Raw genomic sequence first — 70,751 nt, forward strand, 5'->3', positions numbered from 1 at the left:
GGATTAAATAAAATGTAAATACCTTTTAAATATTATGCTGAACTTAAATGACATGTTTTTCTTTAAAAAAAAAAAACCTAATTCATCATTTATCACGGAAAAATACACCAGTTGACACAAATCCCTAAAAGGGGTTTGAGATTATACTTGTGAAATTTACGGTCAAAAAGATTCGGTAAAGTTGTCGGATACTTCCATCAACAGTCTCTCGTCCTTTCCAGTTTCAGTGCTACTGAATTCCAAAGTAGGGTTTAGCTTTGTAGTTTATGACTGTACACACACACGTTGCAACTGCACCTGCCAGACGGTGCGCAGAGTCCTCCAGGCCTCCAGAGGGCACAAGTGGTCTCGTTTTGTTGCTGAGCATGCGCCATAATTCTTTTGCCTGGGGGCGTGGGCGTGGGGCCGGATCGCGCACGCGCACGCGCGTTGGGGGGGCGGGGACTGGGCTGTCAGCCGCCCGCGGAGGAGGAAGCTGCGGGCCGCGTGCGGTTTGAGGGGCGGGACCTGGAGGCCTGCGGAGGGTCTGGCAGCAGAGGCAGGGCCATGCGGGAGCGCCGGGGCGTGGGGCCGCCGGGGTCGGTGGTGGTGGTCGCCACCGTGGTGCTGCTGCTGAGCGGCGTGGGGCCGGCGCGCGGCTCCGAGGACATCGTGGTGGGCTGCGGGGGCTTCGTCAAGTCGGACGTGGAGATCAACTACTCGCTCATCGAGGTGAGCGCCCGCCCCGCGGCCCGGACCTCGCTGTGTGACCCCGGGCCAATTGCTCAACCTCTCTGAGCCGCGGTGGCCTCGCCTCTGACACCAGGCAGTTGCCACCAGCCCCCCACTCTGGGAGTCCTTTCCTTTTTAAAGGCGCCGCTCTCCTTGGGTCTCCACTATCTCTAAAGAGCATGGATTCCCATCCCAGAGATCCTGACCCAGTAGATCTCTCTTGGCATCTCTGGGGCTGGGAAACTGTATTTTTAATTTCCCTGGTTTCCCCCATGGGACCCCTTTTCCTCTGAAAATGGAGAGTTGTCAGCTGCCTGTACTGGGTAGTTATTGGAATTACACTAGAGATTTGTGCGGAAGTCTTTTTATTAAGTTGCAAAGCCCTGTTCAGTTAGATGATTATTAGCCTAGTGGAATTATGACCCAGAAAGCTTGTGAAGAAGAAGAGAGATAGATGGAGGTAGGGATAGAAAGTCACTTGCAGGACAGATGGGAAGGGACCCGAGGGAGGGCTGGCCTCTGTTTCAGGAGGGTACTGATGATGGGGCAGAAAAGGGAATTTGGGAGAGAAAAAAGGAAGTGGCTGAAAAAGAGAAGGGAGTGGGGACTAAGACCCCAAAGGCTGTCTGTCTGAAAGCACATTGAGCTGCTTCTGTGCTGGTAGCTGGAGGGCTGCGGGGAAGGGTTGGACCGGTGTGTTCTACAAAGTAGGTTACTGAGGATTGGGGGAGGGGTAGGAAGTAGATTCACATCCCACTAGCTCTTTGACCTGGCCTTGCTCCAAGTCCCAATTTTTATTCCTGTAAGATGGTGTTGGGTGAGAGGCAGCAGAACCCAGCATCCTGTATTTTAATCAGTCATGATCTTCAAGACGATTGGTCCTAAGATGTCAGGCGTTTAATGAATCTACCCACTGACAGTGGCAGGGCTTCTAGGATCTCTTGGTGCCCATGCCACCTCCTGGGTTGTGGGCACAGGACATTCCAGAAGCCACCTGGAAAGGCTTTGCAACTTGTAGTTTCCTGGGGCTCCAGGAGGAGAGTGAAGGCAGTAAGGGGCACTCCCACCCCAAACACTAATAGTGACCTTGAGAGCAGAGGGCAGGTTTTGTGACCTAGTATGAAATGTGTTCCCTGAGCTCTAGGGCTGCCTGTCCAGGTGGTCCGAGACACTCATTCTTTCTTAATTTCTGATTGTGAAATGAAGTGTTTCATATGTGTAATGTATATTGCCATTCTGTGCGCTGACCTGTGCTTTATGAAAGAAATAAGATATTTCACAATCATTTCTTGATTGTGTTTTCTGTGTCCCAATAAAACTACCTGCACTCTTCTCCAGCTCTCTTCCCTTCTGGGTGTTTTTCCATCATATTCATTCGGTCAGTAACTGTTGAGTGAGCCCCGGCATGTTCAGAAGCCTTGTGTCTGGTGGGGATATTCAGTTCAGTGAACAGAGCAGACAGAAATCCCTAAAAAAGAAAAACTATATTGGTTGCTAATTCTTTAACAATCAGGAGATTTCACATTAAAAACTGCATTCCTGATTTCTCTGGAAAACCAGCTGATCTTTGGGCTGCAAAACTTGGCTTGGGTTAAGTAGCGATCTGTCTCTCTTTAGGTGAATGCCCCTTGATAGGACTTCCATGGCCCCTCTGGACAGCCGGATTTTCAGTCCCTGCTTTAAGTGCATGCATCTGAATTTCTTTATGGCCTGTGAACAAGTTTGAATATTTATTGAGTACTTACACTAAATAAGACACTGACCCAGGTGCCATGGAATGTAAGTCGTGGTCACTGCCCACAGGGAGCCTGCAGTGTGTACGTAATTTCACTGTGTTCCTTTCCTAAGTGCACGTGTTCTGAGTCTGCTGCTTTATACATCTTCTTAGCGGGTGTGACCCAATTCTGTTATCATAGTTACAGATTATTAACATTAAAAGTTTCTAGATGGATGTCACTCCAAGCATTGGGACTCTTTGGGTCAAATAATACAGATGCCTGGCCCTCACCCCAGACCTTCTATTTTAGAAACAGATGTGGGGCTCAGAAATTGCATTTTTTTTAAGGTACTTTACAAAAAATTGAAGTATAGTTGATTTCCAGTGTTGCGTTTAGTTCCTGGTGTACAGCAAAGTGATTTAGTTATACATATACTTTTTCATATTCTTTTCCATTAAGGTTTATTACAGGATATTGAAACTAGATCCCTGGATAAACCTGTTGTTTATCCATTCTATATATAATAGCTTGCATCTGCTAGTCCCAAACTTCCAATCCAACCCACCACAGGAATTGCATTTTAACAAGCCCCTTACTAACAGCAAAATTTGAAAATTTATTTTAGACCCAGAAACAGCGTAGAGACAGACACTAAAATAAACTGAAAAGCATTGAAAAAATATGACTTTGGGACATAGTTTCTAACCTGAAAAATATCAAATCACATTATTTTGGGGATACTTGTCTTATTTCCCTCTGTCCTAATGCCTAGTGTTAGTAACTTCATATGGTAGGTCCTCAGCAAATGCATTTTGACTGAATGCATTCAGGTGCATTATATGTAGCTAATTCTCAACAGTGATATTATGACTTCTCTTTTCTTTCCTTCCTTTCTAGATAAAGTTGTACACCAAGCATGGGACTTTGAAATACCAGACAGACTGTGCCCCTAACAATGGTTACTTTATGATCCCCTTGTATGATAAGGTAAGAGGGGAGAGTACTTTAGTCTTTTACGATGGGAAGTTGTCAATGTAACCCACAGGGCTGTGCTAACTGGGAGAGTGGCTTTCCCACATGTGCAGATACTCATGTTTTGTAAGTTGTAAGTGGAGTATGGTAATTCTGGCCAAATTCTGGCCAAGCTTATGAACTGGTTTGATTGAATGCAGTGGTTCTCAGTGTCTCCAGGGACATTTGGCAACGTCTGGAGACATTTTTTGTTGTTACAACTGTGAGGGAGGGAGAGTAGTGCAGTTATCTTGTCAGTGGAGGCCAGGAATAGAGCTAAACATCCTGCCATGCTGTATGGGACAGACCAAATGTCACCAGTGCCAAGGCTGAGAAACCCTGATTTAATAGAACCCTTTACTTGCAAGCAGCTTAAAATATCATTAAAATGAATTATACAAGTAATATGTGAGTTCATGAGCTTTGTGAAAAAAATCAAGATGTTTAGAAGTATATGAAGTAAATTTTATCCCCCAAACCCCCCTCCCTCTGTAGTGATAACCTCTGATAAAAGTTTCAGTGTGTATCCTAGCAGATGGCTTTCTCTGTATTTAGAGTTGTACAGATGTCCATGAATATACATGCATGTACATATATGCAGATGCACAAACACATGTGCACATAGATGGGTATCCATGCATACCCGTTCTCCCACCCCTCATTCTCCCCACATTTTAACTTTCTATTTGGAAATACAGATTCACAGGAAGTTGCAAAAGTAGTTAATATACTGTGTAGTTTTGCTTTTGATTAAAAAAAATACAAATGGACTCAAACACTAGGCATTGTCCTGCAATGTGCTTTTTTTTTCCCTGTGGTGATGTTTTGGCACGCTTTTGGACATCAGCATGTATGGACCTTCCTTTTAATGGCTGCACACATGTCAGAGGCAGGCCAAGCTAATTTATTCCCAATTTCTCTATAGACACAGAGGCTTTTTCCCAGCTTTAAAAATTATTATTACTAACCACACAGCAATAAATATTCTTGAACTTACATCTTTATGCACAATACATAAGATTGATTTCTAGAGGTAGACTAGTTGGGTCTTGAAATCTGTTTTTGTTTTGTTTTTTTAAACTATTAAAACATTCTCAAGGAACCCTTCACTCAAGGGTATATGTAAAATCTAGTTTTAAGAAGTGACTTTAGTTCCTGAAGATCTGGCTGACCCTGGCAACCTTAGTCATATGAGGGGTTAACAGGAGATGGGATTAATAGAATGTGTGGAATCAAAAGACCAAGAGCAGCTGAATACAGAGTCTTTGTAACTCTTTGATGGGTTAAATGGGAGGTTGGGGGGTTGAGATTGCAGCACATGAAGGGAATCAAGAGCTCACTACCATTTACAAGTACAAAGTTTATGCTTGGAATTCCATTTCAGGTGTGAAAATTCTAGATAATAGGCTAGCACTAAACTAAATTAAACTAGCTGAATAGTCATCAGTTCTTAGTCCCTTGCAGTGATTTTTTTTTTTTCTCCTTGTAGGGAGATTTCATTCTGAAGATTGAGCCTCCTTTAGGGTGGAGTTTTGGTAAGTTAACAAATAACCAGGTATACTCTGTAAAGGATTAGGTTATGTGCTGAATATTAATTTAAATTGATAGAGTGCATAGATTGTTAAAATAGTAAGGATTCCTTTCTAGTGTGGAAGAGGGATTTTTGTTTCTTTTTTTAACCGCCATGCCCCTATTACTTTAGAGTAGATTGGATTTACTTTAGACCTACCTTAAGATTTTCTGTCATGTTTCTTAAAGTAGGCATCTTTTCTTGTACCTCTCAGAAAACTCCACTTTAGCAGCTTCGTTCATTAAGTGCCAGTAGAACTTGATAAATATAGAGGTCAGGAGTGGGGACTTTGTTCCTCTTCCAGGATGGCTTCTTTCTTAGCCCTCTCAGTGTTTTCAAAAAATTTTTTTCAGTGAATTAATGGCAACATTAAACATTGTGAGACTTGACATAAAAATCCAGATTTACTTCTCTTAAGAGATCAGAGGATCTGACAACCTTGGGTCTTACCAGCTCCGTGACGACCTTGGACGAGTTACTTCCGCTGCATCGGCGTCTGTCTTCTCACTAGGGGTCAGGAGAGTAGTAGTACCTGCCTCACAGGCTACTGGAGGATTAATGGACCAGTGTATTTATGTGTTCAGAATCGCTGGCACATTTGGCAATTAATTAGTAAACACTTAAAAGCAGTCTTTCCGCACACGTACAAACAGAAGCTCCAGACTTTCCTGAGGTGACTGTCTTTTAGCAAAGTCGGAGGAGCGTGAGTGGGCTGGATCAGAAGAAGGGGTTCTGCTGTGACGTAGCTGGTGTCTTTGGAGAGCAGAGCCTTGACGTTTCGGTAGAGCGTGTGTGACCCCAGTTCTGTAGCTTGGAGGGGAGACGTGGAGGGCCCAGTTTTTCCTACCAGGCCTGCCTGTGAGTTAGAGGGGGAAGAACTGAGTCCCTGCTGTCACAGTGGCAGTGACAGCCAACTCTCATCTGGAAGACAAGCGCCTTCTTGGTTCACGGCCGGGGGTGCCTGGCTGGTGTGGTCCAGAAAAGCAGAGGGGAGTCAAAGCCAACCCATGGCCAGAGAGACGACAAATCGGCCAGAGAGGTCACAGATCGGTGGCTTGCAGGAGTGTTGTTTGAATCCCCTCCCTTCTTGTCAGTTCTTTTACTTTTTAATAAGTTTTTAAATTAAATTATAGCATACTTTCCAAAAATTGTACTCATCACAGGGATATCAGGGGATGAATTTTCACAAAACGAACACAGTCACGTAACCACCACTTAGATGACAAGACAGAACCTGACCAGCACCCAGAAGTGCCCCATCCCAGGCACTTGCTAATTGCGCTGCCCGCCTAAAATTATAGATTATTTTGTCTGTTTTGAACTTCATGTAAACAGAATCACACGGTACGTTTTTGTGCCTGGTTTCTCTCTCTTGACAATTTTCACAGAATTCATCCTTATTATGTGTTATTATGTGTTAGTATATTAGTTCATTCTGCTGTGTGAATATCAAGTGATTTACCCCCTCCGCTGTTGGTGGACATTTGGGTTGCGCCCCAGTTTTGGCCACTAGGAGCAGTGCTCCTGCGAACATCCTTGTACATATCTTGTGGGCACACATGTCTACATTTCTGTTGAATATATACCAGGGTGGAATTGCTGGGCTATAGACTTTTTACGTGTTCAGCCCTAGTAGAGATTGCTGGACAGCCAAGGTAGATGTCGCAAAACTTTGCTCTACCAGCCGTGTGTAAGAGTTCAGACCTCCACATCCTCACCAGCACTGGCTGTCAGTCTCTTTCATCTTAGCTGTCCTGGTGGTGGAGCGGTGGCCTCGCATTGTGCTTTGGATTTGCATTTCCTGATGGTCCATGAGATTGAGCACTTTTTCATGTTTCCTGGCCATTTGGATCTCCTCTTTTTGTGAGCTGCCTGTTCAAGGTTTTGTCCATTTTTCACTGGTACTTTCCGCTGTGTATGTGCGTCATTCTTCATTTTACCAGAAATTCTCTTGACTGGTCCATTTTTTCCTCTGCTTCTCATTTCACAGTCTTCTGAACCTTTTAAAAACTCAACTTTAACCCCTATTATGATGAACTCTTCAGTTTTTTTTAATCTGACTTAGTTGCTAATATTGAAAAATCAGGACACAGCACATAAAATCCAGATTTCCAGTTCTTGAGAAGGTGGAAGCTTGGGCAGCACTGGGTCACGTGGCAGTAGTTGGTAGAAGCTGTCCCCCTTTTTCCATTAGCTGCAGTCCACACTTGGCCAGTCTGCTGACCTCTAATCCACCGGGTTACTATGGACATTGGAGTTTACAGTCCTGGTATAACGTGGCTGAACTCCTGTACTTGGTCAGGAGACAGATGTAGAGCCAGACTTTTGGGGTTGAATTTGGGCTCTGTCCCTCACAAGCTCTGTGATTTTAGGAGATTGTTTAACCTTCCTGTGCCCCACTTTACCTCTCAATCAGCTGCAGATGTTACTATCTACCTCTAAGATAGTTGTCAGGATTAAGAGTACTTGGTTAGCTCAGTGCCTGGTCTGTGATGGGCGTTCAGTAATAAAACTCTTTGGCACTCACTGGATTTTCCATGGGACTCTGAGATACAGCTGAGCTGTAAAACTGTTACAAAAGTATATTATACTGTAAACTCTGGTTCCCTTTGGGGTGGGGGAGTGGGTGTCAGGATGTAGGGGTGGGAAGGAGACTTTTCCCTGTGTACCTCCTTGTGCCTTCGGATTTTAAGCCATGTGAGTGGTTCAAAAGTGAATACAGTGAAAGTTAAGCAGTTCAATGTGTTTTACGCAGACAGTTTCATCCTGTCCCAGAACTCAGCTTGCTCTTGTGTCCTGTACCCTGTTCCCCCCTCCCCCTGTCATTGGGCAGAGCCAACCACCGTGGAGCTCTACGTGGATGGTGTGAGCGACATCTGCACGAAGGGCGGGGACGTTAACTTCGTGTTCACGGGCTTCTCCGTGAATGGAAAGGTTTGGCATTTGTCACGTTTGCTCTGTGGTACATACCTGGTCTTCTCTTACCTTTAAAAAAGCAAGATGTTTTTAAACTGGGGGCTTTGAGCCCACAAGGGACCCACCGATAAGCTTCAAGAGGGCCTGGGAGCTCAATGAAATTACATGTAAAATGTAGCGGGTGTTTTTAGGGGCCGGGTCTCGGTTGCTGGTCACTCCCCTGTCTGAGTATAGATGCCAAGATGGCTTTTTAGAGGGACAGGTTCTCAGGGGAGAGTTCCCCCTCCCTGCACCCAGCACCACGGTTGAGATGCACATATTTATTGCCTTCCTTTTCTTCATGGTGGGTTTATTCTCCTTTCCCTTGACCCTGAGAGTGAGGGCCTTTGGTCCCTGCTTTTTGTGTGGGTTTCTTGTTAGAGATGGGGACCCTGGGTATTTATTCTTTCGCAGTGGTTTGTAAAATAATTGTGCATCTTTAATTGAAGGTGTCTTAGAGTCAATGAAACAAAGTGTCATTTTACTGTCGCTGTTCCCTCTCCCTGTCCCTAGGCCTCCCTGGGAAGGGTATCCACAATCTCTACCATCTTTTCCAAGGAAACTTGGGCCAAAGAAGGTCATGGGCTTCGTGTGGGAGCAGGAGCAGGATGGACAGTGCAGTTGGGAGAGAACGTTGCTGCCGGGTGGCTCCTAACCCCTCTTCTCCACGGCAGGTTCTCAGCAAAGGGCAGCCCCTGGGGCCCGCAGGAGTTCAAGTGTCTCTGAGAAACACAGGCACAGAAGCAAAGATCCAGTCCACAGTCACACAGCCGGGAGGAAAGTGAGTCATGCATGTCACACCCTGCCCCGAGGCTAGAGCTGGGCCCTGATGTGGGGGGAGCTTTGGATTTAGGGAGACCTGGGTTCAAATCCTGTTTCGGCCTCTTAACTTCAGACAGGTTCCTGCCCCTCAGGGCCTCAAGTTCCTCATCTGTAAAATGGAAGTCATTTGACGCATTACATCTAACATTGATGCAGTGATTAAATATGAGATAAATAAAGCACATGCTGCAGGGCCTGGCACATGGTAGGCCTTCATTTAATGGTTGGGACTGGCTCTGGAGCCCAACAGCCAGGGTTTGAATCCTGATTCCCCCATTTGCTAGCTTTCTGCCCCGGAGCAAGTTACTTGACGCCTCTGTGCCTTGGTTTCCTCATTTATAAATGAGGATAATCATGGAACCTACCTCTTAAGGTTATTGAGAAGATTAAATTACATCGTTTCAAACTGTCTGGCACAGAATATGTGCTTAATAATTTAGCTCAATACAGATTAGCTCAATTACGATTTTTAAAAATCATTTTATCACTATTACATCACAATCATTTTGTAGTTGGAACTAATGACTATTTAATTAACCTTGCTGAGTCAACTTTAAAGCATTTATGTAATGGATTTATATCGTTGAGTTGTAACTGTTAATAGATGTGCCAAGATTAATATCAGAATAGTTCCACCTGATAGTGTTGAAAGCACGCAAATCACCACTGACTACTTCAATACGCAAATATGACTAAACTGCAAAATAGAAGTTTGTAATGAGTCTGTCAGTACATCATCCAATTTTTTTTTTTTTTTTTTTTTTTTTTGCGGTACGCGGGCCTCTCACTGTTGTGGCCTCTCCCATTGCGGAGCACAGGCTCCGGACGCGCAGGCTCAGCGGCCATGGCTCACGGGCCCAGCCGCTCCACGGCATGCGGGATCCTCCCAGACAGGGGCCCGAACCCATGTCCCCTGCATCGGCAGGCGGACTCTCAACCACTGTGCCACCAGGGAAGCCCTATCATCCACTTTTTAAATGATGATTGTTGAAATTATATTTCAGTTTTGAAAAATACTTATTGATGCCTCTCCAGCCCCCTCCCCTGATCTGTAGAGGATCAGAGGAGGGGGTTGACTGTGGGACTTTCATTTTCTCTAGTTTCAGTAATTTGCTGCTGACCGTGCTGGGAAAAGTGCCTTGAACTTTCCGAATCACTTTCCAAATCTCTTTCCTGTGCACTAACTAAACTGACAGTAACGTGCAGAACTGGGATGCTATGAACGTGAAGTAGAGGCTGAATCTTACCCAGGCCAAAATCCAGTGGCAGTGTCAACTCTTTTGTAGCAAAGTGATTTCCAAGCTCTATCCAGTTATTATAGGCAACATTGGATGTAATAAAATAACCACCACAGAAGAAATTGCATGAAATTTTTGGAGTTCACGTCGCTGGAATTAGTCCTTTCATGGTCCGATGCTTTGCAAATCTAAAGGGCTAAATGTGTCAGAATCCTGGTAGTAGTGCTTCCATCCTCAGCTCATCCCACTCTGGTCTTGGTTTGTTCACAGCTGCTAGAATAATCTTTGTCAGCTTCTGGTTTCATCACAGTTGCTTTGTGCAAGAACCCAGATTGGCTTCTATTTGTGTCTGATAACAGGTCTTAATAAACTCTGGGGTAGGAGTCAAGCTCATTGTCACCTGCCCTCCCCTAACGCTTAGTGTCATCGTGTGTAAGTGTCCGTCTCAGCCTATCGGGTCTGTCCCCCCTGTTCTTTACCCACCTCTCGTCCCTTCCCACTTCTTCTGCTTTGGATGCGTCCCTTCTCTCCTGTTCATGCCTCTGACTCTGTCAACACACACTTGAATGTTCTGTGACTGATCCTTGTTGAACCACAGGGACTGGTTTTTAGGCCAGAAATTTCTGGGGTTAAGGGAAACATCAGCCTTCCTTCTCATTAGCACATGAACCCCTCTCCTTGCACACAGCCAGTGCCCTGTAAGTGTTGTCTGATGAGGATTTGTACAGCGAAGGATTGAATTTCATTTATGCTCATTTAACTGGCTAAGGGCAAATTCGTGATAACTCAGACATTATTTTCTTATGCTTCCAATCATTGTCCTAAAATTAGAAGTGCTCGGGTTGTTGGGAGAAAGTGAAGTGGTATTTTGTATTTCTTAGGTTTGCGTTTTTTAAAGTTCTTCCTGGAGATTACGAAATCCTTGCAACTCATCCAACCTGGCCATTGAAAGAGGTGAGCATTTATTTCAGTTATGTCGATGGCCATGCCAACAGTGTGCTGGTTTGGGGACAAATTTAGAGGTTTTCAATTCCAGATATGAAATGATTTTATGGTTTTTCTAGAAGTCGATGGAAAAAAACAGTGGTGCTGCTGTTTAGTTTGGTGGTACTTATACAGGAAAACTCCCTCCGTGTAGCAGATGTTGCTTATATTGGTTTCAGTTTTAGGTAACAACATTGTCATCCTGCTGTGAAATTGGTCTGTTATTAACTGTAGCTATTTTAAGCTAAATCAACACCAGAAGGACCCGATGAGATTATTTTATTGTTCTTTTTTTAGTCTGTAACAACAATCTATAAATATACTTAAAAATTTAGAAACTCTTGTACATGTGCCCAAGGAGAATGTATAAGAATGTTTATTGCAGCCTTGTTTGTAGTAGCAGAATACTATAAACAACCCAAATGTCCATTAAGAGGAGAATGGATTGTGGTTTCATCACACAATAGAATTCTGTATGTCAGCAATAATGAATGAACCAGAGCTATGCATATCAATATGACTGTGCTTAAAAGCATAAAGTTGAAGGGAAAAGGCAAATTGCTGAAGGATAAGGAAATATGATACCGTTTATATAGTCATTAAAAACACTTATGGTAATACCACTTATGGATACATTCACATGTAGAAAATTATAAAGATGGGAATGGCAAACAGTATATTCATTATGGTACTGATGTTTGTAGAGGGAGGGAGGAAGGGGACGTGGGCATCTGCAAGGGTCTAGGATTGTATTTCTTCTCTTTTATTCTTTAGCTGGTTGGAACTTATATAGGTGTTCTTTGGTATAGATTCCTATATCTGTTTTGTGTTTGACTGAAATAGTTTATAATAAAAGATCAAAAAAGGAAAAATACTAAACGAGGTTCTGTAATAACTGTGAAGAAACAAATTGAAGTTAAGACTTAAAGAACATTTTGACAAGTTAGTTTTTATATTAGTTTTGAGGCTGCGTCTCATTTTTTTGCTAAAGAAGCATCAGTATCTCAGTTTTTACCTTGTAAGTTTTACGCATTTATAATTGATGATATAGTTTCACACCTAGATATGTCTGTCTTCTGTTTATGACTTTGTTTTCAGGATTTTTCTCTTCTGGGCAACACTGAAAAATGTTTCATTTAAAACTCCATAGCTTACACATTATAAATAGAATACATTTTAAGGTTTGCATTGTTTGTTAATTGTATACATAAAGGAATTTGAGTTTATTCATGTAAAATTGTGTTTTAAAGTAAAGCAGGCTGTTAAAAGTCAGGATAATCCTTGCCCTTTGGGGGAGTAGTGACTGGAAATGAGCATGAGGGGGGCTTCTAGGGTGCTGGTTCTGTTCTGTGTCTGGGTGTTGGATGCATGGTGAGTTTGGGAAAATCACTGTGCTGGACGCTGAGACTGTGTGCAGTGTTCCCCATGTGAATTATACTTTGACAGAGAGTTTAAAAATACACACATACATACCATTAAACATGGAAAAAAACAAAGCATGTTCATTAAAAAAAAATTGGAACATACAGAAGAGCATAAAGGAGTGGAAGTGGAAAATCTGGAAGGTGGAAACCTGTAAAAAAAGGTGAATTGTTACCATCTAGACGAAATCACCATCATCTCCATTTTGCCACAGTTTCCTTCACTTCATTTTGCGAATTAAAAAACAGTTGTTATGGTACACGTGCAATTTTGTATGTTGCTTCCCCCCAGTTAATATTTTAGTGTCGGCATGTCCTCGTGTTGTTAAACGCTTTGTGTTTATTCTTTTGGAAGTTGACATCTTCTCTTGTAGGCGAGCACGACTGTACGAGTAACGACCTCCAACGCCAATGCCGCGGGCCCCCTCATAGTGGCTGGCTACAACGTGTCTGGCTCTGTCCGCAGTGACGGGGAACCCATGAAAGGGGTGAAGTTTCTTCTCTTCTCTTCTTTAGTAACCAAAGAGGTAAGCAAAGAAGAGTGAAGAACAAGAGAGATTGTGGGCAGGGCTGGGGGCACGGGGGATCGCAGACTAAGAATACACAGTTTAAAATGCAGAACAGTCTCAGAGTAGAAGACAAACGTACGGTTACCAAAGGGGAAAGCGGGAGGTGGGGAGGGATAATTTAGGAGCTTGGGATTAACAGATACACACACCACTACATATAAAATAGGTAAACAGCAGGGTTCTACTGTGTAGCACAGGGCACTATATTCAATATCTTGTAATAAGCTGTAATGGTAAAAGAATCTGAAAAAGAATATATATGTGTGTAACTGAATCACTTTGCTGTATACCAGAAACTAACTCAACATTGTAAACGAACTATACTTCAATTAAAAAAAAATTAAATAAAAAATTAAATGCAGGTCAAGGTTGATTTATAGTTTCAGCATTTAAGAACCTTGTGTTTCTCTGTTGACTCACAAGAAATTGAATGTCTGCCCTGGGACGCAGTGGAATTCAGTGGAAGGTGCACTGGCTTTGAAATCAAACAGACCCAAGTTCAGACAAATCCCAGCTCTGCCTCTGACCAGCTGTGTGAATTTGGGCCACTCCGGTTTCTTACCTGGAGGATGGTGACCATTTTTAACTTTTCAAACTTGAATGTAAAGATTTTACATTCTACTATGTCCTCTGCTATGTCCTAGGTTTCAGAAATATATATTTTGTGAAATAAAACTTCTACAAGTATTTTTAAAGCATGGCTATTTGATAATAATCAGAACATGTAAGTGGAAAAGGAAGTCATTTTGGGTTTTTTCTCCTGGCCTAGGATGTCCTGGGCTGCAACATCTCCCCAGTGCCCGGGTTCCAACCCCAAGATGAGAGTCTGGTGTATTTGTGCCACGCAGTCTCCAAAGAAGACGGCTCCTTCTCCTTCTATTCGTTGCCGAGTGGGGGCTATACTGTGGTGAGTGAAGCCGACTTCCGTTCTGTTTATGTTTGGGACGCTTGCATCACAGGAAGAGTCAGTGCCATTTGGATATCAAAGGACTGAATGATTGGCCTGCAGTTCCATGAGCATTTTATTTAGCAGTTACTGAAGATGTAACTCTGTCCCCTCAGTAACAGCTGGTAATAGTACAAATCTTTCTCTTTTAAACCTGAAACAGTTATGATTAATAGTGTCTCTTTGCCTGCTTTGAACCCCTTGTTATTTGTGGGCTGCTGGATTGAGTATTAATATTGATGGTTGAATCATGTTATTGGCTCTTGGTAATTAACCGACTTTTTCTTCCAGATTCCATTCTATAGAGGGGAGAGGATTACCTTTGACGTTGCTCCTTCTAGACTTGACTTTACAGTGGGACATGACAGCCTGAAAATTGAGGTAAGGCCTCTCTGTTGGAGTTCCCATCCCTGGGCACAGGTGTTGCAAACGTGTTAAAAAAAAAAAAAAATCAGTTTATCTAGAAGTAGTGTTGGAAAAAACAGAATGTTGTACTCTCTTCCCCTTCATTCTGGGATCCACTGGATCCTTCACCTCTCTCACATAATGTCTTTATCTTAGAGAATCAGAACTGTATTTACATCTACTTCATTCAATGAAATATATTTACCAAGTGTCAATGACATATATTTTAGGTACTATTCTAGCGATGGGCATATAGCAGTGACCCAAAGAGGCAAAAGTTCCTGTTTTTGTGGAATTCATGTTCTAATGGCAGAAAGAGACAATATACTTACAAATAAGTAAATAAGAAAGTATGTGAGAAAGTCTTTGTTCTTTAGAAACATAAAGCAAGAAAGGAGATTATATAGTTTCAAGGTTAAGATAGGGTTGAGGTCTCATAGGTTGTTCTTGGGAAGGCCTTAGGGTGAAGGTGACTTTTGAGTAACAACCTGAAGGGGAAGAGGCAATGAACTGTACTTACATCTGTGGGAAGAGTGTTTAAGACGGAATGGCAGGTGCAAAGGTCCTGAGGCAGGAGTGTGGCCAGAAGGTTTAGGGAACCCCAGAAAGGCCAGGGTGGCTGGCATGGAGTGAGTGAAGAAGGGAAGAAGAGGAGAGAGCGTCAGAGAGATGGTGGGGTAGGTTGTGCAGGTACTGGTGGGCCATTCTGGGTGACAGTTGGCACCACTGAAAGGTTCTAAGCAGAAGAAGAGGTGTGTCCCCTCCAGCTGCCATGTTGAGAAGAGTCTGCAGGGGGTAAGGTGGAAGTGAGGGACCAGTTGAGTAGGTGAGAGCTGACAGAGCCCACAGTGGAATGACAGGTGGGGTGATGGATGGGGTGATACAGGCCCTAAAATAGATGGTAAATGTGTTTTTCATCACAGTTCTATCTTTAATTACAGACGTAGAAAATGGTTACTGTAGAAAATTTGCTAGATAGAGCAAATCCCCAAAGAAAACAGCAGTCTTTCATGAGTGGACCACCCAGTGTTACAGTTATGGAAAAAATTAAATTTAATCGTTTTCTTTTAATGTTACATTAGAAAGTACTGCGTTAAAGTAGCTTAAACTGGTGGGAGCTAGCTTTTAGGTCACATTCTCAGTGGGGTTCTGACTCTGCCTTTTAAGATTCAGTAAAGCCTTTGACTGTAGCACTGTGCCCTGGAGGGGGGATGGAAAGGTGAAGGTCAAGTCCTTAGTGCTTCAAGGGGCTTGCACAGAAGGATGAGGGCCGGTGAGTGGGGAAAGACATTTCCCAGATCACAACCAAATGCAAGGTTTTAAACAGACATGAATGGAATTTCAGGGAGTGGCTTGTAAGCTGTATGAGGTCGGGACCTTTGAGTCTTATTCTTTACTGTGTTCCTAACACATGATTTAGTGCCAGGTACGTGGTAGGTGCCTAATAAAAGTGATTGTTGAGTGAATATATAATTTAATAAGTGGGTTCACCACATCTTTTTAGAAGGTTCAAGAAGAGCTACCAGACTAAAGAGGAAGCCATTTTATTTTCTTAGAGCTCAAATGCTGTTGCATATATGCATGCATGTATGCATCCATCCATTCATTCAGGAGTCATTTATTGAGTGCCTACTGTGTACCAGGTGACTAAGACAGAAAAGGTCCCTATCTTCATGAAGCTCACATTCTAGTGGGAGGTAGACAAACTAGAAGAAATCAAACAAGGACATACCAGATATTGGGGAGGTTTTTGCTGAAGCCTAGAAAGTAGGTTAGTGTGATGGACAGTAACTGGCTGGGGCGTGAGGCAGGGGCTCCCGAGAGAGGGTAGTTAGAGCATCTCAGAGGTGGTGACAGTTTGAGCTAAACCTGAAGGACGAGAAGGGGCGGCCTCTCCCCTGTCCTCTGCAGGTGTGGGAGGAAGTCCAGGCTGAGGGAGCAGCTGGTGTGAAAGCCCCTCGTGGGGAAAGCATGCAGGATCCCAAGATCAGGGTGGCTGGAGCCCAGCTGAGTGCAGAGCCAAGCCCTGGTCCTCACAAGTGAGGAGGGCTCAGACACATAAACCAAGTGGAAGACAAGACGTGGGAAGGGGCTGCGGGTGGGTGAGCTGGGAGGGAGCTGGCTGGCACGGGGCACCAGGAGAAGCCAGCGTAGGCAGGGGTGGCTGAGCGGCGGCGTGAGGGGCGTGAGGGGGGCTTCTGCGGCTCAAGCACATGACAGCCTCCTCCCTGTTCTTCATCTTCTAGCCTGTGTTCCACGTCATGGGATTCTCTGTCACTGGGAGGGTCTTGAACGGACCTGAAGGAGAGGGTGTCCCGGACGCGGTGGTCACCCTGAACAACCAGATCAAAGGTGGGCAGACACGTTGGGCCCTGGCCTGTTTGCCTGGGCTGGGTTTTGCTCACAGAGAGGAGTGGAAAGGAAAGAAACTCTTAACGACTCTATGAAAACATGCCAGCTTTTAGTCTCGAGTATCCCTGTGTAGATGAGGGCTACACAGTTGTTTTTGTCTCATCCTTTGTTGGCCTGTTTTTGTTTTACAGTCAAAACAAAAGCCGATGGCTCGTTCCGTCTGGAGAACATAACAACCGGGACGTACACCATCCACGCCCAGAAGGAGCACCTCTACTTTGAAACCGTCTCAATCAAAATCGCACCCAACACGCCTCAGCTGGCTGACATCATCGCCACAGGGTAAGGCGGGCGTGTGGGGCCTGGAAGGGCCAGTGCTTACGTTGGCGGCCAGCGGAGGACAAGACCGCCTTCGATCTGACCGTGCATTTCTGCCAAGGGTCCACATCCAGTCTCAGACACCTATGGAGAAACTCAGGCTGGCTTAGTTAGAAAGATCAGAGCTAAGTGTTGTAAACTGAAGGTGCTTAACTGTTAGCTGTTTCAAGAAAATCATCTTGCTTCAAAGTTAAAACGGGTTCAAGTTAGAAGATCTGTTGTGCCTGAGTTCACATCTGTGAGGCCTGCCTTGGCTTCACTGGAAGATAATGTAGTTGGTTGAGAACGTTCGCTGTAAGATGCTTTGGGTCGTTGTCACAGTTCTTCCCACTTTGTTGTACTTATTGTGAGTTGTGAGGGGATATCCCGTGGTTGAATTCCTATAGTTTTATCAAGTAATGACACTGTCTAGTGCAGAGAACCCCAGCCTTGGAGTCAGAGTTTGGGTCTTTCTCTTATCCGTGTGTCACCTATAGAATGGGGAGGCTGCCATCCCTCCTTGGCAATAGGTGCTCACTAAACAGTAACTTAACGAGGTGGCGAGTGGTGAGCAGGGTCTGCGTGGAGAGAGGCCTCTCAGAGCAGCGCGGTGCGGATGGGGGCATAGCACTTGGTGTTGCTGGAGTGTAAAGTGCGGGGTGGATGAAGGGGGCAGATGTCAGAGGGCCTCCTCACTCCCCGTTGGAAGACGGGGATTTTCTCCACCAGGGAGAAAAGTCAAGGGGCCGGTGAACGGTATGAGCACGGAGGTAACGTGGTTAGATTTCTGTCTTCAGTGAGACGCTGTGGTGCCACGGCTTGGGGGAAGGCCTCGAAGGGGACAGAAGAGGGTGCGGGAGGCCTGAAAGCAGAGTTGACGAGGGCCTGTCTTATGGGGAAGTCAGGGACAGATCAGGAAGATGTCTCGGGGTTCCCAGCCTGAGAGGCAGGATGGCTGTGGACGGGCAGAGGAGCCAGTCGGGGATGAGGCTTCAGTTTTGGCCGCGGCGGTCCATAGGCCCACTAGGTGGCGCTCTCCACCCGGTGCTTGGATAGATTGTAAATCGGGAAGACTCGCCTGCAGGTGGCAGCCAGAACCTCGAATGTGTAAGAGCAGGTAGAAGTGGATCAGTGGACCGGAAATAGAATGTCAGCCTTCGAGGGGCGACCTCAGGAGAACCTGGGGCAGGGGTTTAGGTGTGACCTCCCGACGGTCCCGGAGGTCCAGGAGCTGAGCCCTGGAGACATGCTTTATTGGCTTGGTCGCTGAGGAGGTGACCGTTGTCTGTAGGCGGGGTGGGGGTCTGGGTCCGGGGTTCAGTGTTGAAAGGCAGGTGAGGAAGCAGAGCACCTGTGGAGCCTGCTGCCGTGTGTGTCATGGTGGAGCCGCAAGAAGTGACTCCTGGGCTGCAGTTCTCCCTGCTTCCCTCAGAAACAGTTCTGAGCAGCGACTCCAGGTGAGCCACCGTGATAAGTGCTGGGTGTGTACAGGGAACCAGGCTAACGTCACAAAGACAGGGGTCCAGGAGACAGACTGAAGATGAGGAGTCAGCAACGGTAAGTTGGGGTGGGTGTGCAGGAAGAGCTTGGGGACTCCGAGGGGACTTGGTTTAGGTGAGGTCCTGTGGAAGCCGAGACCTTCGGGAGGATTGAAAGGTAGCCGAGTGGAGGGCTTGGCAGGCAGAGGGGACAGTGAGCGCCAGGGCCTGGAGGCGACAGGGGAGCTCTGGGGTCAGGGTGGGGACAGCCAGCGTGGCTGGGGGCGATGGTGAGGCTGGAGGGCCACGTGGCCTTGTAGCCATCTTGTGGGGATGGGCCTCTTCCCAAGTGCAGTGGGACACCATTGACGAGTTTTCATCAAGGGAGCTGTGTGGATCAGGGCATTTTGGAAAGTTTTGTGTTTTTTTTCTCCCGACTGCTGTGTGGAGTGTGGACTGGAGGAAAGCCAGAGTATAAGTGAAGGGCGTAGATGGGAGGTGTGACAATTGTCTGGAGGAGATGGTGACCTGTGGGACCTGGGACCCTGCTGGCGGGGGAGGGAGGAGGCGTAGGTGGATTTGATGAGTGATATGGAGGCTTTGTGCATCAGAGCCCAGATTTCCTATTTGAGCAACTGGGTAGATGGAGGAGGTGCCATTCTTGGAGATGAGGAAACGTAATTTAATTTTATATTTATTTTCTTCTTTAAAGTGGAATATTTGGGTCAAAGAAAGAGAAATAACATTTGTTGAGCATCATTGGAAAAATTCATCATTTTCCTTTCGGCCCATTTGCCTTTTAATTCATTGATATTTCTTACTCTTTCTGTTTTTCCCTTTTAAAATAATTATTTGCTAATTTATTTGAAAATCAAACTCTGACTTCTTTCTAAATGGCAATGAGAATATAGTTGTCTCACGATGCACCAAAATTACTGATTTCTTTTCAATAATGTATTAAATCCTGATGAAATAAGTTATTGACACATCAATTTTTAAGAGCTTCAGTATAATAAAACACTGTCTTACTGGCTTTTTAGTTCTTTTTCTAAACTAAACCAATATATATTTGAGGTTTAAGGTAATTGGACACTTATCTTTCATTGAGAATACAAGCTAAAACTGATTGTATGGTTAAAATATTTAAAACTTAGGCAAAGAGGTTCAACTTGGAATGAATAAGGGGACTTCCCCCCCAACATGGACACAAATGAAGGGAATATGGAAGGTCCTTGAGAGTAATTCCATCAGTAGTCCCTTCCTATCCATTTTCTCTGGTAGTACACAGTAGGGAACCAAAAGGCAAACCTTTGAATCTAGATCAGGGGCTGGCACACTTTGTCTGTCAAGGACCAGAGAATAAATATTTCAGACTTCACGGCCTGATAAGGTCTCTGTGACGAAACCCGCTACAGACAGTTCATAAATGAACGGGCTTGGCTGTGTTCCAGGAAAACTTTATGTGTGGACACTGATGTCGTAGTAGCATGTCGTTTATTATGTCACGAAATAATCTTTTGATTTTTTTTTTTTCCCCTTTAAAAGTGTGAAAACCATCTTAGCTCAGGGTCCCTCCCGAAACAGGTGGCTGGTGTGACCTGGCCCGTGGGCTGTGGCGTCTTGCCCCTCACTGTCTAGCCTGAGCCCCCATGGCCGGGCTGGTCACCTCCCTTTAGGGAGATGGCTGTGCTTTCCTTCGCTCCCGGACTTCACACACACAGCGTTCCACCGCCTTCTTGTTCCTTCTGCTGTTTTATCTTTGCAGCAGAGTGGGTGTGCCAGCATTTAGTGCACCCCATAATTATCCAGCACTGAATCCGGCATTTTTTATTCTCCTTTCAAAAGGCACAACTGATTTTTTTTTCTAAAGTGATTCTCCTTAAGATTAGAAAATATAACCTTTAGGCAGTTGAAGAAGAGATTGTGGCCTCCAGCTGTGGGACATTATTACACTTAAACACACCAACTGACTAAAAATGAAGATGGTCACTCCACGGACGCTGGGCTTCGTTGGTGTTTATTAGCGAGCGGAGGTGCCTTTCATGTGCTTCTGGAGGTGCGTCCTGTAGCACTTTACACACTGCTCATTGCAGTCTCCAGTCTGAGCCATTACCTTAATAGGGCTTTTCACTTATAAGTTGCTTCTGTGGCTCCTAGCTCCTAAGGAGTTCAGTTTTAGCTCTGCATTTTTGTTTAACTTAATTACCTTTCCTATTCAGATCTCTCAGATTGCTTTTATCTGTGCATTATATATAATCACAGGCGAGGAAGGCGTCTTTGATAACCCTGCCTTGTTTTATCCCCTGGGTAATACCACACTTTCATAGGCAGCTTACAGCTCTTGCTTTTAAGGACTAGTCCACATTCTCAGTTCGAGGCTGCTCCACCGTCAACGACCCAATTATCTGAAGCATTTTTATCATCCACAGATTGTTTGAAAATTGCTTCTGCAGTGGGGGATGTCCAGGTGTCACCCGGAACATACAAACAGCCGTATCCTGGGCCCTTGCTCTGCCTTTTCCTTATGCAGAAAGAGGTCCAATCTTCTTTCTAAAGGTTGCTTTTAAGACTGCAGTCATTTGGGCTACATTCCTCTCTCTTCATTAAGATCATACTAGTCTTAGGGACGAGGGCTGAAAGAGGGATGCATAGTTTGGGTTGCTAAACACCTTTCCTGTGATAATTGAGTTCTCATGCTGGAATGAATGGTCCCCTTGTTGCAGGTTCAGTGTCTGTGGCCAGATATCAATCATTCGCTTCCCCGACACTGTCAAGCAGATGAGTAAATACAAAGTTGTCCTGTCCTCTCAAGACAAGGACAAGTCTTTGGTCACCGTGGAGATGGATGCCCAGGGATCATTCTGTTTTAAAGCAAAACCAGGGACCTACAAAGTCCAGGTATGACGAGTTTTGTTCTATTTAAGATATTTGAAAAAACACCAATGATTTTAAAAGGGTTATCTTAAAATGGGGTTAGAGAAGGAGCATTTCCATTCCCAACTTCTTATTTTGAAATCTTTACATTCCTGCATGTCACAGTTAGTAGAGCAGACAGGCAGCTGGTTTGAAGGTGATGCAACAGGCCTTTCTCTTTTCCAGTCCTGATATTTATTAGGGGTTAGTATCAGGCTGCCAGTCATGCCTCCACCTTCTCAGGCTTCTGGCTGCTGTTGAATATCCCTGGGTCCCCAAAGGAGATCGCAGTGAACTCTTTATTAATGGCAGCTCAGTAACATCCACAGAGCATGGCTTCTGGACCCTGAGGCCAAACAGAGCTTCCCCTTTCCTGCCTTGCTGTAAATTGGAGATGCTGGGATTTCTCCATCCAGGCAGGTGGAGAAGCAGGGGAGACCCTGGCTTGTAGTCTCACCACCGGGGTGAAGGCCTGAGCACTGGTGGGGGCAGTGGACAAGAGATGACAGAAGCGGAGGGCAGGCCACCGGCCCTGTGGGCTCTCAGGCTCTCACCCGTCAGGTCAGCTGCTCCCTAGGGAAGAGCAGGGGAGGGGGCTGGGAAGGGTCCTTCTAAGACTTTGCTCTTCTGTAGGGCCAGTGGGATCACCCCCGCTAAGGAGATGGGGTGGGCGCACAGCCTTGCCCCTGCTTCCACGAACAGCACACTGTGTGGGTTGGCAGCTCCTTTACCAGCCAGCCAGCATCTTGTGACGCTGGCCACACGGACAAGCCTTCAGAGGGCCTTTCAGAGGCATGATCAGGCACTTTTCCAGGGAAGGGCAGTTCCAGAATGTGATCTCTACCAGGGATGAAGAAGGCGAGCACCACCTCCTCTCCCAGTCCCTCTTGTGAGACAGGCACACAGAAATGAGGGAAGAAGAAATGGCCCAGTTCTACTGTTGGTCATCCACGTGGCATCCACAAGTTCACAGCTCGTGTCACGAGTGACCTCAAGCCAGGATCAGGTTCTGGGATTTAGTATGGTTTCCACCTGGGTGCACATGATCAGTGACAGCTTTGCGTGCCCTGATAAGCTTCTGTGTACACCCCAGCGCTGCTGAAGGCTAGTGTTATATGTCTGCTTAGAAATATGTTTTCTTCACACCGGCTGTATGCAGATTTGTTGTGATTATAAAACTAGGCCTAGGAGTGAACCTTCGTCCTACAGAATCCGTTTAGCCTCGGGCCCAGGTGGATGCTCTGGTGCCCTGTCGGCCAGGGAGCAGCGGCCCTGATGCAGCCGCTGACCTTGTTCTGTGTGTCCCGCAGGTGATGGTTCCTGAGGCGGAGACCAGAGCGGGGCTGATGTTGAAGCCGCAGATGCTGCTTCTGGCTGTGACTGACAGGCCTGTGATGGACGTGGCCTTCGTGCAGTTTTTGGCATCGGTTTCAGGGAAAGTCTCTTGTTTGGGTAAGATGTCAATTGAAAGCAAGAACAGGTAGGTTCAAAGAAGTAAGTGGGGAGAGGTGGGATTTTGGTGAGCTTTTCCTCATTGGGCGGCATTGAAGGTAAAAGCAGAAACTGCTCCAGGGGAGTGGTGTCTGAGAGTTTGTGTCGTGTGCAATTCTTTCTGAATAATTGCCACAATCACCATAACATTTCTCTTTGAGTAATGCTGCCTTGGCTTCCAGAAGAACATGTGGGTTTCTTTTTATTGCCCTCTGACTCTGAAAGGAAGATGGTAGCTGGGCCCAGGTTTCCATCCCAGCTCTGTCACTTACCACTGTGAGACTGTCAGCATGTACTTGCCCAGCCTCAGTTTTTCTTCTGTAAAATGGGAATACTACTGCTCTCAGGGGTTTTTAATGAGGCTTAAATGCGGTCATGTCAAGAGGCAATGTAGCACAGTGGTTAAGATCATAGACTCTGGAACCAGACCACATGGGCTTGAACCTTTGCTGTGTGACCTGGGGTAAGTTACTTCACCTCTCTGTGCTTTGAGTCCCTCATCTGTAATGTGGAGATGTTAATAGTACCTACCTCACAGGGTAGTTGTGAGGATCAAATGAGTTACTGTAGGTATAGCCATTGGAAGTACCTGGAACACAGCAAGAGCCATATAAATCTTTGCCATTATTAGTAATATTATGATGATGATGATAAAGGGCCCAGTTCTATACCTGGTATGAAGTGGATTTTCAATAAAGTTTCATCACCTTTGTCTGTTTTTCTCTGGCTCCTGTTGATGCTCCATAGATATTACTTCCCCCGATGCAATAATTTCTGGGTGGCTTCATTGTTTGGTACCGATGACAAGCATCGGGGGAGACTTCCTAGAATCAAGTAGATGCATGTTAGCTTTGAAGGAACCTCCTGGCACTGTCCTTCAGGAGCTAACGGGTGGGAAGCAGCACACAGAGATTGAGGGTTTGAACGGGTGCTATGGTTCACAAGGCAGTCAAGTGAGGCCCCCGCATCTTTTCTCTGTAGACACTTGCGGTGACCTGCTGGTGACCCTGCAGTCCCTGAGCCGCCAGGGTGAGAAGCGGAGCCTCCAGCTCTCCGGCAAGGTCAACTCGATGACTTTCACGTTTGACAACGTGCTGCCCGGAAAATACAAAAGTAAGAACCGAAGGCAGCACTTCCTGTCTTTCTAAACTTTCTAGAAACCTGCTCTCAAGTTGCATCCCAGCTGTACAGTTGCACTTGTTTAACTCTTCTTTGCCCCTTGACCTTGAATATGCATTATTTAGCCTTGGGCAGTAATGCAGGAATTGAGGCTTTATGAACTAACTACTGCCACCTCATCAGGATGACCCACACACTTCTTCTCATGCCATTTTATTTCTAGGGCTTCCCTGGTGGTGCAGTGGTTGAGAGCCCGCCTGCCGGTGCAGGGGACACGGGTTTGTGCCCTGGTCCGGGAGGGTCCCACATGCCGCGGAGCGGCTGGGCCCGTGAGCCATGGCCGCTGAGCCTGCGCGTCCAGAGCCTGTGCTCCGTAACGGGAGTGGCCACAGCAGTGAGAGGCCCGCGTACCGCAAAAAAAAAAAAAGGCATTTTATTTCTAGATGCCGGAAAAGAGTGTGAAATAATTACACAGACGTGTTCTACCACTTAGCAGCTGTGTGAGCAAGGCAGCTTACTTGATCTCCCTGAGAGTCAGTTTCCCCTTCTGAATAGGAGTCATAGAACCTTTCTGCAGAATGTAGGACTCATGAAATCCAGTATGTGAAGCCCCTCGCACAGGGCCTGGGTAGCAGAAGGTGCTGGCGAATGTTGTTTCTCTTTTCTCCACCTTGCTTGAGAAGCTCCCATTGCTTTGTATTTTTGCTTGTCAGAGTTTAGCTGGGAGCTGCTAGCAGTGAATGGCTTATAAAGTAGGCTGATTTTTCTGGGGAATTATATTTTCTATTATGTCAGGTGTTGGCAAACTATGAGCTGAGGGCGACTGCCTGTTTTTATGAATAAAGTTTTATTCGAACACAGCCACGCCCACTTGTTTGTTTGTTGTCTGTGGCTGTTTGTGTGCTGCAGAGGCTGAGTTGAATAGTTGAGACCATGTGGCCTGCAAAAGTGAAAATATTTACTCTCTGGCGCCTTATGGAAAAAGTTTGCCAATCTCTGAATGTCGTACTTGTAGTCTGCTCTTAGGCCCAGTTGAATTTCTTTCTTGGTGATTTTAATGGCCATTGGTTTCAGTTTTTCTTTAGCAGTTACTTATTCCCAGTGTGACTAGTTCTATGTGTATACTGACACACACACACACACACACACATATTTGTTGGTATGTATGTGTATAGAGGCTCACACATAGAATTCATTAGCACTGTTTTTCTGGGGGCATTCAGGGAGGTGGTGTGCTCTGTTCCCACGTGGGTGTGTGTTGTGTCCTTTGCAGTCAGCATCCTGCATGAAGACTGGTGCTGGAAGAACAAGAGTCTAGAGGTGGAGGTTCTGGAGGACGACGTGTCAGCGATTGAGTTCAGGCAGACGGGCTATATGCTGAGATGCTCCCTTTCTCACGCCATCACTCTGGTAAGTGGGGCTTCTGAGGATTCTCTTTGTGGAAGGACACTCGCCTTTTGGAGAGCTAGAACTAGCATGCTAAGAGTATTATCGGCATAGATAGTCAAGCGGATTCCCTTTTCTGCCCCTCGACTCACCCACCTATTACGGAGAGCACCATGAGGAGGAAGCATTTTAAGTCCCTTAGTGGAAAGATGGCTTTGTTTGGGAGATTTCCGTGTCCTGGCTCCACATTAAATTCTAACTTTGACTAGTGATTTGGGGAAGCTGTTGACGTAGTGCAAAGCACGTGGGCTTTGTAGCGTCAGGCAAGTTCATTTAGTGTTTGTGAGCCTCAGTTTTCTCCTCTAAAATTGAGATCATAATACTCACTCCCCAGGGGCATGGTAAGGTTTAAGTAAACCTCTTACGTATTTGAAGTTTTCCTGGCCATACACTGCTATTATTTATGAACAGGTGCAGCTGAGGACAGAGTTGGTTATTCTCTTGTAGTCTCTGCAGCTGGATTGGCAGTGTATGCAGTGGGTTTCAGGAAAGGGAGCACTTGTGTACACCTATGTAGACCCATTCATGAACTTTATATAATTTTTTGACTTCCAGCAATGGCAGATGTCACTGTCAGGTCCCAGTGGAGCAACAGAGGCAAATGGCAATTAAGTGGCCACTTATATTAGACACCAGAGGCAGTGAGACTGGTGTCTCCAACGCCAGTTGAATGCTGTAACCGCTTAACTACAAGTGCTTAACAAACAGCTTTGTTACGAGAGATGGGTTGATTAATATCCAGTTGAGAATATGTAATAGACATTTAGGAAACCATTCCTTCCCTTAAACCCTCCAGTGGATTTCCATTTCCCTTAGACTGAGATCCATCTTCCTTAACAATGGCCTGCCCTTCGCTAACTCGTACCTTACCCCTTACCCCTCTCCCCCTCGCTCAGTGGGCCGTGGCATACTGGCTGCCTCGGCCAGTTCCACACCAAGCTCGGTCCCTTCTCTGGGCCTTTGCACATACTCTTCTCTGCCTGGAATGACGTGTCTTCTGCACATCTGAGCGTATTTGCTTTTTCTCATCACTCAGGCTGCAGCCCCAATGTTACCTGCTCAGGAGGGGTCTGTTCCGAGGCCAAGCTGAACAGGCCTCTGTGGTGGTCCCTCTCTATCCTTCTCCCTGTTTATTTCTCTGTAAGCTCTGTTACTTCCTAGCTGAAATCTACTGACTTCTTTGTTGACTACCTGGGTTTTCTCTCTTCCCATATTAGAATGTAAGCCTCCCTGAAAATAAGAGCCACGGCAGCAACCAAAGCCCAGCCTTGAGTCTGCCGCATAGCAGGTGCTCAATAAATATTAGTTGATTGAATGAAAGAGATCACATTTTTGTTGGAAGTTTTGGAAGCTTTTTGATTTTCCTGTGGCACCCAGCTGCTCACATGATTAATGGGCAAAACAGATGACTGGTTCAGAAACAGAAATATTATTAATCATCGCTGTGTCTCCATCTCCCCTAGTAAGTCACTGTATTGGCTTTGGTCCCTTAGGAATTTTATCAGGATGGAAATGGACCTGAGAACGTGGGGATTTATAACCTCTCCAAAGGCGTCAACCGATTCTGCCTGTCCAAGCCCGGTGAGTCTGGAAGGATTTATGTGCTACGAGTGAGAGAAATGGAAAGGCACCCGAGGGTGGTTTTAAAGGCGTTTTTCCCTATCTTGGTTCAGTTTGCATCAAGCTGTCAACTTTGGCCATAGTTAGCTCCTCTGGAGGGAGCAGCGTTTTTACCCAAAGAAATAGAGGTGGGGGCTGGCACGTGTTCCCAGGCTCTCGAATTGGAATTGGGACCAGACCACTGGGCCCTTTTCACTTCTAAAAGCATTGCACCATCAGCCCATGACCTCTCCTGATGAGTGATCTTTTTAAGATAAAGGCTGGATCATCTCCCACCTTGCTTAAAGTCCATCGGTGGCTTCTCTGTCTGTTAATGACTTTATTGAGATGCAATTTGCAGACCATAAAATTCACCCAATTAAAATGTGTTCAGTACAGTGATGTTTAGTAACTATACCTAGCTTTACAACCATCATTATAATCCAGTTCAGAACATTTGCATCACCCCAATAATATCCTTCCTGCATGTTTACATTTAATCTCTATTCCCAGCTCTAGGCAGCCACTAATTTATTTTCTGTCTCTATGGATTTGCCTTTTATGGACATTTCATATAATGAAATCATACAATACTGTTATTTTTTAGGCTTCTTTCACTTATCATAATGTTTTTGAAGTTCACCCAGGTTGTAGCAGGTATTAATAATTTGTTCCTTTTTATTGGTGAATAGTATTCCACTGCATGGATATATTACAGCTTGTGTATCCATTCACTAGTTGGTGGGTATTTGAACTGTTTCCAGCTTGGGGCTATTATGAATAATGCTGCTATGAACATTTGTGTACGAGTCTTTGTTTGGACATTTGTTGGGTAGATACCTAGGAATGGAATCATATAATAAATTTATGTTTAATTTTTAAAGAAACTGCCAAATTGTTTTCTGGAAAGGCTGTATTTGCCATTTGATATTCCTACCAGCCATGCCTGAGGGTTCATGTTTTTCCACATCTTTACCAATATTTGTTACTATCTTTTTGATTTTTAGCCATCCTGGTGGGTGTAAAGTAGTATCTCATTGTGGTTTTATTTTGCATTTTCCTAATGAATAATTCAGTGACTTCTCTTGGTTCTCAAGATAAAATACAGTAATCCCCACTCACCCATGGTTTCACTTTCCACAGTTTCAGATACCCGTGGTCAACTGTAGTCCAAAAATATTAAATGGGAAATTCCAGAAATAAACCGTTCATTAGTTTTAAATTGCATGCCATTCTGAGTAGCGTGATGGAGTCTCTCACCATCCTGCTCCCATCCAGCCCGGAGATGTGAATCGTCCCTTTGTCCGGCATGTCCATGCTGTATACATTACCCACCCATTAGTGTACATAAAAACATAATATGTAGAGGGTTTGGTACTATCTGTGGTTTCAGGCATCCACTGGGGGTCTTAGAACGTATACCCCACAGATAGGGGATACTCTTGTACAAAACCCTTAATCAGACCTTGAGCTCCTGTATAATCTAGCTCTACCTGTCACACTCTGCTCCAGCCACTCTGTCCTGTGTTTTAATCAGGATGCCATTGGCTGCAGGTAACAAAATCTATACGACAGCCCCCAACAAGTGGGGTTAATTTGGCTCAGTAGCAAAGTCTGGCAGCATCAGGCATGGGTTCAGCAACTGGTAGATGTTAGGGTTGGTGTCTTCGTGATTCTTTTAGCTCTTTTCCTGGTATTTCTTACCTTGTGTTTTCAAGGTGCCTACTGTTGCCCCAGAAAACTTATGTTTAAGGCAGGAAGATGAGGAGAGGGGCGGGCAAACATTTTCCATGCCGCATCCTCCAGGAAACTTCGTGTCTTAGCGGCCAGAACTGTGTCACAAGGCCACCTTTAGCTGCAAGGGAGCCTGGGAAGGTTGGATTTGCTGCCCGGGGCTGGGCGCATTTTCACCCTAAATGTAAGCAGGAAGGACAGCTGTTAGGGAGACAGCCAGCAAGCCTGTGGTTCAGATGCTGTGCTCTACCTCAGTGCTTTCCCTGCCCCACCCCCTCTTCACCCAGCTCTGCCTGCCCGCCCATCCCTTCTTGGTTCCGATGTTACTCCCCAGGTAGACTGGCCCCACAGTGTCGTTGAGAGCTCCCTGCTGTGCTCGTGTCCACAGTGCCCAGTTCCTCCCCTGCCCATACCCGTCACACCTGGTGTGCACGTGGCTGTCGAATGCTTTCTCTCTGTAGATGGCAAGCCCCACGAAGGCAGGGACCGTATCTGTCCCCACCATGTACCAACACCTGGCACAATACCCGGCCCAAGTGTTGCGTTGTCAGTGTTTGTCAAATGAAAGAACAAACAAAATGAATGAAGAAACCTAGTAATTTTTTTTCTACTCATAACTGCATTGAGGCTTGATCAGTGTGACAGAAACAGCAGAGGTGATTTGAACTAATTTCATGTTTTGGTCGGTCATATGGCCAAAATGTTGGTTAAAGACCATTTGGGAGAATCCATTGTTACACTTTGCTCCTTCCTGAAACTATTCTTCTGGCAAATGACATCCTATGCCCCTAATCTGAGTGTACCCCACGTGAGCTCATGGCATGAAAATGTTTTTGCAGCTGTTCCACAATTTTCTGGGCCTTCCCCTGCCCCATGCCCCCTCTTAGGATATTTATAGGAAGGAGTCCAGGCTGTAGCCATCTTTTGGATCTTTAACAGAATCTGTTAAGTAGAAGATTCTCAGTCTGATTTGCAGTAGAAATGTACTTCCTGTTCCTCCTCGTGCATGTGTCTGTTAGCTTGGTCTGTGTAGACTAAAGTGCTGTGATTTGCTAAATTATGCAAAATGAAAATCCTTGCTTTGTGAGTGGGCCTTTAAGTGGATCAGGTCATTGGTAAGAAGCCGTCGTAGGCAGCGGAAAAGGCATTTCTGATCCCGTGTTGCACATCCATGATAGGTTGTGAGTGAGAGGCACCGCCTTTGGATTTCGGATGTTGGAATTGCTCAGCATAATAGACGCTCTTCTCTGAAAATTACTTTTGATTTCCTGGCTGCAGGCGTGTACAAGGTGACCCCTCGCTCCTGCCACCGGTTCGAGCAAGCGTTCTACACCTATGACACGTAAGCCGGGCGCCGACTGCTCCGGGGTGTCTGTGTGTGTCCTGTGGAGGAGAGTGAGCATGACTCTCTTCTTCACTCATTGCTGAGAACACGGGAGTTTTTTGTATTTTTTCTGGAAGCGGTAAGGTTAGGCATGGAAAAGAATTTCTAGACAAGGATTTTAAGACAGTTGGGTAAATTACTGAGGAAATGAAGGTAAGCGCTCTTTCCCAGGAATTCTGTAAACCCTGGACGGAAGGCTGTGGTTTGGAAGTGGCTTAAATACAATGTTTGTTGAATCTTCCAGCCTCACTGATGAGAATTTCTCAAGCTCAAGTCTACCATTTTTCTATTTTTACAAATGCTTGTGGGTTTCACAGGGAATTGGAGGTGTAAAGTTTTGGCCTGGAGAATCAGTTTACTCTTAAAGACACTTGTATGTATTTCAGGAGTTCTGAGGCGCTAAGAGCAGTGTCACATAGTATATTTCAGGGTCAGGAAGGTCGCCCGTAAAGAATGTTGTTTGTGATCCTTTGAGAACCATGAGGTGATGTGGTGTTTTCTTTCCACTTCTCTGATTTATAGGTCTTCACCCAGTATCTTGACGTTGACAGCCATTCGCCACCACGTCCTTGGAACTATCACCACTGACAAAATGATGGATGTCACTGTGACTATCAAGTAAGGCTAGTGTTCCGTGTTGGGCTGAGCACGGGAGGGTGGTGGACCAGACCTTCTCTAATGGACGCTCTGAAAATTATTCTTGATTTGTTATCTCTAGGCGTAGTACAAACGGTCTCCCCTCTTATACTTATGTGACATAGCTGTAAATTCACAACAGCCTGTTCCTTTCCCTTTATGACTCAGGAATTAACTGTGGATGAGGAAGAGTCTCCTGACAGCTCGTTTCAGCGTCTTAAATTTCTGTTTGAATTCATTACACTTCCTGTCTTTGCTAAGGAAAAACAAAAATCTCTGGTTTGTTCACTGTATTTCAAGTGTTCTAGCAAATTCAAAAAAAATTGCCTATTTTTCTTTAGACCCTTTCTCGAAGGCTTGGGAAATAGAGATGACACCTTATATGAGAAGGGTCATGAGAGAAAGTGTATGAAAAGCAGTCCCTCACTGAGGGTCAGGTTTGTGTGAATGTCACCTTTGAGAGGAATTTTTGCTGTGTGGTGGGTGCATCTGACACCCTAATTTTCTCAAGAAAGGAAAGAGTTTTGACAATATGACCATCTTTGTCAAATAGAATGGAAATCTGAGTAACTTTCTCCCAGCTTGCCTTATTTGAAGTTGCCTTTCCAGCCATGTCTCCATCTTTCTGTCCACCCGTCTGTCCGTGAAGAAAATATGTATGGAGAATCCTCAGTGGTTAGGCACTGGGTGTAGGCGATAGCCCCTGCCCTCGTGGAACTTAGAGTCTCATGGGGGCAGCAGACAGTAGTCCAAGAGTCACATACAGAACTGTAAAACTACAGCTGTCATAAGTGCTTTGACTTTGACCTTGTCAGGGGGTTGAGGTCCATGCAGGAGAGGTGGGTTTCTGGGGGCCAGCCACGTTAAGGGTCTTAGCTGTGTCCCGTGGACACTCTGACATATTTCAAGTAGAGGGATCGCTTTCTTTTTGTTTCAAGAAGGTCCCCCTGGCTGCTGAGTGGAGAACAGATAGAAGAGGCACAAGAGTGGAAGTCGATCGAGGTGGGGGCAGAGGCTCTTGTAGGAGTCCAGGTGAGGGAGGATGGGGGCTTCAGCCAGGCGGATGGCGGTGCGGATGGAGAGAAGTGGACGGGTTGGAGAGCTGTCAGGGAGATTGAGTTGAAGGGACGCGGCAGCAGGCTGACCACGTGGGGTCAGGGAGGGAGGAGTGTCAGGGGCAGCCCGTGGTCTCTGACTGAATTGATGGGATACCTATTCACCAGGGTGACACAGTTTCTAGGAGAAGGACTTGCTGCGTTTGTCTTGTGGGCCTGGCACTTTGCCTGGTGCTGGAGCAATGTCTTTTAGTATTTTCCTGCTTGGAAAGTATGAATTACTGGTATGACTAGAAAGTCATATTTTTACCAGTAGTGACTCCATGTTACGTTGTGTTCAGTCGTTGTTAAGTTTATTTTTGTAACCTCAGAAGAGTTTTTGTTTGGTTTGGTTTTGCTGAAAATTATGTGAAATGCATCATCCAGCTGGACATGGCCAGGGGCGGGGTCCCTAATGGGGATCTTGTACTTCCCGGATCCAAAACCAGAGTCCTGGTGGTCGCCCTCCACAGACCTCCTCTGTAGCCTTCCCTGTTTCAGAAATGGCAGCTCCGTCTTTCTCGTTGGTACTTGACTCTTCTTTCTCTTGCATCCCATACCCAACTGATCCATCTGCAAATCCTCAACTGTACAATCCTCGGTATCCATGGGGTTTGGTTCCAGGACCCCCTGTGGTTACCAAAATCCACAGATGCTCAAGTCCCTTATAAAATGAAGTCGTATTTGCATATAATCTATGCACATTCTCCTGTATACTTTAAATATACTTTAAGTCATCTCTAGATTACCTATAATATCCAACGCGATGTAAATGCAATGTAAATAGTTGTAAATACAATGTAAATGCTATGTAAATAGTTGCCAGCATGTGGCAAAATCAAGGTTTACTTTTTGGAGCTTTCTGGAATATCTTTTCCCCTAAATATTTTCCATCTGCGGTTGGTTGAATCCTCGGATGCGGAATCTGCGGAAATGGAGGGCCAACTGTATATCTGTCACCCAGTCCTTTCTTAGCACCTGGCCTCTATACTTTGGTTCCACCCACCCTTGTCTCTTGCTGGGATCGTTGCCGCAGCTTCCTGTATGGCTTCCGAGTTTTGGCTGTTGCTTTGTAACAGTGTATTGTTCATGGGGAAGTCCAAGTGATCTTTAAAAGTGGAGACCCTGTCATTCCTGTGTAAAACTCCATCCCCCCAGGGTCCACACCAGGGTTTTCCAAACCCTAGTCTGACACCTGATCTGGCTCTGCCTGGGGCCATCTGCCCAGGCCTCCCTGATATCCTCCTTGCTGTCCCTTGAGCATGGCAGGGAGCTGCCTCCAAGGCTCCAAGAGACTTTGCCCTTGACACCTCCTTGCCTGAGCCCTCCTCACCCAGAGCCGAGTGGTTTGCTCTCTGCCGCCCTTCCTTCAGGTCGGCGTGGTGTCACCTTATCAGAAGGGACTTGGCTGAGCCCCTAATAAAAAGTAGCGCCCCTCGCCTCCCACCAGCTCTTTTATCTTTCCACGCTGCTTTATTTTTCTTTATTGTACTTATCACCCGACAACATTTTTCTGTTGATTGTCTGCCTCTTCCCACTAGAATGTGGATTCCACGAGGTTGGGGAATGGTGTCTGTCCTGTGTACAGTCTCCCCAGTGCCTGTTTCTCTTGCAGAGTATGTTCTCAATAAAGGTTCAAAGAGAGACGGAAGATGGTGGTGTGGAAAGGACTCCATGTCCTACGGGAAATCTGATAAGTTTCCTTCAAGTCATAAAGTCAGTGGTATTTCATCCCAGCCCAGATCTATCAGATACGTCCACCATGGCAAAGAAGTTCAGTTTTTTGTTTTTAGAAAGCTATTAGTTTATTCAAAACAGGAGAAGAATGTGTTGGTGGCTTTATGAGGTGCTTGGGTTTTTTTTTTTTACTGCTGGATCTCTGCTTGCAGAAATGTCCGATTCCCACTGACTACAGGGATAGGTGACTTCGTCTTCTGGACTGCTCCTTCCTTTCTTCCAGATCTTCCATCGACAGTGAACCCGCCCTGGTCCTCGGCCCTCTGAGGTCCACGCAGGAGCTGCGGAGGGAGCAGCAGCTGGCCGAGATCGAGAGCCGCAGGCAGGAGAGGGAGAAGACCAGTGGAGAGGAGGGGGTTGAGGGAAGGACCAAGCCCCCCGTGCAGGAGATGGTGGACGAGTTACAGGGCCCCTTCTCCTACGACTTCTCCTACTGGGCACGGTAAGCGCTCTCCGGCTTTCCCTGCAGGGTCTTCTGTTCTGATGTCCTTCCTCGTGGGGGGACAGACCAGCCACATTGAAGTATCTTAACTTATTTTAGGTCTGGAGAGAAAATCACGGTCACACCCTCGTCTAAAGAGCTGCTCTTTTATCCTCCTTCCATGGAAGCCACCGTCAGTGGAGGTAAATGTCAGCTCAGCGAGCCAATGACACACCTTTGCAAGTGTTTCTTTCCCTGCAATTAAAATTTCATTCTGGGCTGCTGTTACAGTGAAACCATCTTTGTAAGGCACCTTCAATCCCCTTTGGCACATAGATCTTACTACTTGATGAGTGAGTGAATGAACGAAAGGTCTAAATCAGTAAACGTAACTTTCACTATTAGAACTGGGGGATCTTTTTGGAAAAGGACTCAGTTTTCCTTGATGTTATCAGGTTGACACCAGAAGGGAGATAGATAAAATGCAAAAGCATCAGTTGTTGAAATGTCTGAAATGTCATCGTGTGTCCGAACTGTTTGTGATGTTTATGTTTTTTGGTCGGGGTTATGGGAGGGTCTTTTGGTGACTGTATAAGCAGAAGTGATTGCTGGTGGAATATTTAGGCTACCAGTAGCTTTTCCCAGCATCGTGGGTTCGTTAAAACCTGGACGTTTCTGTGTTTGGAAGGAGAGTATTGAAGGGCGTGGCTGTCCAGCAGGCAGCCTGTCCAGGGCAGCCTACCATACCGGTCCTCTGAGTAACGGCTTCTCTCCTCACCTGTGGCCTGTGAGAGCCAAGGGAGAGGAGCAGGGGAAAGCCAGCTCTGCTGGCTGTACCTGCTAACATTCCTGGCGGTTGAACAAGGCCATTCATCAATGGTGAGAGGCTTGGGCCACTTGCAGTCACTGAGGATTCTGGTACAGTCAGCAGCCTCATTGGAGCTGGCTTCCAGTATCTCAGTTTTAGGCCCTTCTTTAATGGGAAGCCCCAACCTAGTCTTCTGTTTATCTCTTCCCTTTTTAGAAAGCTGCCCAGGGAAGTTGATTGAGATCCAAGGGAAAGCAGGCTTATTTCTGGAAGGCCAGATCCACCCAGAGTTGGAAGGAGTGGAGATTGTCATCAGTGAAAAGGGGGCGAGTTCACCTTTGATCACAGTCTTTACTGACGACAGAGGTGCCTATAGGTAAGGCCGTGACTAAGAAACATTTGCTTGGGATCAGTCGGGGAGCCTAGAAAGAAACTGGGGAGGCAGGTTTCCTTGGGGCAGGTGATGCTTCTTCCAGGATTTGAAGCAAAGCCATCTCCAGTGTTTCTTTTTTATTCAGTGTTGGGCCACTGCACAGTGACCTGGAGTATACCGTGTCCTCGCAGAAGGAGGGCTACGTTTTGACTGCGGTGGAAGGAACCATAGGCGACTTTAAGGCTTATGCCTTGGCAGGCGTGAGCTTTGAGGTAACACTGTGTGCTTTTAAAAGGCAGCTTTATGGGGTATAATAGACATACAATAAGCTGCACATAAAGTGTATAATTTGACAGTTTTGACATATGATGACCCCCATGAAAACACTACCACAGTCAAAATGGTTGCCACATCCGTCACCCTCCAAAATTTCCTCATACCCTTGGCAACCCATCTCTCCCGCCCCTCCCCACTGCTCTGATCTGCCTTCTTTCACTGTGGATCATTTCGCATTTCCTAGAGTTTTATATAAATGGAATTATTCAGGATGTACTCTTTTTTGGTCTGGCTTCTTTCACTTGTAATTAGGAGATCTGTTGACTTTAGCTTGTGTGCATACCTTTTGGGAAGTATTTTAAGCTTTCATCCTTGACTCTGTTCTCTGTCCAAGGATGCAGAATGTCTTTCTCTCTTGCCTCAGTCCTTCTTGGGAAGAAGCACGCTGTGAAATGGACAGAGTGAGTCTGGAGATCCTTGAGGCTGAATATTTTCAACATAGAGGCCAAATAAATTAAAATTCTATATTGCAGAATGCATTTTAAACCAAACTGAAAGATAGTCAAACTGGGAAGAAATATCTGTACCATAAATAACATTCCCTGTTTACCAGGGACTCCTAAAATCTGTAAGAAAAAGACAGCCCAACATGGGACTCCCCTGGTGGCGCAGTGGGTTCAGAATCCGCCTGCCAATGCAGGGGACACGGGTTCGAGCCCTGGTCCAGGAAGATCTCACATGCCACGGAGCAACTAAGCCCCGTGCTCCACAACTACTGAGCCTGCGTTCTAGAGCCCGTGTGCCACAGCTAATGAACCCTGTGTGCCTAGAGCCTGTGCTCTTCAACAAGAGAAAGCCCGTGCTCGCCGCAACTAGAGAAAGCCTGTGCATAGAAACAAAGACCCAATGCAGCCAAAAATAAATAAATAAATAAATAAATTTTAAAAAGACAACCCAACAGAGAAACGATGAACCAAGGATATGAAAGGCAGTTCATAGAAGTCATCCAAGTCACTCATAAACATACAGGAAACACTCGACTTCGGTAGTCACTGGGGAAATGCAAAGGAAGTTACCATCGAAACACTGAGTCTGGGGTGAGACTTGCGATAATCAAGACAATATCCATCTTCTTGACGAGCACACATTTTCCCACACATAGGTAATTTGTTGGAGCTGGAAATGGTTACAGCCACCATGGAGGGCAGTTTGGGTTTTTTTTTCTGAATTTCGAGTGCACACATCCAACAATTCTACTTCTAGGAATTGACTGTTCAGAAAAAGAAAAACTTAAACAACTTAAGTGCACAAATATACACACGCTCGGGGACATTCAGATCGTCTCTCCTTTTCCATCACAAAACTCGGTGGCTAGCCTGTGTGCTGTTGTTAGCTGACCTCTGCTTTAGAACGATATGCAGCTGTTCTGAAGCAGTGAGGCTGATCGGTGGGGACTGGTGGACGAGGGCAGCCGGGAAAGTGGCTGAGGGCAGAGAAAGCAACTTGTAGTTACAGAACCGTACAGTTTAGGGGGCCTCCCCCAGCCCCACCAGATCACTTATGAAGTCCGTCAACAGCAGCCATAATGCTGATAAGATTTGTGTGGGCACAGAGAGTTCTGGAAGGCTGCACACCAAACTATTAACATTGGTTACCCTGGGGATGAAGAGGAGACCTTTTGTCTCCCCCAGTGAATAGCGGTAAAAGAAAAAAAACCCATTAAGGATTACCTCTTGCCTTGTTCATGGTTAATACGAGTTAACCTTGCTCTGGGGTTCCTTTTTCCACCCCCAGATAAAAGCTGAAGACGACCAGCCCCTCCCTGGGGTCCTCTTATCCCTCAGCGGTGGTGTGTTTCGTTCCAACCTCTTGACTCAGGATAACGGCATTCTGACCTTCTCAAACCTGGTAAGGTGTCTGGTAGTTTACTGCCTGCCTGACTCCCCCATGAGAGTGCCGGGAAACGGTGGCCGTGACTTGTGTGTTGCTTGACAACGTGAGAACAGAAAACCAGCCTGGAGTGTTTTACGTTTCTTCAGGGACCAGACGTAATTAGAGGATTGCTCTCACTAGAACTTAATGCTGCTGATTCATGTTCCCTTCTGCACAGACTTCTTGTTTTCTGGTCACCCTCTTGTCACTGAGACAGTGTAATTAATTACCCCGGCCACAGCGGCTCCTGTCTTAGGCATCCCTTTGTTTTACCACAGGATCGGGCTGTTTATAATGCTGAGTCTTGTTTGGGGGGTGAGCTTGTGTTTCTTCTGCAAAGCACACTCCCCGTGGTGGGAGGATAGCACCCATTTTTCACTGGGGATGTAGAATGAGGCCCTGAGTGGTGGGCACTCAGGAGTGCACGTCAATTGGCCATCTTGTCAGTCAATTGACGAATAAAGTGACTGTTACAGGGATGTCTGAAACAGTCAGTGAGGTGTATCCGAAAGATCACATGCTGTGCAGTGTTGCGCACCCAGCTTCAAATCTTCCATCTGCTACTTACTTGCTGGGTCATCTCAGGCAAGTTACTTGACCTCTCTGAGCCTCAGTCGCTTCCTTCATAAAATTCACATATGATTTCTACCCCACAGCATTCTTATAGGCGCACCATGATGACAGCTGCTGTTAGAATTGTAATTGCTGTCACTGTAATGATTTATTGTAGAGTTAGAGTTACCATTTCTGGGTGTCTAGGAAGCCATGGAGCTCTTGGGCCTAATTGTGGTCCATCGTGACTTCAGCTGCCCCCTTTGAAACCATACCTAGATTTGCAGCAGAGGCTCAGTTTGTAGTTGTCTCTCGGCAGAGCCCCGGCCAGTATTACTTCAAGCCCATGATGAAAGAATTCCGGTTTGAGCCATCCTCGCAGATGATTGAGGTGCAGGAAGGGCAGAACTTGAAGATCACCATCACCGGCTACCGCACGGCCTACAGGTAGGCAGCCCCACCTGCAACCCTCTCTCCCAAGCCCGGGCTATGGGATCACACTCATGCTTCTGTTTTCTAGAAACTCATCCCAGTCTTCATACTGATTTTATTTGGAAGACAAGGGACATAAGATACGAGGTCCACAGGCTCCTGACTGCTGCCGTTTTCTTCTAATATCTCCAACAAGTGTCCCCTTTTTTTTTCTTAATTTTAATTTTGGCCATGCCAGGCAGCTTGCAGGATCTCAGTTCCCTGAGTAGGGATCGAGCCCGGGCCACAGCAGTGACAGTGCTGAATCCTAACAGCTAGGCCAACAGGGAACTCCCTTCAAATGAATGATTCAGTCACAAAGTTCCTATTTTGAAATTGGCCTGAGAGACCCTATTTAGTTCCTAAAAATTTTCATTTTTTCAAGAGGTTTGAAACTTGAGTTACATTTTGAAAAGGAGGAAATGCATTCACTTGAGTGAAACTTGGAAATGCTGGAAAGAGTCTGTACAATGTGAAGTTTCCCTCCTATCCTGGTCTCCAAGCTACCTAGGTTTTCCAGTGTTTCTGAATACTTTCAGAGATGGTTTATACAAATATTAGTAAATATATTTATACACATTTACAAAAGCACTCGAGGCAAAGATTGATTAATCAGAAGGAGTGGGTTTAGAAAAACGGACCATTTTCAATTGAATATAAAAATGGAATGAAAGGGGAAGTGACTTATTTTCATTTTATTGGATGCTTCATTATTTAAATTAAAGCATAACAAAAAAATACAATAAAGTGGAATAAAATAAAGCTTAGCCTTTTTTAATTACAATTTTCTGGAGCATCCCTTAGAATGTACAAGAAGAGAAATTGATGACAGCCTTCTGGCTGGCCTGAGCCCTCTGGCAGGAAGGCTCGATTTGCAAGTGCCACAGCTAGAACTGAGTTGTCTGGGTCATTTGGGGCACAGTTCTCCACTGAGCTATTTTGCACTGTAAATTGTTAGTAAATGCAGGACACTTTCCCTGAAATCTTTTGTGTGCTTCAGAAAACCCCAAGAATGTCATGTTCTGTTGCTTCTCTCATCCCTCTAGTTGCTACGGTACGGTTTCTTCCTTAAACGGAGAGCCAGAACAGGGTGTTGCTGTGGAAGCAGTGGGCCAGAACGACTGCAGTATTTATGGAGAAGACACCGTGACGGACGAAGAAGGGAAGTTCAGGTTACGTGGATTGCTGGTGAGCCTTTGGGCGTGTTTCATTAGTGGATTTTTTTCATACCGGGTTCAGCGGTGCCTTGTGGTGTCCCCAAGACTGCTAGGAATGGGGTCAAGAGCATGGCCAGGGCAGCGTAGGGTTCTGGAACTCTTCCCAATCCCTACTGTAGCTGATAAACTTACCTTTTATGTAGCTGATGTACTGGGTTGGGGGTTTTGTAGCGAAATAAAGGTGGAAAACCATGGGTTTGCCGCACCTTTTGCCTAGCATGGGTAGCGTGGCTCAGGCCGGGGCTCTCAAACCAGATGGCAAGTGTGAAAGGCTGGAGGATGCTGGGTGCCTGGTAGGGAGCGGTGCGGACTGCGGGGCCCTGGAGAGGGCCTGGCCCACAAGAAGGGGGCAGCTGCCACTCAGCTCCAGCTCTACACAGCTGTGTGGGAAGACAGACTCAAGGTTGCCAGATCGTTTTGAGTTTGTAAAAATGTGAAAATTTCTGATTTTTAGATGTTAACAGCCAATTAAAAAAAAAAAATCCCACAACTTTGTACGGGCCAAATAACCGACTTGTTTGTCCTTTTGGCTGCTCAATTGCAACATTTGGTTCAGAATTCATGGTGCCTTTTTCCTCACTTTTACTTGCACATCCATACATTCATTTGCTTGTTCAGCAGACACTAAGTAGGAGTCACCGAACAAGAATGTGGGTTGATGGCACCCACTGGACAGGGCCACTTGGATCCAGCCAGGGTTTGGTCCTCAGCCTTTCAGATTCACAAACTGGATGTGCTTAGTTGACCCCAGGGATAGTCGTACACATCTTGGCAACTGACTGATGTTTGCCTGAATCGCGTGAGCTGAGATGCAAATCCGTTTGCCAGTTTACTTAGGTATGTTGGGGCGATGCTGTCCTTTCCCAAAGGTAGGAACATCCATGTCCATTGTCCGCCCATCCCCACTCGCAGATATGGGGAAGTCAGGTCAGGAGGTTGCTTGGTGAGTGAGAAAGGTTCAGGAGGCTGAAGGCGGAAGGTGAGCCTGGGGAGGACTGGGGAGCATATGTTCTGACGGCCCAGCCGGATGCGTACCCGCAGGTGTGCTCTCTGCCCACCGCTCCCTGTCTTCAGTATCTTCTCATTGGACTCGGCGAGACAACGGCGCTCTCGTTCCTGCAGGAGTCTGGATGGCCTTACTGCGACGCTCCCTTCTCGCTCTCCTCTGCCCTTGGAGAGGCCCACCCTCTGTGGAGCGGGCTGCCACCGGGACACTGCTCCCTGCTGTCCCCCAGGCCTGCTTTCCTTCCTCGTAGCAGTGGTTCCAGAGAGCACAGAGCGGTGGCGGCAGCATGGATGTCCCCCGCCCCCGGGCCGGCTGTAGCCAGGGCCCCGGGAGGGGCGACGGGTCCTTAGAGCCAGCTTCTCTGTCTCCTGCGTTCAGTGCAGGCCCAGCCTTTGAAATTCTGTCCTTCGTGGGCTGCATTCATGCCTTTCTCCCTGGGTTTGAATCCTGCCTCTGTCGTTTCTTAGCTGTGTAAGTTCAGGCAAGTGTCTCGTGCTTTTTATGTGTTTCATCGTCTGTAAAGTGAGGATGAGGATAATGAGTACCTTCCAGGATGGCTGTGAGTATTAAGTGAGTTAATACATGTAAAACACATGGAGCAGTGAGTGACACACTGACTCCATAAGTGGGTAAAAGCAAGAACAGACAGCACCTTCCCCGGAGGTCGTTCTCACCAGAACTGCCAGCTTAGGTGTTTGCAGCTTTTCTTGGTCTAAGTTAGCAGCAGGAGGAGGGCCTGGCAGGCGCCTGTGCACTTCAGTCTGCCTTCCCCTGGCCGGAGCTGGGGGGACTCGGTGTTCTGTGTTCCAGGCTCACCTCCCTCTTACGGTTGTAGAAATGCAGGTTCTGCATCACCGTGTTGGTTCTTCCGAGGGTCTTACTGGCCTAGACATGTTTCTCTAAACTCACCAACTTAACACATTTTTTTAAAACACATTTTATTTAACTAAACCAAATATAGTTTTCTTCTCCATGACAATAGATTTCCGTTTTAAATGATGCTGCCCCACACCCTCCTCGTAATAGGTATTAATTCATTAGCGCTTTCAGTGTTGTTTAGAGTCGCCCCCTTGTGGCAGCCCACGCCTTTTTCCCGTGCCAGGCCTCAGATTCTGGAGGAATAGCCTAAGGCTACATGTTTCCCAACAAGGGTTTAGATTTGAGTTTGCCAGTCTCCCAGAGGACGCCAGGCTGGAGAGCCCTTGTTGAAGATTTCCTAAGGATTTCAACCCCATTAGAATTCATTTCCCCAGTTGATCTTTCCAGGCAGTGTACTTGTCAAGGCATCTTGGGTGAGAAGCTGCATCCCTAGATGTTGCTGCCAGAGGCTGAAGGTGAATCCCAGAGTCAGCCGGCCAGGCGCGAGGAGTCGGGCTGGGTAGGATGGGAGCAGCTGCCCGATGGGCTCCTGCCCGGCTGGCACGGGCGTGAGGGGGCAGTGCCCGTTCTTCCCATCTTCAGCAGCGCCCGTCCCTTCTTTTCTTTACAGATTGCTGTGCATGTCTTTCCTTTCTGAGGTGCAGGTAGATATTTTGAACCAAACCCAATGCTGCTAGTCCTCACTGAGCTATAAAGTGAATTAATACAATCACTATTGGTAATCATAAATGTGATTGTTCTTGTTTTTTTAATAATAGCTTTATTGTCTCTGTAAAGGTACCGTGTGCTCATTATAAAATAGTCCAAGCAACATATCAAAAAGGATAAAATTTTGAAAGGGGAAAAAGAAAATCACCCTTAAGCTACCACCTGGAAGGACCCCTGGTTAATGTAGAGCGAATGCCGTTTCGGACACTGCTCTGCCCGCACACAGAGAAGAAGGTCACGGTGTACATGATTTTAGGAGACCAGGGCCGTGTTATCCTCGCTAACGTATAGATCAACAGTTACGATCTCAGGGTTGTCCCCTCTTGGATGCACACGGTCAACTTTGACCTTGGCCCCGGCTCTAGATCCTAATGTGTCATCGGGTCCAGTGTGCAGCTGATGATCAGCAATTGGTTGTTTTAAAAGTTTTTAAACCCCCGCTAGTAGAAGTGATCTGTCATCCTTTGCAGAAAGATGCAGATCTTTTCTTTTAGTAAGTGTGTAAGAAAAAAAACAGTTCAGAAGTTGACGAACTCTTAAAGCCTTGCATAAAGCTGATTTTTTTCCTGATTTGCAGCCTTCCGAGAGGGCTCATATCTTGAACTCATATCTTTCTTTATTAGAGTTGCAACTAGCCCATACAGCAATGTAAGAAGCAAACAAAAAACTTCATTTCTTCAAGGCAGTTTACTTCCCTATATTGGAAAATTGTCATAATGTGCTTTCTTAGAACAAAGTACTTTCCTGCTGTCTGCCAAAAAATTATCTAAGTAAATAATATACATCCTTCATGTGTGCAGTGTCAACAAAAAAAGTTTTTTTAGAAAAGTGTGGTTTTGGGGTTTTTTTTATGTTTTTTTTGGGTAAACATCATATATGCCTATACATTTGAGGAATAGAATAAAATGTATAAAGAAGAAATTTGTTTTAAAAAGGGAAAAACCTCAAATCCCACGTCCCAGAAATAATACCCCTTTGGGAATGTCATTCCAGATACCATTCCGTGCACATACACAGCTAGAGGGGTGGGCTGGGCAGCAAGGAAAGAATAATTTTATCAGAATAAGCATATCATGTTTGCAGTTTGGGAGTCAGAAACCACATTTAATTTCCCTTGGGTAGGAGAAACTGAAGGGGGTTTGAAGGAATTGTAGAACTTCAGGAAAATGTTTCTGCATCAGGGTGCTTTTTCAAGGAACTCTTAAGAAGGTTAACAGGCCACATCCTAGGAACTGAGGTGGAACAGGAAGGCGCCCATCTGGTGGGGGCCTGCAGGCAGAGCAGGCTCAGATTAGGTCTCGTGACAAGCCCCTTTCCAAAGAAGTGACTCCTGCGTTTGTTTGCAGCCGGGATGTGTATACCACGTTCAGCTCAAGGCAGAAGGCAACGACCACATTGAACGGGCCCTGCCTCACCACCGGGTCATCGCGGTATGACGTGAAATTCTTCAGTGGAATCGTGGCATGATTGCTTCCCTGATCAAAAATCCTTCAGCACTCCTCTGGCTGTCTGCCTTTGATCTGTTTCGGCCGGGGCGGGGTGCGGGGGGTGCTTTAAATCCTAATTAAGGGCCCTCTTGGAGTAGTGTCATTTTCACAAGCAGCATTTTCTTGGGCTTTTAACAAACAGCATCAGTGTCCTGCATCCAGAGAAGAAATCCGAGCTGTTGTTTCCCCACTTCCCCCGCAAGTTCGGATCATTATTCTGCAAGTTAAGGATCTTAAGGGCTAAGTAGCGTTTCAAATCAAGGGAGTGTAATAAAGAGAACATGGGCTTAATTGGTGACGGGGCTGCCCACTTTTCTTACATTTAGATGACCTTGTTTTCCCACCAAGGAGAGCCTCTTGATCTTTAAGATCACGGCTTAGCTAATTGACCCCTAAAGAGGCAGCCCTCCAGCTCACAGGAAGTGGCCTTGGAATCATTTGCAGTGAGGTTCTCTTCCATGGAATAAGTCTTGTTTGCTAGAGTAGAGGGCTTGGGTGGACGAGAGGGCCTTCCTCTTGCTGGCTTTATTAGGTGGCATTAGGCATAAAGATTATGAGGGGTTAGGAGGCCGGTGGGCCATTTAGGACTTTTTGGCCTAGAAAGTGAGTTTTCTTGATGTCTTTTTGGCATCTGGCATTTTAAATGGTTGTGATGGCTGTGTCTTATAATTTTGTATTTCCCTGCCATAGGGACTCAGGCCAGGATCATAGGCAGTCATGTGGACTATGGTCCCACATATGAAAAGGTCACAAACGGGGGCACACACCCACCCAGAGGGGGCAGCTGGAGCTTGGCTCCTGCCAATCCCTGCCAGGCAAGAACATCTTTCCCTTTTTTCAAAAGAAGCTGGGAAATCTGGCTTTTTTAAATATGAAATTTGTTTTTTTGAATGTTGACAAGTCATTAAAAGTTAGAAAAAAAAAAAAAACTGTGCTTGTCAAACAAAATGTGCCCATGGGCCAGGTGTCGCCCATCTCCTATCAGTTTGGGACCATAGACTCAGGCTGCTAGAACGGCAAGCTTTGCTCCCTGAATACAAAGTGAAGTCAACTAGGAAATAGCTCCTAGGAGATCCCCCGGCTGGAGTAGAAGTCCCCCTTCCAGCATCCTCAACCCCAGTCTTCCTTCTTTCTTCCCAGGTTGGGAATAACGACATCGATGATGTGAACATCATAGTTTTCCGGCAGATAAATCAGTTTGACTTGAGTGGAAATGTGATCACTTCATCCGAGTATCTTCCTACATTATGGGTAAGCCCAGATTTTTAAGGTTCAAGTGCTCTGTTCTTTCCGGCTTCAAGATGAGAGGGAGCAGGATATCCGGGCCTGTCTAGTGCTTGCTTTAGCTGAGGGTTGAGGTTGAGTTTTAAGAATCTTCAATCCCAGCATGCCTCTGGGGGAATGATTCCTGATTGCTGGAGAGAAACGTGGTCCAGTTTCAGATCACTGTTTTGCCAGCCATGTGTGTCTTTGGAAGCATCACAGTGGAAACCTAATGAATGGGCAATACAATCTGGAGTCTAAAATGGAAAGATGGTTCTAAGGCAAAGCACCTCATCACCTTCTAGATTCTGTGCAGGGTTGGGGTGATGGGCAGTGGACCTGGAGTCAGACAGTCCGGGCTGGCTCCTGTCCCACAGTTACTCGCCTGGCTGCCTCGGGCACCCCCTCATTCCCGTGGGCCTCTGTCCCTTGCTCTGTGAGACCATGGAGTTGGACTCAGTGGCCTCTTAAGGCCTGCTAGAGCTCTAAAGAACCCGCATGTCTGCAGTTAATGAAGAAGAGTCTGTACAGTGCTCTCTGATGCCTGGAAGGCTGTTAATGAATCTCCATGGGGATGTATTTTTCAGAAGCACACGTGATATATACAGTGAAGCATTTGACTTGAGTGAGAACATGTGCTTAAGTTAACTCACCTCAGCTGCCCTTCAGGGGCTGCGGGCATGTTGCCTATGGGCCTGGTGGGTGATGCCCGAGTGTGAAGAGGGCTGGGCTGGGTTGGGGAAACTGGAGGGAGGGGATGGCGCCAGATCTGTACCTCCTGTGTCTCACGTCCCATTGCAGATGGTAGTGGGAACAGGCAGTGAACCTGGGCTGGAGAGAAAGAAAGGCCACCAACAAAGCACTGAACTGCTTCTGGAAGCAGCCAGAGAACCAAACGCAAAATGGGAATGCGTTTCAAGTTTAAGGAATACCTGTGGGGTTGATGTTACAGCATGTGGGAGGCCACACCAGGTGGGCGAGGCCGGCAGTGAGGAGGGCTGGCTCCCAGGCTCTACCAGGCGATAACTGTGCGACCTTAGGTGACGCAGACTCTCTGAGTCTCCATGGGACTGACTACCATGCCTGTTTAATAGCCAGGATTGGTGACGATGTATGTGAAGTGCCTGTAGCAGGCCTGGCATGTTATAGACACGTTAGAAGCTATTCTCTTTAGTGGTATCACTACACTATTTTGAGTGTTAATGTAAGTTATCAGAATCTATTTTAAAATCTTAACGTTTTGACACGTGTCACGTCACTGGCATCTCAGATGCGTTAGGAGTGCCCTGTTGGGGGTGGACGGTTGCTCTTTCAAAGGTCCATGTTTCCAGAGATCCTCTCCCCACAGGAGATAAGCTGACCCAAGGGTGTCTAAAATGCAATGTTTATCGTGTTTTCAGTTTCAAAAGCACGCCCTCTGTGTCTCTGCTCTCCAGGTAAAGCTTTACAAAAGTGACAACCTGGACAACCCGATCCAGACGGTCTCCCTGGGCCAGTCCCTCTTCTTCCACTTCCCGCCCCTGCTCAGAGACGGCCAGGTGATGCCCGCTCCACTCTGCTTTCCGTCTTTGTCACAGTGGTTGCACTTTTCAGCTAAGGAAACACAGTTCTTCCATTTTCCCACCTCATACTACCTTGCTGGCACAGTTGATGTCTGAATCAGTGCTTTCTGAATCAGAGGAGGTGGGGCTCTCTAAGGATTATTTTTTTGGAATTAGCTCTTTTTCTATTTACAAAAATAATACACATTCATGGCAGGGGATTAGGGAGGGTGGTGGAAATCAGACATAATCCCATCATCCAGAAGTAACCACTGTTAATGTGCTGATAGATTTCCTTTTGGTCTTTTTTTGATTCATGTGCACATGTGTGTATAAATATAAATACACATATATATTTATTTTGATAATGCAAAGCTGGGACTGTTTTGTACAATTGTTTTGTAGTCTTTGCTTTTCAATGAAAACTATATCACAGATATTTGCCCCATTGTTATATCTTCCATAGCATGATATTTAATGGTTGCACAGTAGTCCATGATAGAGGAAGTACCATAATCTATTTAACCAAGGCCTTAATGTTCATCACTTACTGATTATAGGATGTTTCCTATCCATTTTAATTGGGCAGAGCAAGCTATCGTGGCTGGCGCGGTGGCAGCAAACTTTGCAGAGAACTTGGTCCCTTTCCGGGGGACTTAGCCTGAGGGTGTGAGTAGCGAGCCTGTGTGTGTGTGGTCCCTCCCCCGGCTTCTTACCACTTGCCACGGGGATGATACTCTATGGCCTTTTTCGGCGTGAAATGGCTGTGAAATAACGAAGCAGGTTGTGATGGAGTTTGGGGCCTCATCCCCACTTCTCCAGGTGCCCTTTGTAATCGAGCCACTTTCGGCAGCACAACACCGTGGACACAGACTCCCCGGGCTCATGGCCTGCTCAGTACCTACAGCTGAGAGACCCTGGGCACGTCATGGTTCACTTCTTCAGGCCTCGCTCTCCCCATCTGTGAAACGGGGGCAATAATCCTGATCTTGTCAGTGGTTGAGAGCAGAACAGGCATTTGTCTAATGTGCTTATGGCACCGGGCCCCTGGTCGGGGCTCAGCATACCAGGACCATGACCGTCACTGGAACCACTGCAGAGACGCTGCGTCTTAGAACTCGCCAGCTAATGAGCCACTTAAGTATCGTCCCTTGAAAGTCAACCTTGTTTTAGATTAAAAACAGTCTTCCTCAGTTTGATCTTGTGCCCCCCTCAACAGAATTGACTCATCAAAACTGTATGTGTTTCATAAAGTCAGATTCTCCAAGGACCACCGTAGGTGCAGTGGTTGGATATGCTTGTAAAAACAAGCTCTGAGCACCTCTTCAGAGATGTCGGGGACGCATGGCTGTCACTGCTGGAATAGCCTGCCGAGGCCGCCCCTTGGGAGTTAGCAACCTAGGCTTGGAGGTGTAAACTTGGGGGTTTCTTTAGAAACATAAAGTCCTTTACATCACAGTCATACGTTAGGAATTAGTTTTCTTTCGCTTTGCCCCAGCTGTCCTTTATGAAAACAACAACTTCTTCCCTGTGCACAGAACTACGTGGTGCTTCTGGACTCCACGCTGCCCAGGTCCCAGTATGACTACGTCCTGCCGCAAGTGTCCTTCACAGCAGTGGGCTATCATAAACACATCACCTTGATCTTTAATCCCACGGTAAGGAGGAGGGAGTTTCTGGGTGTAGGGTGTGAAGAATGGTTCCAGGTACCACTGCGTGCTTTTCAGAGCCCATCCCATGTAGGAAGTTGGTGGGAGTCATCATCCATGATGTAGAGAGAAGGCTGGGGGCTCATGCGTAGCAGAGCCCGGACTCGAATGTGGCTCTTCTGCTGGTTTCTGGCTCGTGCTCGGTGACCTGGCCCATGATCTCACCTGAATAGAGGGTTCTTCCTAGTTCCGCTCAGCGGAGACTCGGTCAGAAAGTGCCGAAGAGACGAGCACGTAGGGGAACCATCTGTCTCTGAGTGGAGGTGCACGGTGACCCTAGGGGAGGGAGAGGGCCTCTGCAGAGGGCGCTGGGGCTGCAGCCTGCCACACCTACCAGGACTCGCCAGGACACTCCCTCGGTCCAGGGAGCCACGTGGGTGGCCTGGGCAGGACAGAGGTGCCGCTTGGTGGGGGCCGAGCAGCCAGGCCTCATAGCTGCTGCCAGGAGTGTGGTCCCACATCTGAGACGGTGAGAGCAGGGCCATGTGCCAGGGAAGGGATGGCCTGGCAGTGTGTCCTGCTGGTCCTCACGACAGTCCTTCCACGGGGAGGTGCCATTCTTCCATTTTTTATGGAGGCTCAGAGAGGCTGAGTGACTTACCTGGGGGTGGTCAGCAGATCCGCGTTTTACCGCATTCCAGCTGTCTGCTGGACAGCTCATTGCCATACGCTTATGAGGGCCGTAAGGGCGTTTCGCTTTATCCCATGTTGAATGTCAGTACCGACAGCCACGTTGTTGATGCTTGACCCAGTATTGCATGCACTGCTGACCACTCCACACACCTCATCTTGTTGAACTTTCACAACATTCGCCTGCAGTAGGTGCTTCTGTATTATCCCCATTTTATAGTTGAATCAACTTAGTCTTAAAGTGACTGCCCGAGATTACATGGGAAGACCTGGCCTGGAGCCTGGACCGCGGTCCTTGAGGCTTCTTCTCATAATCGCTCTGTTACTTCCCACTGACTTCAACTTCTCCTTAAGGATTTACTTTAATGGAAAACGGTTTGGGATCTAAGACATGTCAAAAAATGTTGGAGTAGGCAGTTAGGGATGGAAATCTGTTCCTGCTCTTCTGTTTATTAAGGGACCATCTCACTCTGCCTCACTCATCTCAGGTCAAAAGGCCCCTCAGTCATTCTCCAGCCTATGTGTTCTCAGATATTTTGGTCTTGGGACCCCTTTACACTGTTAAAAATTGTTGCGAATCTCAAAGAGCTGTGATTTATATGGGTTATGTATATATCATAGGAGAAATTAAAACTGAGAAATGCTGAAAACACAAGAATCCATAAGCCACACATCCCCTTACCTGTCAGAGTCATGACATCATCACGTTTGCAGCCCCTGGGAAAGTCCACTGTACACTTGTAAGAGCATGAAAATGGCATGTAGTATCTTAGTATTATTATGAGAATAGTTTGGACCGTGCAGATCTCCTGAAAGGGAGGCTCCTGGACTGTATCTTGAGAACCAGTGCTCTGGCTCATTAACCTGTTTTATTGACAACCGAAAGTTATCTTTTATTTGTTTCTGTTGTCAGGGTGGAGTGGGCTAGTTAGGATATAGGTTCATTTGCTATTACAGAGACCCAGCATTTCAGGGGCTTTAGCAAGAGGGAAGTTTCTGTCATGTCAGCACCAGGAGTGAGCAGTCCAGGGGTCATATGGCAGCTCCAAGGTGCGGGGGCCCCCAGCTCCTTCTCTGCCGTGGCTCTGCCATCCTGCAGCATGTCACCGACCTTCCGAAATGGCGCACTTGGCTGGAGGCTGTCTGGCCAGCAAGGAGGGAGGGCACACCCTTTCTGTCTGAGGGTACAGCCTGGGTGTTGCACCGTCACTTCTCTTCCTGTACCGTTGGCCAGAACTGGTTCCAGGGGCCCCCCTGGCTGCGAGGAAGGCTGGGGAATGTGGTCTGTTCTGACTGGCCCAGGTGAAAGTCAGTCCTTCCACTGGAAGGAAGCGTGAAGGGCCCCTGGGACCCAAGCGCTGCCTCTCCTCCTCACTGGGTATGATCTCTGGGACTAGCTTGCTGCCCACTGTGTCCCCAAGCCTGGAACAGTGGGTTCTTGATGCTTCCTTGTAGGAAAGAGTCCCTGTGTGGGGCTGGGACTCAACAAAATGAGACCCTTCTACTTTTCAACCACAGGGGTCCCCTGCGGCCTGCAGCTGTTTGTCCTGTCAGTTTAGACAGTGAAGGGTGTGGGGGTGAGTAGCACCTCGTTATCGGAATCTGGTTATTCCGGAGCTTCAGAGAGCAAGTGAGGAGAGTTTGGGCAGCAGAGGATTCACTTGAGATTTAGCTGCGTCGCTTTGGTTCCTTACTTTGGGTACTGAGTGTGCCAGGGGGGCCGGCTCAGAAGCCGGGCGCGTCAGGACTGTGGATGGAGCACTGGTGTCTGGGGGTGACGGTGCTCTCGATGTTTGCAGAGGAAGCTGCCCGAGCAGGACATCGCGCAGGGATCCTACATTGCCCTGCCGCTGACACTGCTCATCCTGCTGGCTGGCTACAACCATGACAAGGTAGGGCGTCCTGAGGCCTCATGGGCAGCAGGTGTGTCGGGGGCAGGGACCCCTCATGACTGGGACGTGGCAGTGGAAGAACGTCCACTGTTACAGAGGTTACAGCATTTTAGGTCATGTCCAATCCCTAAGGCCTCCTTGCAAGGCCATAAACCTCTTGTAACAGCTCTCCTAACCCTTAAACCTGGAGTACCTGTGGGTCTCCGGTGACCGTCTCTAGTACAAAGACCTGCCCTGGTCTGAACTGAGATCTGCCTGAGAGCACAGAGCAGGTGGTGACGGGGCCTGGGGAGGGAGGGGCGTGGAGGAGGGTCTCTGATATCCCACCGGACGGAAGTCTTCTCCTGGCGTCCCCCTCTCTCATACTCTCTCTCTTTCCAGCTCATTCCCTTGCTGTTGCAGCTGACAAGTCGCCTGCAGGGAGTCCGAGCTCTCGGCCAGGCAGCCTCTGACGGTAGCGGCCCGGAAGACGCGAAGAGACAAGCCAAGAAACAGAAGACGAGGCGGACGTGAGGGGAAGAGGCCAGGAAGTCTCCCTCGGGACAGGCCCCTGGCGTGGAGGACATGCTGCGTGTCCCCACCTGCCCCTCGCCTGGCCCCAGTGCCATACCGTGAATGGACCCTCCTGTCACTCTGCTGAGCACAATTGATTCTCTGAGTTGAAGATAATTTATTATTATTATTTTTGTCAAAGAAGTATTTAAGCTGTGCCGGTGGTGTGCGAATGTAATCCTTAGTCTTCTGCTTCATTTGCAAGAAGAGTTCTAGTAAATGGGGGCTCTGGCCCCCTAATCAAGCACCTGTTGGATTGACCTTCCCCTTAACTTCCCTGTGCATTTGAGGTCCCTGCTAGAAACCACACAGCCCCTGTCTACTACTGGGAGGGTGTGTTAGGAGGTAAAACTCAATAAAGTTGCCCGTTTGTTTGTGTTGTAGGTCATCTCAGGTGTAGTCCTTGGATGACATGGGCCTAATGCTGGGGTCACCGACTAAGCCGCCTGGAGGGGCACGTGGGTCCTGAGTGAAGGCGAGATGACACACGGCAGCCGGCTTTTGGCCTCAGTGGTAGGAAGACGGGGGAGGAGGGGTTGTGGCACAGCAAAGAGCCCCACCCCCACCTGACCTAAAGGAGCCTGAGGTTCTCGGGGGATCTGGCTCCCTGGTGCCCTGTGGGAACATGCGTTCATTTTTCTAGAGAAGCCAGGAAGATAGTTTTACGTGAACTCTTCCACATTTTAAATGTTAGAGACAAACAAAATGCATACGTAGGATGTGTGAAGCTTGAAGGCTGCGGGTTTGCATAAGGGATCCACAGGAATGCTCACCATTTGAACAGCATTAGTTTAATTCTTTTTTTTTTTTTTTGCGGTACGCGGGCCTCCCACTGTTGTGACCTCTCCCGTTGCGGAGCACAGGCTCCGGACGCGCAGGCTCAGCGGCCATGGCTCACGGGCCCAGCCGCTCCGCGGCATGTGGGATCTTCCCGGAACGGGGCACAAACCCGTGTCCCCTGCATCAGCAGGCAGACTCTCAACCACTGCGCCACCAGGGAAGCCCTAGTTTAATTCTTATAGGAAGTAATTAAGTTAATAAGTTGTATTGGAAGCAGGGACATCCATCCATCCATCCAATGTTTATTGAGTCCCATGTGTGACAGGCACCGGGGTATGCGATGAGCAGAGTAGACGACGGTATAAACGGAGCTGGACGAGGACAGGGCCCCTCTGCTTTGTTCCTCATCGTGTCCCCGGCGCTTGGTGTGGAGTGGGCATTCTGGAAGGAACAAATGAGTGAATGCATGCATGCTTGCAGGAATGAACAAGCACACGGGCACAGGGCCCCACCCCCCGAGCGCACGACCCAGCCATCGTTGGGTGGAAGACAAGCCAGCAGGTGGACGAGGGCCGTGCGGAGAGCTGAAGGCCTCCTGGTGGAGGAGGCTCACGTGGCCGAGGGGGTCACAGAGCAGAGGTCCGATCCCACCTGAGAGCTTAGGGAAGCTTCCCAGGCATGATGTTTAGGCCAAGTCTGGAAGGACCCAGAACGGAAAGAGGAAAAATAAGGCAGAAGGTCTTGTTGGGTGCCACGACCAGTGCAGACAGTCGGGTGGAGGGTTCCCGGCCCCTTGGTGGCCACCCGAAGAGCTGCTGTGTTTCCACCCAGTGGCTGTTGAGCTGTTAGCCATTTCATGGGTGTTACTTTTTCACCATGAAAGGAAATAAACTCTTAGAGGTCTGGGACAGTTGAGATATATAATCTATTTCTTGGAGTGTGTTCTAACTCTTATTCCAAGTGGTCACCCAGAAACATCCCTTTTAAATGTTAATGGGGCTTTTTATTGACACAGTGTAAAGGTTAAGAGCTCGTGAAAGATACAACTAAATGTCAATATGTTCCATCCAGTTCCAGGCGCTGCCATTAAGTGGCAGTCTTCCCCCGTCACTGCTACATGTCACCCTTGGTGGTGGTGGGTCTTCTAAAGGACTCCGTTCCTGGAAAAGGCTGCTGTCTTTCTCGGTCCATTTGGAAGTTGGGCCTACTCTGTTGCCTGTAGTTGTCTTCATTTGCTGGCAATCTCAGGACAGCTCCCCTGATCCCCCTGTGAGGTGTAAGTATGAATAGTTAGAGGCTTTTGAACGGGGCAAAAGTTACATGAGACAGATTTTTTTTTCCCCTGAGAAATTAAAAATGTCTGAAATGGTGGGTCCCTGAAGACCTCCATAATGTCTGAAATGGTGGGTCCCTGAAGACCTCCATTGCTTGCACATTTTTTTGCTTATTAAAGTAGCCCCAGCCTCAGTGAGGACACCCCAAAGACCAACAGGGAAGTGCCCTTCTAAGGAGCTGGCTTCACCTCAGTCTTTCCTGGTTTACTTGTTTGGAATGTTGCCAACCAACCAGCAAGGATGGTTGGAGTGGGGGTGTGTGTGTGAGGAATGTGTAGTGGGGAGGGGCTGGTGGCTGCAAGAGAGGTGGAGGGAAGAGGCGGTCCTTGTGCCCAACTCTCAGTGGTCTGTAAGGAAAGAAGATTCGTGAAAGTAGGGAAAAGTGAATGATTACCTCCTTGAGTTAAGAGCACTCGCGGAGAGACTAGCCTTTCTCAAGTGGTGACCATGTGCCCGGTGCCATGCTGAGTCGTTTCATGCATGAACTGCTTTGTCCACATGACCGTATGACACAGGTCTGTTTTCAACCCTACTTTACAGAGGAGGAAACTGAGACTTAAAGATCTTGCAGCTACCAAGTAGCAGAGATGGGCTTTGAACCCAGGTGCAAGAGTTCTTGACCACTGTGCTCTGCTAACTCCTGCTGTACAAAATGAGTCGGTGCATTTGTGTGCCAGGTTTTCTAGGAATAATTCAGGGGTTTAGAAAGTGAATGCCATCTGCCAGAGATGTGGGCATAAGCTGTGATAAATTTAGTCAAGGCACAGTGACATGCAGCCATGTGTGCAATGGAGCATCGGGCCATAGGACCTTTTAATTGTTCCGTCAGCATTGTTTCTAGAATCAGAGTTATGTGACTAAATGCTTAAATCCAATTCCCTAAACACAAATCCAAATCCAGTGGGTGAGATTCCCCTTTCCTCAAAAGTTGGAGCAAGCTGACGAGGAGAGTTGGGAAGGTTGCATTCCGTTCTGTCTAGGCTGAGTGTTCACTGGGAGTGAGGACTGTGTCTCAATCATCTGCATTTCCAGTCCCTCACACATGGTGGGTGCCTGAGGTAGGGAGCCAGCCTCAAGACCATTCCCCCCGATGATCCCCACTGCCTTTGTGTATGGTCCCCTTGCACACTGAGTCAGGGCTGGCTCTCAGATGTGAGTGATGATGTGTGCCTTCTCAGGCGGGGTCATAAAGGGCATTGCACAAACATGGAAACAATCTAAATGTCCATCAACAGATGATAGAGAAGATGTGGTGTATATATACAATGGAATACTACTCAGCCATAAAAAAGAACAAAATAATGCCATTTGTAGCAACATGGCTGCAACTAGAGATTATCATACTAAGTGAAGTAAGTCAGAAAGAGAAAGACAAATACCATATGATATCACTTATATGTGGAGTCTAAAATATGATACAAATGAACGTATCTATGAAACAGAAACAGAATCACAGACAGAGAGAACTGACTGGTGGTTGCCAAGGGGGAGTGGGGGAGGGAGACGGATGCACTGGGAGTTTGGGGTTGGTCAGTGGAAACTATTCCATTTAGAATGAATGAACAAGAAGGTCCTACTGTGTAGCACAGGGAACTATACTCAATATCCTGTGGTAAACCATGATGGAAAAGAATATAAAAAAAGAATGTATGTAGTGTATGTGTATAACTGAGTCACTTTGCTGTACAGCAGAGATCAGCACAGCATTGTAAATCAACTCTACTTCAATTAAAAAAATTAAAGGGTGCTGCACTTCCCACTTTGGCCCTGGGGGAAGCCAGCCACCTTGCAAGAGGGTACGCGGGCAGCCCTCAGAAAGCTGAGGCCCCTGGACAGCAGCCAGTCCAGTTGGCCAGCCATGCGCTTCAGGGGCCCTGGACATGGATCCACCAGCCCCAGTCAAGCCTTCGGTTGACTGCAGCCCCAGCTGACGTCTAACTGCTGCTGCTTCAGAGACCCCCAGATGACACTACCCGGCTGAGCTCTTCCCAAATTCCTGACTCACAGAATCTGTGAACATGATACATGACTGTATTAAGCCTCTAAGTTTTGGGGTAACTTGTTATGCAACATTAGGTAAAGGAACAGTACTCACTGAAGGTTTGTCATGAATGGACAGTGACTGAGAGACTCCCAGTATATCAATGCATTTCTCCTTGTATTAGTCAAGGCTCTTTTGGTTCAAGTGACAGGAACCCAACTCCAACTAGCTTAAGCAAAATGGGGCATTTCACTGCCCATGTAGTTGAGAAACGCAGGAGTGTCTGGCTCCGTGCATGGCTGGATCCAGGGTATGTCTTAGCCTCCCGGCTCTGCTTCCCTTTGTGTGTTGACTACGTTCTTCCCTCCATCAAGGCTCTACTCCAGCTCTCAGTGATTACCTCTGAAAGACCCCTTTGCTGGAAACTGACAGACATTGAAACTGCGGTCCTTGGCTATTTGTTCAGTTACTGCTCTGCCTGAGGCAGTGGCAGGGGCAGATGTGGAACAGACTCCACTGGGAGTAGAGTTTGGGAAAACTGGCTTTTGACTTCTGATTTTTTCTGCTTCTGTGGAAGATGGTCACCCAGCAGCATTGGGCCTGTGTCATCCCAATTTGCAGACCCAACAGAAAGAGGACTTCCATCTCACAGATGCTGTGTCCATCTGGGGAAGGTGAAGGAGTGATGGGCAAACTGCTCATCGGGCCCTGGCCAGCCCTGAGCCACACCTCCATCCATGCCATGCGAAGCTCCTGCAGGGGATCACTGTGTTTCGCAGAGAAACAAGGGATCCCGGGTGGGCAAAACCAATAGAAGTAAGCTCCACTCCCTTCCAAACTTGATGACAAGGCCTGGTCGAAGTCACCCACCATTTCTGGCTTTATCTTTTTATTAGCAAATAACCGTGACCTTATCATGACATGCCATGGGGAGGGGAGAAACTCACCTTCTTGTGGGCCTACTGTGTGGAGTGGGGGAAGGTATGAGGGGACCGCCTCCCTCCCCCCTTCTCAGTGGGAGCGTTTATGCTTCACGATACAGTGGTAGGATCTTGGATGGATCACGACCATTGTCACTATAGCCCTTCTGCTGTCCCCACACCTGGGGTTGTTTACGATGCTGCATGCTTACATACCCTTTCAGATGAGTGACTGTTTCACTGTTCCACCTTGTGGATGAAACAGCAGCCCATCTGGCATTTGCTTTTTGGAATTTGAAGATTCTGTAAAATAGATGAATGCATTGGAACAAGTGGTCCCCAAGTGTGTGCGGAATCCATGCGTCTGGGGACTGATGGCTGCCCCTCCCTGTCTGGTCTCTGCAGGGGAGGCGGCTGGCAAGAGGAGGGAAGCTGACAGCTGCTGAATTTTTATCCTGTTGCTGCTCTTGGAGCTGAGAGGAAGAGATGGCTGACTGCTGCTCGCTTCCTTTTCATGGGCCGGGGTGGGCGGGAATACAGAGAAAGAACATTTTGTCGCCTACTAAAAATGTTTCTTCCCTTGTACAGTTTCGAGAATGCCTCACCTAAGTGATGACTGATACTCAGTTAATGATGGCAAAGAACTATTCACATGTGAAGATGAGGTCTAAGACTGACACTGGTTGATGGTAGGGGTCAGCAAACTCTGGCCCCCAGAGTCTATTTCTGTTTTGTAAATAAGTTCATTTGTATCATTTTTTTTTAGATTCCACATATAAGTGATATAATATTTGCCTTTCTCTGTCTGACTTCACTTGGTATGATAATCTCTTATGTCCATCCATGTTGCTGCAAGTGGCATTATCTCATTCTTTTTTATGGCTGAGTAATATTCCATTGTGCATATATACCATGTCTTCTTTATCCATTCATCTGTTGATGGACCCTTAGGTTGCTTCCATGTCCTGGCTATTATAAACAGTGCTGCTATGAACACTGGGTTGTGTGTATCTTTTTGAAAAGTTTTCATCTTTTCTGGATATATGCCCAGGATTGGGATTGCTGGATCATACAGTAGCTCTATTTTTAGTTTTTTAACGAACCTCCATACTGTTCTCTATAGTAGCTGCTCACAGACATGGAAAACAAATTTATGGTTACCAAAGGGAAAGGGAGGTGGGGGAAGGATAAATTAGGAGTTTGGGATTAACAGGTACACACTATATAAAACAGATAAACAGGGACCTACTGTATAGCACAGGGAACCGTATTCCATACATTGTAATAACCTATAGTGAAAAAATATATATATAAAACTCAATCACTTTGCTGTACACGTGAAACTAACACAACATTGTAAATCAACTATACTTCAATTAAAAAAAAATTACAAATTGCCAAAAGAAAAAAGACCCCAAAACTATGCCTCCCCCACCCCTGCCAAATCTGGTCTGCCACTGTGTTTGTAAATAAAGTGTTATGGGAACACAGCCACACCCGTTCATCTACAAATTGTCCGTGGCTGTTTTCATCCTACAAAAGTGGAGATGAGTAGCTGTGGCAAAGACTGTAATGCCCCACAAAGCCTAAACTATTTACTCTCTGCCCCTTTATAGAAAAGGTCTGCTGACCTCTAGTCTACTGGGTACTTTGTAAAGTTTGATTTTGGGGAGAGTCATTAGTTCATTCAACAAGCGTTAGTTGAGCATCTATGCTGTTGCCAGGCCCTGCTCTGTGTACTGGGGGTTAGTGGTGAGAACATTCGGCTGGGCCTCAACTCTCTGGAAGCAAAATGCTGACGGAGGAGAGGGACATGAAAGGGGTGAGTGAGAACTTCCTGGATGAGAATGTGTTGTAAAAAAAAGAGGGGAAGAGGGTGACGGAGTAGAGGGTGATTGGTGTCAGGGAAGGCCACTCTGAGGAGGTGCCGTTTGAGCTGAGACCCGAATTAGAGAAGGGCCCTGTTCGGCAGAGGTCGGGAGGCAGAGCTGCCCGGGTGGAGGGAACAGTAATTAGAAAGACCCTGAGGAGGAAATGAGCTTCACGGGTCTGAGGAAGAGCCAGGAGGTCAAGCCCTGGACAGTGTGGGGTAGTTGCCGGAGAGACTGAGCAGAAATGGCCAGTGAGGTGGGGGAACCCAGGACAGGTTGGTTGGGTAAACAGTTGTCAACGCTCCACGCCTTCATTGATGGATGAATGAATGAATGGTCATTAGAAATGATGTTGGTCATAATCCATCCACATGACTCATATGGAGACCACGTCACCAGTTCACACTTGTCTTCTGTTTAGGATGAACCGTATGAAACTGCCATTTTTATAGGTCAAAATGGTTGACTAACCAACCATTGTACATGCGTACTGAAATTAAACAAGTAAATGGATAGTGGATATGGGAGCCAGGTTTCTCATTGTTGGAGTGGAAGGATACAAGTAAGCAAAGGAGAGAAGACTAGAATGATCCCTGTGGTGATGGATTAGAGTTGGAGACATCAGTATGAACTCACATTTCCATATAGACACAGATGGTTGCATATGGAAATATTTATACATATGTGCATATACACAGGCTAGTAACACACATATGCTTCCTTGCTCTGCCAGCTGAGCAGGGCTAGAAGCAATGAGAGCTTAGCAGCAACAAACACCCAGTGCCTAGATCTCCATTCTCTAATAACACCCCTCTCCAATAAAAGGCACAGGGGCTCGGTGGAGAAATGTCTGATTCTAGGATTCGGGTGGGAATTATATAAGATGAGCTGGGAGCATCGTATAGTGTCAGAAAGTAAGGAAGTGATACCGACCAGGGTTCTTGGCCTTCCTTAATCAATAGAAATTGATAAAAGCCCAGACAAGAAATTCAGGCAGGGCTTTACTGGGGCCCCTGCTGCAGCAGCGGGAGAGCGAAAACAAGTTTCCCTTGCTTGCTCTCTGAGGTGGGGGGAGCTGGTTCCTTATATGGGGTGAGGGTGGGGGTGTGTCCAGGGATTGGGCAGGAGGGCTGGCTTAGGTGTTTTGCCCACCCCTCTGGTGATGCTGAGTGCAGGGGGCATGCGCAGTACCCTGCTTTTGCTCCCGACACCCTGTTTTTGCCTCTGGCTCTTCAGAAGTGGCCGTTGGGTTTTTGGTCTTTTTGTATCTTGTTGTCCATAATTTGCCCCAACTGTGCATGCACACATCTATTTTTAGTCCCTCATAGTTTCTTTGTATTTTGTTGCTCGAGGATTGTCCAGGTACAAGCACTGCAGCCAAGGGTCCCAGCCTGTCTCAGAAGCGCTAAGGAAAACAAGACAAATCACCCCATTGATGCCGGGGATCTCAAAGGGACACAGGAGCCAGCTGAAAGAGCTCCCATAGTCAGCGCTGGAACAATCTGACCAACAAAATAAAGTAGTACTGGATTATAACTCAAAGTATAGAATATCCATGGTTCCATACTGATATAAATCAATGACTGAATAAATAAACGGCCCAGAAAAAGAACACTAAGTAAAAACTAAGGAAATCTGAATAAATTTGGACTTTAGTCGATAATAATGCATCAATATGTGGGCATATGGGAACTTAAGTATCTTTACCATTTTGCTAGAACTATTCTAAAATAGAAAGTTTAAACATTTATTTTAAAAAAAAGGTCAAATGTGGCAGTGTCATGCTCAACCTAGTAGTGTTTTTCCTAGTTTAGTTTGTGGGCGTGAATTCATATTGTGCCATTTAACCTCTGTTGCCTGACCTTCAGCATAGCCAATGACCGCAAGAGACAAAAAGCCCAAGTTAGGGATGACTTGGGGCCAGGAAATGGCCCAGCATCCAGACTGCATGCATTGGTTACCTGGAAAAGACAAGGAATAGGATAGGCAGGGGTTGGCAAACTATAGACCGTGGGTCAAATCCAGCTGGCTGCCCATTTTTGTCAATAAAGTTTTATTGGAACATAACCACGCCCACTTATTTACATATCATCTATGGCTACTTTTGAGTGACAACAGCAGAGTGGATAGTTGCAATGCAGATCACAGAGTCCACAAAATATCTACTACCTATCTGGCCCTTTAAGGAAAAATTTTGCTGACTCCAGGATAGGGGACACAGTTCTGTCATCATCCTTTAGCAGGAAGGGCAAGGAATCCCCATCTCAGGACAAGTCTGTCTTTTTAACAACAGAGCATACAGCTGGGCAAAGCCCAAGGCTCACTTCCTTGGGACTGAAATGGATCATTAATATTGAATGTTTATATCCTACTTGCTCCAGATGATTCCATTTAATTTCTACTGTCTCTCGCAACAGGGCTCTCACGTGCAGGGGTCAGGGCTGTTTGTCTTCCTTGGCTTTCTGAGGCTTCAGAGCATATTGATTCTGCAGAATGCACATTTCTCCGAAAAGAGCGTCTCCCTACATGACAGGAGATCACACATCGCTTGTTTCCTGTCCCTTTCATTCCCCTCTGAACATGATAAAATCATGATCCCAACGTCACCGAGGGACCCTCGTGTCTCTTGGAAGAAGGCCTCCTTTTGCTTGCCTTCTTTTTAAATCTCTTTCAAGCCAGTGAGGCAGAGTGGAAAATGTTCGCTGGCTCTGGAGGCAGACAGGTCTGAGTGCGAGTCGGGGCCCTGTTATTTACTGGGCTGTGTGACTTTGGACGAGCTGCCTAACTTCCCTGAGCCTGTGGCTGTTCCACAGTAAAATGAGGAAGAGGGGGCATTACAGGGCGGTTGTGAGGATTCAGGAAAGTGATGCTCACAGAGCACCTGCTGCAGGGCTTGCTTCCTGGTATAATCCCTTCTCAGAGGCGGGGCTGACATTCAGCTGATACCCACTGGTGTAGCTGTGCCCATGTTTTACAGCCAGCCATTGGGGTTGCTCACAGTATTCTGATTGGTCAGTGCCCATGCCATGACAGATGTTCAATATTCTGAAAGGCGTCCCTGAGTAGAGATGAATTCACCGCTTCCTTTTAGAGCTTCAGACAATTACATTGGTCTACACTGGTGCAGACACTGTAGGAGTCTTACCCAGATCCTGTTTACCTGGCCAGGGCACCTTTCCCCAGCTGCTGTGAGTGCTGGCTGCTAAGAGCTCACAGCTGTCTCTTCTCTGGAGAACTGCCCTCTCCAGATGCGGGCCACCTTACACGGTAGGGGATGCCTTGCCCCAGTGAGTAACTGACACAGCAGTAGGGATGGCTGGCCCCTGCCTCACGGTGGTGCAATCTGTGCTCCAGAGCTCCCTGTGGGATCAGGCTGAGGGAAGATATTACATTCTTGCTCGGCTCTTTCCCCTCTGCTTCCTAGGGCCCTCACTTCCCTTCTCCTGAAAGCCCCCACTTAAAAACTCTTATCTGCCCAAGTCCCTGCTTTTGGCTCTGCTTCTAGGACACCTGGCCCAAGGCCATCAGTGACCTGCTGCTACAGATCCAGATCTTTCTGCAATTGCTGGAATAGTGGTCAATCCTTGGGGGCCCAGTGAGGAAGGGTCTGAGGGGCCATGTGCATGGAGCTGGTTTGGTGGGGTCTGCAGGCAAGCAGGACCCCATGGGGGATGTGACTCAAGGGTTTTGTCAAATATCTTTTATCCCCCTGACAATGCAAAAAAATGTGGGCTCATACTCCAGGGTTTCCCCCACGCCACACTGGGCCCCTGTGGTCCGCTGTGCTGTCAGTAGGTGTTGCACTTGGGAGGAGTGTGTGTGTGTTTGTGTGTGTGATATGTGTATGCATGCATTTATATATGTGTGTGTGTGTGTGATGTGTGTGTGCATGCATTTATATATGGGTGTGTGTGTGTGTATGTGAGCTGAGGTTACGAGCCCCCCCTTCCGGGTCAGTGCCCCTGCCTTGCCTTGTCCACCTGTTGCTCTGGGCCCCTCAGGTGGTGACTGGATAGCAGACAAGGAGGGCACCTGGGATACCTTGCTCACTGGGACTCTGGACCAGCCCCCACCATACTGGGCCTTTTGGCCTCTGGGGCATGACTTGGCCTCTGCCTGCTTTGAAGGCCTGCCAGAGATACACCATCTGGTCTGGGAAATGTTCTCAGCCTGGGCACAGCCCACTGACCACTGCTGGTCTGTGACCTCTCTGTTCAAGAAAACAGCCCAGCCTGACCTGAGTGGGCACCAGGAATGGGGCCACATCTTGGGAAAGGATGCTTTGGGTGAACCTGGTTTCTGGACCTGGTTCTGCTACTAAGGTGCAGAGGACATTAAGTCAGTTACTGCCCCTGGCTCCATCCTAAGCCTAGGGGAGAGCTAGTCTTTCCCTGGGTTTGCCCAGGCTGGACCACCTCTGCCTGAGTGACGAGTTGGGAGAAAGAGGTTAATGTTTGGAGCAGTGTTGCATTAGTCAGCACTCTTGTTTGCAAGGGTTGGAAACACAGCTTGCTCTAGCTTAGGCAAATGTCTCCAGAATCCAAGGAAGGGCAGGATGTGCTGGGCTTCCAGAACGCTTGGAACCATTGGCTGAATCCCTGCTTCACCTTAGGCACAGAACTAAGGACTTTATAGTATTTTTCTCAGTTGATACTCAAAACACTGATGAGGAAACTGAGGCTCAGTGCAGTTATGCGACCTCCCAGAGTCACACAGATCATAAAGCGTGTCACTGACGCCAAAGCATGAGCTCTTAGCCACCAGGCATTGTTATCAGTGTATTCATTAGAGTTGGCTAAACTGCTATAACAAATAGACCTAAGCCGAATGGCACATACACAATGGAAGTTTATTTCTGATTCATGTTACTGTGAAGGGTGGTCTTGGGTGAATGGGGAGGGGTTGGTTTATGTTATGCACAATTGTTTGGGGCTCACAGAGTCTCTGCCGTCTCCAACATGTGGCTTCTAAGGTCCCCTTGGAGACACAGCACGGTGGAGCATGCATGGTAGGATTTTATGGGCCAGAACAGGAAGCGGCACCTCACTTCTGTTCCCATTCCACTGACTTGAACTCAGTCATGTGGGTCCACCTAGGGCTGCTGGGAGATCTGGTTAGCTGTCCTGGAGGAAGGGAAGGACCAAATCTGATGGGCAGCCTGCAGTCTTCCCCACACCGCATAAGTATTGCCATTATTTCTTGCTCTCTTCTAGTCCCTGTCCGTAAGTAGTTTTCCTACTCGAGCCACAATATATATTCTAGTTCTTATCTGATTTCTTTCAGGTAAGAGCCTGCTTTCTTGCCCCACCAACCTGGGAGTCTTAAGATGTAAATCAGGATTGAGGAGGTGGGGGAGGAGGAAGGTAGCAGAACTGAGGAACAGGATGACATGGAAGTGAATATCAGTACAGCCCACCTCCTGCCAGAACTTCAACTGTGTAATGTAACAGATTACACAATGAGTCCGGCACTTGGAATATTTTCAGATGAGCCATTCTGGAGCATTTGCTAAACATTCTGGATGTGTCTTCAAAGACCCCCTTCATACTTCTTGCAGGCAGGCAGAGCAGGATGATAATGCATGCTAATGCCCCTTCAAGGGAGTCTGGGAGGACTGCTTTCTTTAGTCCCTCATTAAAGCTGCATGTGCACTTCTAGGGAATGATGGCAAGCATCTGGACCAGATGTCAGAAGGGCCACAGCTGGGAGGGCCCTCAATCCTTGGCCAACTGGCTTCTTCCCAGTGAGGCTTCTGGGCAAACTTCCCTTGCTCTCAGGATGAAATAAATGCTAATGTCCCCAGCACGCCTCCCTTCTCATGAGGATGACTTTTACCTTCTTTCCCATCCCTGACATTTTGAAACACTAGTGGGGTCCTGCCTCCACCTGCCATTGACTGATTTGACACCAGTGTCCCCTGGCCACAGGTGACTGGCCCAGAGATTGGCATGTGACCCAAGCTGGGCCAGTCGGGGCCCTTCCCTGGGATTTTGAACTTGGAAAGGGAGAGTGTTAGTCTGTCCTTCTGTCGGGTGGAGGCTGTGAGACATGAGGCTGGGGGCTGTCTGGAGCCTCATCTCCTGCCAGCAGGAGGGAAGCTCATCTGCTGGGAGAAGGAAAAAACTGACAGAGGCAGAGATGAAGAGTGAGTATGTTCAAATTCAAGTGCTTGTTTTCAGTTACTCTTGTACATACCGCTCTTCCTTTGATTATAGTCTAATGGTGATGGTGCAGCCTCTGGAGCCAGATCACCCAGGTTCAAATCCTGGCTCATGGCCTAGGTGTGAGGCAGCCAGACTGTTAAATGAGATAAATGAGAATACCTGCCTCATAGGGTGGTTGTAAGGAATAAGAGATACATGCAAAGTGCTTGGAATAACGCCTGGGAGGTATTAAATGCTACATAAATGTTGCTTCTCCTTCTTTCTCCTCTTCCCTTTTCCTCCCCACCTCCTCATCCTCCTTCTAATAATAATAACAACAACAATAATGTTATTATTATATCTACAACTACTGATAATTTTTATTGAGATATAATTGATATATAACATTGTGTAAGTTTAAGGTATACAGCAGGTAATTTAATATTTTTGTATACTGCAAAATGATTACCACCATATTGTTAGCTAACACTTCTATCACATCACATAATTACCATTTCTTTTTTGTGGTAAGGCTGTTTAAGATCTACTCTCTTAGCAACTTTCCAGTATATAATACAGTATTATTAACTCTAATCACCATGCTGTACATTAGATCCCCAGAATATATTCATCTTATAACTTACCTCCCTCACCAACTTCTCCCCATTTCCACAACCTCCCAGCCCCTGGTAACCACAATAATATTATTATTATATCTAGTAATAGTATTAACAATAATATGCCATTATGTCTAATAATTAATAATATACTGCTACTATTATTAGTATTATATCTAATATCTAATAATAATATTATTGTATTTAATAATAATAGTAATAATTAGAGACTCTTCAGTATCTTACCAATAAGTTGGGCTTCTTACACCTACAATAAGAAGCATTGAGAGATGAAATAGTCCCTTCAGAAGTTGATGGGGCTGATGCTGGAACCAACTTGATCCTTCACTGGGTGCAGGTTCTGACAGTCAAATATGCTCCACCAATGACCGGAGGGCTTACAGCTTCCCTTTGGACAGGAAATGAGGGCTAGGTGGGAGGGCCTTGGAAACAGGAAGAGGCGGGACTTCTGCCTCAGCTGTGGGAGGGAGGTAGGCCTTAGGCTTACGCTGTGTAGTAGGCTCCAAACTTTGGAGCTTACTGGGTGAAATTCGGAACTGGCCGGGGACACGGAGGGCCAGGAGAGACTGCGGAAAGCGGCAGCCGCTCCGCATTGGCAGGTGGTAGGTGGCGGTTTTCACAAGCAAGAGAATTTATTATACAAACGAGGCTTGTCTCGGATGCCGCAAGATGAGGTGGTCTCTGTATGCGTCTGACAGAATCTTCAAAGTTTAGAGAGGCCTTGACGGGGTTCAGTCACGTATCCCGGCCAGATGGTCGCCACCACGCCTTTCTCAAGGCTGCATTCTTGAAATGGCTCCTAGTGCAGGAATAGCACATTTCAAGGACAGGGGTGCGGTGAGGAGCCTGCATTGCTCGGGGCCAGCTCGCGGGTCACCCAGAGGTCACATCCTCTCGATGACCTCCTCCAACACGCTGGACGCTGAGCAGAAGAAGCAGTCTCCCTGCAGGGCTGAGGTAGCCGAATGAAGCGAAGTGGGGGCAGGAATTGAAGGGCGCACTCCTGGAGTCTTTACTCAGCCTGCTTCACTCACCTGTACTCTTTTGCTTCTAATTCTGGCTGGAAGTTTCTCTTCAGCTTTTAACACCCAGAGTCCCCAGAAGCCGCCACATGGCTCCACCAGAGAGGAGAGCAGAATCAAGAGATGGAGACGTTGATCCCGTAGTATCGTTTTGGACCCCTGAGTCCTACTGTACCTGAACCCCTGGACTCTTCAGACGTGTCAAACGATGAATTCACTGTTCGCTGAACTGATTCCAGCTGCTTTTCTGTTGCTTTGCAACGGAAGCGACCTGGCCAATACCACCTCCAAAATCAGCAGGCGAGAGTGAGATGCCAGCTATTTTTAAACATTTGAGACAATCAATTCAAAGCTAAGAAGGAAAAGAAAATCCCAGGGCTGCGGCCTCTGAGCACATGTCCTGGAGAATCACTCTGAACCAAGCAAGAATGTGGACTCTGAGCTGCAGTCAGCAGCCTGAATCCATGCTGGGCCAGGAGGGGAAGGAAGGACGGCAGACTGGCAGGAACGGCAGCAGCATAAATCAAGGCTCCAGGACTGGTATGTACATTTCCTTGGAGGAGGAAGCACAGCGCAGTCGATGCCTGATGGATGAGAAGGGCTCAGCCTGAGTCTGAGGGACCCTGATTGTTCAGGAGTGCTTCCCTTTATGCAGTGAGGTTCTTGTTGAAAAGATGGTGGAAAAGAGAAGTTAAGAAAAGTAGGGTTTATTTACCAGTTGGTTTTTTTTTGTTTTTTTTAAAATTTTATGTACTTTTGGCTGTGTTGGTTCTTCGTTGCTGTGCACGGACGTTCTCTGGTTGCGGCGAGCGGGAGCTACTCTTCGTTGTGGTGCGCGGGCTTCTCATTACAGTGGCTTCTCTTGTTGCAGAGCACGGGCTCTAGGTGCGCCGGCTCAGTAGTTGTGGTGCGCGGGCTCTAGAGCGCAGGCTCAGTAGTTGTGGCGCACGGGCTTAGTTGCTCCGTGGCATGTGGGATCTTCCCAGACCAGGGGTTGAACCTGTGTTCCCCGCATTGGCAGACGGATTCTTAACCACTGCGCCACCAGGGTAGGCCCTCCAGTTGGTTTTTATACTAGCCACAGTTTCATTTGTTGAGCCTCTACAATGTGCCGGACACTCTGCTTGTTTCTTTTATATGCAGTATTTACTCATTCCACCCAGGCCTGCTGTATACAGCTCTTCATATCGGGTACTGCACAACTCCTGGGTGAACAGCACTCCTTGGAATTTTGCAGTGCATAACCTTTGCAGCAGTATGGGCCGGTCCTGTTTCCAACAAACTGTAAGCTAGTTGGTGTTATATCTCCGTTTTTTAAAAAAATAGTTGAGGCACTAGCCACAGAAGGGGTAGGTGTGTTGACCAAGATAACATAGCTTGTGGGTGGGAGAATTCTAACTCAAACCCAGGTCAAGGTAACTTACTTTCCATTGTATCACTTAGCTCTCTGTGAGTTAAAATACTCTCTAGGATAAGTTTAGTTGCTTCTCATATCTCAGACTTACTTGGAATGTGGACCAGTGGAGTCATATTGTTCTTGTTCATATTGATGCCTCCAGTTCTTAGCAAGGTACCTGTATCCAATGGGCAAGTGCTTGTTGAACTGAACTGGGACTGAACGGAGTGCCAGGGCTCCATGAAGAAAACCTCATCCAGAGGGCTGGACAGAGGAAAATGCACTTAGAGGAATGGGTGTTTTCTGGTTTCTAGTAGAAATAAGTCTAGCAGTACGTTTTGAAGTAGATGATGAAAGGGCTGATTTCTGTAGACATCACCAAACCCTGAGAACTTTTCTGGGAGCTGTCTAGTGTCTTGATGGAGTACACAGCCAGGCCCATCTGGCTATGTAGTGGAGACTTGTTTATTACTGGTGTATCCTTCCTTGTTCCTAAAATACAGTAGGGATTCAACAGTGTGTGTAGGATGGGATTCAAAAAGAATCATACTTTTGTTGGGAAATGGTTCTTTGAGATGCTCAGCTGGGGGAAGATAAGGGCTGGGGATTGCAACTTAACCTGAAGATGGAAAAAGCCATTTGTAACACAAAAGGGATTTACCATTTCTTTATGGTATTGGCCTTCAGGTGGGGCTATTTTTGACCTGTACTTTGTTTTAAGTAAACTTGAATTAAAAGCAAACATTTAAAAGTTAGAAGAGTTTACGTTAAAAATCCTGATTTTGAGCTCCTCTTAAAAATCAGAAGATGGACCCACGCTCTTGCAGGGCAATGATCTGCTGGAGGTGAGAAGCAGCTGCCCCCTTTAGAAGAGTATGGGCTGCCCAGTTCACCACAGTTCCCCCACTCCCTATTGTGTTATGCCCAGACTGCCTCCCTCATTTCTGCTGCTAACTGGTCCTTACAGATGTTTGAGTTTGTGATTCTTATATGTGAGTCTAGGCTGGAAGATCAGCCATTCTTGGTTTTTATTACAGCTTGTTTTTTTTTTTTTTTTTTTTTTTAAATCATCTAAAGAAGGACTCACATAGATTCAATAGTTTCTCATCCGTTTTTGGAGATGGGGAAACTGAGTCCAAGTAGAAGTTAAATCACTTATCTGGGGTCACAGTGCTGGTCCTGGAAAGTCCAGCGTCTTTCTCCTTGTGTACCATGAGAACAGCTTCTAGTACCCTTTCTAACTTGGCCACTGGGGAACGCAGAGCCACATTTTCACATCCAGTTTAGGAACTGACCTTCTGGCCTGTGTATCTTTACCTTCCATCCTGCTCTATTCCTGTCTTTCTCTCTTATTATAAATTATTTTTCTCTAGTCCCAAGTTTAAATTTATATTCTATAATTTTGTCATACATATTCCTTGGAGTCTACTGTAAGTTCGATGTGGGTGGTGATTGAATAAACAAAATGTCATGAATTTTAAAAGTCCAAGAAGGGCCTGCATCTCACCAAACTTCAAGCTGGATGACTTGTCATAGACTCGGACTGTGGCTCTGTCGTGACCAATTGCCAGTTTTTGTTTGTTTGTCTGTCTTTAGCACTTTGCCAACAATACATTTTGCTTTCCTGGCATCAAAGTGGCCCAGGCCAATGCCTTCAGCCTAGAGTGGCTCTGATGGGTCGGTCTGGTGTTAGGAGGGGGTTGGCAGACTCTGTCCTCAGACAGGCCGTGGGGGTGGAGATGGGGTAGGGGCAGCTTCACTACCTGCCCTGGCATCTGGGTCTTGGTTGGAGAAAGAATTCCAGGCTCTGCCAACTTCTGTTCTATCTCCCATGGTCCCACCAGTGTGGCCCTTCCTGCAGCGATCTAGAGAGAAAGTTTCCAGCCAGGAGTTTTTGGCTTGTTTGATTTTGAACTTGTTCCCTCACATCCCTTTCCCCACCTCACCCTGTTGGTCCATGGACATTTTAAAAAGAAACAGTTGCAAGACAAAATCAAGTCCAGAAATTCAAAACAGAGGAGCCATTTTTATTTATCTTGGCTGTTCTAGGGTAGGGAAGGGAACTCATATTTTTGGAGCTTATTCTGTGCCAGCCAATGTGCTGTGTTAGCTTGAGTGCCTCCTTCTCTTTGATTTCAGAATAACTTAGAGACGGGTGATGCACAGCCTGATTCTGGCTGACTTCTTTAACTGCCTCTCTCTTCCTTGCTTCCTCCAGCTGAACTGGCCTCCCGTCACCCACCCCCGGCCTGTCCCCTCCCCCATCCCCACTCCTTCCCCCCAGTACAAGCCCAGTTCTCCCAGCCTTTCTGACTTTGCACGTGCTGCTCTCTGTACTGGGAAGTCTTGTCCCTCCTGGTCTTTGCTTGGTTGACTCCTTCACACCCCCACGTCTCAGCTGACATATCCTTTGAGGCCGTCTCTGATACTGAAGTAGGTGATTATCTCACAGAAACCTCTTTCTTCCTTTACTGCACTCTTCAACTCTTTTAATACTTTTTATACTTGAATTTTTACAAATATGTTTCTTTCATTATATCATAAGTCTGTTCCTTCCATTATAAGTTTCATATGATGGAGTCGTGTGTCTTGTGTTCTGTTGTATTCCCAAGTGCCTATCACATAGCAGGTGCTCAATAAAAATTTGTTGAATGGACATTGAATCCCACGATTTGAGTGTTATCATTATTGTAATTATTATTAGTAACCAGGTGCTGACTCTGTGCTAGGCACTGTGTTTGGTTTTTCTATATCTAGCATCTTTATTTAATTCCACAGTGATCCCAGTGGGGTGGATTGTATTATCCCCATTCCTCAGAAGAGGAAACAGTTTCAGTTCCTTGCTCAAGGCCACCCTATTAGGTAGTGATAGAGCTGAGATTCAAACTCAGGTTTTCTAACACCAAGAGGTGTGTTCCTCCCACTCTGCCCCCGTGTTCCTCTCCAGAGGAGGAGTCCTCGTACTGCCCAGCTTACTGTTTGACATCCACTGAGGCATGTGAGTCCCGGGGAAGAAGGGCAGAAGGGACAGGCTTGCCAGGTGGGAGGCTGCTTTGGATGTGAACTGGGAAGGCTGATGTGTAAGTGGGGGCAGGCATCTTGCTGGAGAGAGAGAGAGAGAGAGAGAGAGAGAGAGAGAGAGAGAGGTCTCTTCCTCTTTTTATAAGGACACAGTCCCATCCATTTAGAGCCCCACCTTTATGACCTCATTTAAACTTAATTACCTCCTAAAGACCTTTTCTCCAGATACAGTTGCATT

The 70,751-nt window shown here is 46.8% G+C and overlaps 1 protein-coding gene across 3 annotated transcripts; it reads left to right on the plus strand.

Annotated features, from left to right (window-relative positions):
- The first annotated feature begins 402 nt into the window (after nt 1–402).
- LOC131741399 (BOS complex subunit NOMO1) lies at nt 403–51,790 on the plus strand. 3 transcript variants are annotated; one of them, XM_059038301.2, is made up of 32 exons: nt 445–711; nt 3,327–3,416; nt 4,930–4,975; nt 7,844–7,944; nt 8,640–8,746; nt 10,907–10,979; nt 12,805–12,957; nt 13,769–13,906; nt 14,237–14,326; nt 16,597–16,702; nt 16,894–17,044; nt 21,261–21,435; nt 22,761–22,902; nt 23,923–24,054; nt 25,334–25,470; nt 27,000–27,087; nt 30,118–30,181; nt 30,746–30,841; nt 33,914–34,132; nt 34,232–34,314; nt 35,136–35,295; nt 35,438–35,564; nt 37,363–37,476; nt 38,372–38,499; nt 39,570–39,711; nt 43,680–43,763; nt 44,961–45,071; nt 46,520–46,621; nt 47,214–47,291; nt 48,163–48,282; nt 50,763–50,855; nt 51,237–51,790. In XM_059038301.2, the coding sequence occupies exons 1-32, from the start codon at nt 547–549 to the stop codon at nt 51,366–51,368; spliced, it is 3,747 nt and encodes a 1,248-aa protein (XP_058894284.1). In that variant the 5' UTR covers nt 445–546; the 3' UTR covers nt 51,369–51,790. The 3 variants fall into 3 exon arrangements, with proteins under 3 accessions (XP_058894285.1, XP_066869188.1, XP_058894284.1); XM_059038302.2 differs by lacking the exon at nt 47,214–47,291 and having other exon boundaries at nt 403–711; XM_067013087.1 differs by lacking the exons at nt 46,520–46,621; nt 47,214–47,291 and having other exon boundaries at nt 403–711.
- Nucleotides 51,791–70,751: the final 18,961 nt, after the last annotated feature.

The sequence above is a fragment of the Kogia breviceps genome, chromosome 14 (genome assembly GCF_026419965.1).
Source record: "Kogia breviceps isolate mKogBre1 chromosome 14, mKogBre1 haplotype 1, whole genome shotgun sequence".
In the NCBI taxonomy this organism is placed as follows: domain Eukaryota; kingdom Metazoa; phylum Chordata; class Mammalia; order Artiodactyla; family Physeteridae; genus Kogia; species Kogia breviceps.

Excerpts from the sequence above, each read along its gene's own strand:
- LOC131741399 (XM_059038301.2), top strand. The coding sequence starts at position 547 with ATGCGGGAGCGCCGGGGCGTGGGGCCGCCGGGGTCGGTGGTGGTGGTC. Across the intron at positions 30,182-30,745 it reads GCGTTCTACACCTATGACAC|GTCTTCACCCAGTATCTTGA; the intron begins GTAAGCCGGGCG and ends TCTGATTTATAG. Across the intron at positions 45,072-46,519 it reads AGTATCTTCCTACATTATGG|GTAAAGCTTTACAAAAGTGA; the intron begins GTAAGCCCAGAT and ends TCTGCTCTCCAG.